The sequence below is a fragment of the Muntiacus reevesi genome, chromosome 1 (genome assembly GCF_963930625.1).
Source record: "Muntiacus reevesi chromosome 1, mMunRee1.1, whole genome shotgun sequence".
NCBI classification, from domain to species: Eukaryota; Metazoa; Chordata; class Mammalia; order Artiodactyla; family Cervidae; genus Muntiacus; species Muntiacus reevesi.
Window position 1 is genome coordinate 79,524,117 of NC_089249.1, and position 68,080 is coordinate 79,592,196.

Consider the following 68,080-nt stretch of genomic DNA (forward strand, 5'->3'; position numbering starts at 1 on the left):
AGGACGTGGCTGGTCCAGTTTCAGGCCAGCTTTTTTTTTCTGACTAACCCATCAGTTCCCTAGACTTCATGGTCTTCCTCCCTTTTTCCTTCCGCCCATTTTCCTGTTTCACTATTCTGTGTAAATCACCCCATGGCACTCTCCTGCTTAAACTCAATGACTCCCCATCACCCAAATCATAAAGCCAAAGGTATTTAGCAAGACAATTAGGCTCCAAGCTACTCAATCTGGTCAGTTGTGTCTCCCACCCTAATATGAAGGACTGCTGAATGCTTTCCCCAGCATACATCTGAGACCTCTGTACCTTTTTGTAATGTTCTCTCCTTCAAATATTCTTCCCCCTTCTCTGTAAAACCTTCCCTTGACTTTAATGATCCATCATCAATCTCTTCTCTGTACTCCCAATGCCTGACAAATGATGTGTTTGTAAGTCCTTGGCAGATGGTGGATGAATGAGTAAAAGGCTGACCCAGGAGCCAGACTGACTATCACACTCCACTCCACCTAGGCACTCAAGACTGAGTTTGGCAGAAGTGGGACCAAGTCTCAAGATTTGGAACTGCAGAGAGCAACAGGTGGGACTGCAGGGCCCATGACTGGTGGGGAAGTTCTTTTGCTCACACAGGAAATTCTTTCAAGGGGTAAGAGAAAAAAGGGGGTGGTGGTGGCCAGAGGGATACAGAGGAAGAGAGGGAAGGGGGCTGAAGATCCAGTGGTCGCCTCACTGCCCAGCTTCACTGGGACCCACAAAGCAGCCCCTCACCCCCAGGATGCCTCAGTGCCTTTCACCCCTTTTCTTACAGAAGACCTCAGTGGCTCACAGAGGACGGTACCCAAGATACACACTTAAAAACATCCTGAAGAACACATACCTGTTCGTCATCTTCTGCTAAGTTCAAAGTATTTGGGAAGGACAGTGGTGAGGGATCTCAGAGATTGGGTCATACCAAACTGTATGGCTGAAGAGGGTAAAGGAACCCACTCACCCTGCAGCTCCCTCCCTTTCTCCCAAACATGTCCAGGAAGTCCTGAATGTGAAGATCTCAAGGGGTAGCCTGCCCACTGCCAATCAGTACCTCTGCAACAAAACAGTCTTGGGGGAGTCAGAGTTCTAAGGAGCTATCTTTAAGATTAGCCTTGCCCACACAAACATATCTTTTTTACTCTTTCCAATTTAAGGTTTTTAACAGGTGTCTAGGCTAAATATCTTTAGTCCCACGTTCCATTTAGTTGTAACACAGGAACTTCAAAACTGGGTCAGGTTGGTTATGTCAACATGACTCTCTCCCAACCCCATGATGTCTTTTCAAACTCTCCCTTTCTACCACTAGACTACTTGCTTCCCCACCTAGAGGTTAAATAGGCAAGGTCATATAGAAAGGATTCAAATTCAGGACTTCCCAAACAAAATTTCCTTCCCAGTCTGCAACGACACACCACCTCCCCAACAGTTCAGGATACTAAGTAGCTCAGAGGTAACTGGCTTGGTTGGAGGTGGTTAGGTAATCTTTTCCCTTAAACAGCACTGGGGAAAAGGGAAACCAGTTCTGGAGTACCAGATATTGCCTTTTGAGACTTTAATGACTTTGAGCTTTCTATGCACCAAACGAGTTAGTACTTTACTTCATATGGTTAATCTTGCCTTGGGGATTATTCAAAAGAGGAGAAACTGTTCACTTTCTGCCCCAAACTCACACCCTCCCCACCCTGAGTTTTAGTACAACTATGAAACTCACAACTCTACAGGGGTATATTGAAATATTGTTATAGTGGCCATAGCATTTCAAAGAGCCCAACAAATAAAGAGAAAGTCCTGGCTGGATTTGAGAGAACAATTTCTTGTTATGATGAACCAGAAACAAAAGATTCTACTGAAACTGAAGAGCTGACAGACTATGGTTGAACTTAAACCTTCATGGGGAGTAAGAAGAGGGTCAACAAAGTCAACGAATGGAGAAGCCCAAGATTGGTCTGGGGTAAACAAAAGGATAACAGCACTTTAGCAAGGTTATCCTCTGACCTCTTCCACCAGGTATCGGTCATCAATTTTCAGCCCTTTCCCTTCTGAGGCATCTGCCAAACCAAAAGGCTTTCTCCTCTTTTGTAGGATGTTAAGACAACCCAAAAACATCCCTTAGAGCAGGATGCAAAACCAAGAGGAAAAGTTTATAAATCTCATTCCAGGGTAGAAAGTGCACATATCCAACTCAGCACGATGGTTATGTGGTACAAATGTACACGGTAATAACTTTAATTAAATCAGAACTGCTAGCACGTGTAACGTGTTAAGTGGCCCTGTAGCTATGTCAGTGTTCCCAATTTACTAAAACATCAATGTGGCAGAATGCATTTATGAGCTCCAGATTTTCCGAACATTTTAAAGAGGCTATTAAAAATGACGTAAAACAGAATTCTACCTCAGAAACTTAGACATTAAGGTGAACACTCGTGGGCTTTCTGGGACTTTTTCATGGGGCACCAAAATGAGCAGAGGAAATGTTGACACTGTCAAAGCATAGAACAGATGAGTGGAGGCAGATGGGGGAAGAAGGTGTACTAGCCACAAGGTCAACACATTCATGTTCAAAGAAAAGTCTGGGTGAAGGAAACCCCTCCCCACCAAATAACAAAACAAAACCCCACTCAGAGGGGAAAAAAAGGGTTTCATACAACATAGTATCAAAAAGTAAAAGGAACACACTAAACGCACAAACTTGTGGCAGGTCAGTCCACAGCCTATTATGATAGGTCCTTTCAGTATCCATCAGCTTTCTTCTCATCTGTTATCTTAAGGTTATTTACAGATGTGTGACTTGAACAAAAGTCTTACAAGGAGGGTGGGCAGGCTTCAATCATTGGTTTCTGGATCTGTCTGAGCCATGTAAGCATCCAACTCAGCATCCAGGTGTCCTTTTGTTTTCGACATGTACGCATCCAACTGGTTGTCCAGCTGCTCCTTGGTCAGTACCGGGCGAGCAAGGGCACCTCTCCCTCGTCCACGGCCTCGGCCTCTGCCGCCAAAGCCCCCTCTTCCCCGACCTATCATACCCCGACCTGGCCCAAAGGAAAAAGAAGAAAACAGTTACAAGTATGTTTAATGGGTACTATGGTAAATGCCCCTCAGAACAGCGGGGCCTAGCTGAGAAAGGCTGAAGGGCAGGGCAAAGAGGAGAAATCTGGAAAAACAGGAAACACAGTGGGGAGAAAGCAACACATGGAAAGCACACATAATGAATCCCTTCTTACATGCTCATTTCTAAATGCTAATTTTTTTTTTTAATTTCTATCAAATTTTTTTAAATTCTATCAAAGGGAAAATAACTGATAATTAAAAATTTTTTAATCTCTCTCAATATGGAGAAACTAAAAAATTTGAGACTCACTATAAGTTATAATTAAAATGCAAATAATTATAGATAACTCCATTTAGTAAGATAGGGAGGAAGTAAAAAGGGCACAGAGAAACAGGGATGTGAAGCTAGACAGTTTTAAAATTAAATTTTATTGGCGATCCTTCAGAAAAATTAGCTCATCTCTCCTCAAATTTATCAAACCTAAGGAGCTGGCTGATCCTATGTCAGGAGACTGAGGAGTTATTCTGACATAGGAACAATTAAGGGAGTTGGGAAAAAACACTTGGAATAGTTCCAGCCATTTCTGTCTCCTGATTCTATTCACATTGTAACAATTATGGTTATCTGAGAGGTGGTTTCAATTCACTTAACAAAACATGCCCAGCTTTCTGAAAAGCTACTTTAGACTCCTCCCCACAAAATCCTTGTGATGTCTCTCTCAGAAACCAAGTCAAGATAATTTGAACATGCTATTTCATCCTGAAACCCAAACTAGCTTGCACTTCACTCAATAAGCCAAGCAACATATAATGCGAGAGAAGAAAACAAGCCATCAAGTTATCAAATGTCCTTTCTCAACAGTTATTATCCCCTGGCTACTTCAAGGTCATAAATTATGGAAGACCCACCACACACTTTAAAAGGACCAAAGCAAATATACACAGGGGCTACAAGAATGTATGTATTTTTTCCTGGACAGGTGTTGTTGGGAGTTTTCCACTAAGCTCTAAGCCAGAAAACTCCCATGAGATTTGGTATTAACAGCAGCAACACCATTAAAAATTCTTTTCCAATCTGGGCCATGAGGTCACAAGACAAGTATCACTAAGTCTCGAGATAAGATTATCAACAAGTCAGTTAATTAACTGACACAATAACGTCTTGCTTTTTCTACTTTGATGGAAGAATCTCTGGTTTTGCATAGACACAAACTGAGTCAATACCTAGCTTCAAGTCTACCACCTTCTTTAACTCTGCTTTACTTTTGTTCATCCCTCTCTTCTCAATTATTAGACTCAAAGTGGGGTTTTGAGCTATGAGGTGGGCTGTGTGGTGGTGGGATAGGGACAGAAAAAAGATAAACCCTTAACTGACCATCTTGTCATTTTAATAATACAATTTAAATTTGCAAAAGCCTGAAAGAAGACTGCATATAATCTGGTTCTGTAACACATACCTGACTATTCTTGGAAAACCCATGACAGACTTTCACACTACCAGCATGTGTATTTAGAAAATAAGCCAGTTTCATAAAACAAACAAGACAAACAAATAAGCCTGCCTATGACTTGAAGCTGTGCAGAAAGGTGGCTCTGAGTTTTGAAGGGAGAGAAATAAGGGGAAGCTAGTCTCTGAAGTTGGTAGCTGACTAACCTCTACCACCGATTCCGCCACGACCCATAGCTCCACGCCCTAGGCCCCCTCTCCCAGGACCTCCACGACCTCGAACACCACCTCTTCTTAAGCCCATTCGGGGAGCTACGGCTCGTCCACCTCGGAGCAGGTTTTGACCTTGGAGAGGAGGCATACAATGTATATGCAGGTAAATCCAAGAGAGACAAAGTAGATTCTAACCAAAGGAAGGCGGTGAGGGTTAAATGAGAGTTAATTCAGTTAATTTTTAGGTTGGGTGGGGCAAGCTGCACACTGAGTATGAACAGGTTAAGCTGCTCTTTATTCAATCAATGCAACAAGTCTGACCACAAATCCATATTTGGAAGAAGTTGGCAGTTAAGTCAATTAGTAAGTATACACATTAATAAGTATCTACTGAATAATCACAGAGAGGTGCCTAGCATTATGATAAGATTTAAAAATAAAAGATATGGTTCCTGCTCTCAGTACATTTTTGCAGGGGACAAGAACTATACAGGGAACAGTGTAACAGTGCCCAAAATGTAACATATAATTAAGACCTATGGGTCAACTTGCCCTCTTTTTTTTTTCCCCAGGTTTAACAGTGTTTCACTAGAATAGAACCAGGAACAAATGATTAGTTAAGATATAGGCCAAAAGACCCATAGATTTCTTAGTTTGACTTATTTCTAGAACTTGAATGTGCTCTGATTCAAGCAGCAGCAGGGTGTTTTAAGATGGAATGGAGATGACATGAATTACCTGTTGTTACGCAGGTCATAGCCTCTCACCATTGCACATTATCAGAAAAGGAATGGTATCGATAAAAGACATGCAGCACTATTAAAAATACGTGATTTCAAAAGTTATTAATTATATTAATACAAATTCAGGCTTAAAGATGTAAACAAATGTGTCCATAGCAGCCCAAGAGAAAAGGGAAGGGGGTGGGTCCCGAACAATTGTCAGGTACACAGCACTGACCTCGGAGCGACATCCCGCCCCTAAGCAGGGTTCTTGTGGCACGTCCCCCACGAAGTCCTCCTCTGGGCAAGCCTCTCTGGATAATGGGCAGGCCTCTTCCTCCGATTGCTCCCCTGGCCAAGGCCCCTATGGGTCGGCCTAACCGTGCCTGGATGTTACTCTTACCCAGGCGCTGCTTTAAGCTCTTCTGGAAGAAAAGGTGTTAGGGAATTGAGATCAAAAAAGCAATCCAATGGGATCTAGCAACTAAAAGTGCAGAGAAAAAGAAGCGAGATGTCTGTGTGGTGGGAAATAAACCTGCACTTGCTGTCAAGGATCCCAAACCAGAAGCAAGCCTTTGCCTCAGAACACAGTGTAAGAAAAGCAGAATTTTGATCCAGAGCTTCTAAGAAGCTTGAGTATGGTTCCATGAAATTGGCATCACCACAAATTATCTCACTAGTTTGACTATAGAAGTCATATACCACTACTTGGAATGTAAATTTTAATAAGAACACTACATTTCAGATCGTGGATTCTGCGGATTTTGAACCACCAGTTGACAATGATATGACTTGATTCATACCTGCCCAAGGACTACCACTCTCTTCAAAGGCTTACTCAAACACCAAAGGAAGTTCATCACACTCTGGGCAAAATTTAAATTATAAGTTCATTTGAATTCTTGTGACATAAGAACAAGTTTGATTTCTCAGTCAAAGAGGCCAGTGTGTCCATTTTTCCTCTGAGTATCTATCTCCAGACGGTCCACTTTTTACCTTAAGATGTAAATAAACACAAAAAAGTCAAATCTCCTTTCCTTACATATCTTAAATAGTGATAATTCCTTTGCAAACAGCTCCATGAAGTCAGTATAATGACCTTTAATTTACAATAAACATTTAACTCAAATATATCTCCATAGAAATCCAGCCAAACCTGCATTAGAATTGAGTTGAGCTATAATCATAAAACTCAGGGTCACATGTGAGAACAAGGATAGACCATAGAGATTTTTCAATAATCTGTCCCTCAAAGAGAAACCATGAAAACGAGATCTCAGACAATTAAATTCCTTCAAAGGAACGGGTGACTGTGTAGCCGTAAAGCCCTAGCAAACCTGCTCTCCTAAAAAGCCATAAGTCAATATGAATGAAAATAAATTATGTATTCTCAGGCTTCACACACAAGTTACTACAAATGATTTTCACTGCAACCATGTGCTGTGAATTATTATTATTAGCATGAGATTATAAACTGCTTATCAGAGGGATAGGCTCTGAATGACACAAGGTCAAAGACTTCATTCTACATGTCTGTTGTGTTTGTTCATTCCAAGTACATCCTCTCAAGATCTGTGCTTTAAGGGGAGACTATACAGTACTTAGAAGTTCTTCTCCCTTCCCAGTCCTGACTTGCCACCAACCCTATTCTCTAACTTAACAAGAGGCTCAAGTATGTCAGCTGTACCATCCAGTTTCCACTCTAGAGCTGTGCTTGCTATAGGCTAAGGTATCCACTAGCCACATGTGGCTATTAAATTACAAGTAAAAAAAACTTAATGAATAAATAAAAAATTTAAGCCCCTCAATCACACTAGTCATATTTTGAGGGCTCAACAGTCATGTGTCTACTGTACTGGAGAGCACAGATACAGATAGAGCATTTCCATCATTGCAGAAAGTTCTACGGGACACCACTGCTCTAGAGGCTACTTTTTGCACGGACTGTATTTAAAGCTTGTTAAAATGTCCTTTGGAATATGTCAGACTTGTCTTTAGCAATTTTTAATATTTACTCTTAGAGAACAGTGGTGCCTTGTACTGCTTTCCTGAGTCAGGGATGAATGCAGCCACTCCAAGGCTTAAGGTAGCTGAAGCAGAAGGCCTTGTTTATTTTTGGTCAATGAGCCCAATGGTTCAGGGTGGGGGTGGAAGGGTGTTATATTTAACTGCTGATTTTATGCACAGCCATGCAGTGCTTCCAGTTAAAGTCCTTACAGTTGCATGGCACCGCCCTCCAGACGCCCAGCCACAGCTTGGACATATCCTTCCACAGCCACTGTCCGGACTTGCATATAAAGTCTATGAATAATAAAGAGCAGGTTTTATTTCAGATCTGAATAGGATTATTTCTTAATGGAAATTTGAAAGAGAACCCACTAACTCTTAAATTACTCAGTGCTGTTCTATTTTACTGACAAGACTTTAGGTGCTGTGGAGATGAGGGTCACCCTACTCTTTCCACTGTTTAGCACTGAAAACCTTTGACTAAGAGGACTTTCAGATTCCCTGTACTAGGGAAGAAATATAGTCATTTTCCTAAATTGTAAATAATTTAATGGGGACTATGGGACTTTTGAAGATCATCTAACACAGAAACTAAAATTCTCTGTGGAAAAGTCAGTGAATCTATTCTTAAGGGCAAAGGATCAGAAAACAAGAGATTAATACTCATTGATAACATAGAAACAGGCCACATTGATGGCAAACTCCCTAAAAGAGAAAGACAACAAAAAGTTACTTATTGGTACCTGCCCAAATGGGAATCCTCTGAGCTTCTCTCTCCTCCAGAGAAGTTCAGCTTTTGCCCTGAGCCACCTCGTAATTATCCATCATGTCCTGACAGCCTCAGTGGACTGCCTGACAGAGATCAGCTGCTTCTGGAGCATTAAGACCCATTCTCTCACCTGCTTAAGTTTTAATGCTGCCTGGACAGAGGGTCTATTCTCCATCTGCTGGGCCAGTCTTCTGTTTCTGGCACTGGCTAGCTGCTGCTGTTGCTGCATCGAAGCCCGAATATTCACTGGCATCGGCTGTTTGTTCTTCAGCATATTAGTAAAGCTTCAAGGTCGAACAAAATGGATGTTTAAATAAAAGCTTTATTACAAAACATTTATTGGCATTTTCATGGCTTGCTAGACCAGGAGCTCCAGATCCCACGAACTTAAAGTGGTACACTTAGATCAATGCTGATGTGGGTTCAAGACTCCTCTGCTTCCACAAACTTGCAAGAATCAGAAACTCAGAAATGCAGCTAAGTGTAGCACATTCAATCAAAAGTGATAACAAGGGCTCAGGTAACTGCTTTTAGAGGTGGAAAGCATGAGAAACACGCAATAAGCAGATATGATGACAAGAGACAGAAGATGTAGTTTCAAAGACGGACAAAGCAAGCCAAAACCTCAGGAGACTGGAGGGTGCTATTTTACGGGCAAATACACGGAAGGACAAGAGCACCTTCAAAGCCCATGGAAATGATATATCCACATAAATTGTAAAAGCATATCACATTTTCTCATGTATTTGGTCACTTAGTAATATGCAAATATGGAGAATCAGAGGAACACACCCTAAGAGATAAAGAGAAGTACATATGCTTCAGAAAAGACAAACAAACATAAGTAAATCATTTAGTGGTCTAATACCAACTTAATAAAGTCACTAGTCAAAGGCACTCAATGAAAAAAAAAAAAAAAAAAAGGCACTCAATGAACAAAGCTCTCAGACAAAAAGTGCCTTTTTAAATACTGTAACTTTTTTTTAGTATCAAATGATTTTTTTCTGACTCCAAGTGATAACTTATGAAAAGGTTAGTTCAATCATCTAAGAGCTTGTGAAGACACTCTTCTATTACTCCTGTCAAGTTAAGTTTAATGGGATGAAAAAGAACACTCAACTGTAAAAGAACTGAAAACAAAAACAAACTAAAAGCAGAATGGAAAGAAAGTGAAATGGAGCAAAGCAAGTGCCTCTTACAAGGCCCAAGAATGACATTCAAGGGCCTTTGGACATATTCTTAGCTTGCTACCTGCCTCTTACAGGCCAGACACAACACTGCTGGCCTTGGACTGGGCAGCAAGCCTACTGCAGCCAGGGTCATGCTACCGAGCTGCACCATCCCTGTATCAACGTAAAAATATGTGAAGAAAAGGGAGGGTGTGAGGAGTCTTTTTAAAATACATCCCACCAGACAAATATTTCAGATAGCATAATATAAAAATCTACTGATAAGGGGTTTTGAAACAACCGCCCAATTTGTTTTGTGTACCACATACGATGCACCTAAGAACAGAGGTCTGTAGCCTTCTGTTGGTATTTAGTTTAAAACAGACTTTTGTGCATTGGACCCCAGCGCCAATTTAAGTAATGTTTTCTTATGAACGAGCTGAAGTTGCTGTTGGCTGCCTCACCGCTCATTTAGAGACATCTTGGTGGTGCTTTTTAGCACAACTTTCGGCGCAGATTGTGCAGCCATCTTCAAATCCCGAGAATCTACAAAGGACAATGGGCAGAATGAGCAAACCAGAATGACAACTATCTCTTTTCAACAAAACCCAAAGACCCAAAAATGAATGAAGAGGCTTGTATCAATGATTCTCAACCATCACACCAAAACTCATTTCAGGTACTTAAACAGAAGGTAGTTACTTCAGACTAATAAACTCTTGGGTCTTCCCAAATGGCGCAGTAGTAGAGAATTCTCCTGCCAATGCAGGAGACACGGGTTCTATCCCAGGGTCAGGAGAATCTACTAAAGTAGGAAAATGGCAACCCTCTCCAGCATTCTTGCCTGAAAAATTCCATGGACAGAGGAGCCTGGCCGGCTACAGTCTATGGGGTCGCCAAGAGTAGGACACGACTGAGCACATACACGGTTAAGTTTCAAGGCCGCAGGACAGAAAATACCTGCCCAAGCCTCCAAAATGGCAGACCCAAAGCAAGTGTTGTTAAGAGTCTGGTTTTTCATCTACAGCCGTCCTTCTCAACCTTGGCGGCAAGGAGCTTTAAAAAACAACAAAAAGCACTCAGAAGCCTGGGCCCACCCCATTTCAAGCACAATCTCTGATGGTGAGGTCTGGGGATGAGCCATTTTATAGCAGGGGAAAATAAGTCTGCCTCGCTGCTTCTCACGTGCAGCTAAAACTGAGAACTACTGATCTAAAGAGATGACACAGGTATACCAATTTCGCAATCAAGTAGGGGCATTAGCAAGGGCCTGGCGACCTGGGGGAAGAAGGGAATAGGAAAGATTTCCTACACCGGCATTCCCTAGGGAGTGCGCTCTCAGAGAGCGCGCCACAAAATTTAACCCTAAAATCGCCATTACTTTCCAACGTTCCTTGAAGTCGTGTAATCCTCCTTTCATCTCAAACTTCTTGTCAGGACCGCCAACGTAGCTCAACTCGCCAACGTTCCTTTTTCATCTCTATCAAATTCCAACCTTTTCCATCCATCCCACGAGTTTTCCAGTTCGGGGTCTCCCCCGCCTCCCTCTCATGGGCTCCGCCCCCTTCGGGGCCTCCGGCTCCCTATTTGCTTCCACATCCCACCAGCTCCTGTTCCGCGTCCGCCGGGCCCCTCGGTTCCCCCAAACTCTTGCCCTCCTCACCACAGACACGTACCGAAGGAAACGGACGCCAGTGCTCCTCCCGGGGCTGCCACCACGGCTGCGGCAGGCGGGCCGGGGGCCGGCCGAACCTGAGTTGACGGTGGAGGGGCTCGGGTTAACTTGGTGGGCGGTTGGTTAGATGTGTTAAACGGTAGATTGCTAAGTTGGTTCGTGGTTCTTGGCTGGTCGTCCTGTCGGCCGGTCCGCCTGCTCACCCGGCCTGCCCTTTCCTTCCTTTCACCACGGCCGCTGCCGTCAACTCCCGCTCCGTGTGGAAAACAAAATGGCCGACACGCCCAGGGCGGAATGGGACCGGCTAAAATGGCGTCGACGCAGTTACGTCAGACGTCAGATCCGCCGCATCCCTAGAGGGGCGGGAAAATTTGTGCCACGCCCGTGCGGTGATTAGGGCGGAGCCCCAGGGAGAAGGCGGGACTTTAGCAAAGGCCTCGTCTGTATTACGCGCAGCGCCCCGCCCGGGGAAGGGCGTGGCCAAATGGTTTTGCTCTTTGGTTTTAAGGGGACTGCGGATGATTAAATGATTTGCGTCTCTGGGGCTGATTTGGTCTCCGTGAAGGAGTTGTCCGTATTTCTTCGCGCGTTCCTCTACCCCTGAAACTAAGACAGACCAACTAAAATTCTTTATGCGGATGTGCCTCGGTCTCTTGCGGACCACCGGGCTCGGGTAGTTGCACTCCCCTTATTTACACCCCGGGCCCCTGTCAGAGAATTGTGGATTATAGCAAAAGCCCCAACGGAGGCCAGAGGGCCAGTGCTCAGGCTGGGTTCTGCGCCAATCACCACCGTCCGTCCATATTTTCCTTTTCACTTCTCTCCCCAGCTTGGCCTGAATATTGTTAGATCCGTATTTTGTGGGGCGTTTGCGTCTCCCCTCCCGTTTTCGTGTCCGCTCTCGCCATTTTCCATTCATGTGGATTTTGATGCAGATCTATACGAGATTTTTATTATGCCTTGCCACACAATAAAGGGCTCAAATGTTTGAAGAATGAGTGAATGAACACATCTTCACCCCTGCCCCCAATATAGGCGCATCAGATCCTTTCGTTTTCCTTCCTAGCATGTATCTGTGAGTTTAATGTTTTGGTATCCTTGCTGGGCTTTACCTATGTGACGTTGAGGGTTGTGTGTTGTTAGGCTCACTGCTCTGTCCCCAGCTCCCATACGATGTCTAGTACATGGTAGGTCTTCAGTAAATATTCTTTGAAGGTTGAAGGGAAATTCTTCTGCCTTTATAGCTGAGATGCTGGTACACGTATCAGCTTCATACATCCTCCACTTCTAGCTGGAATCTTGAATCCCAGCCTTCCTGGGCCTTCAGCATTCCTTAAATAGGAAGATGCAACCGTCCCTTGACCTATCTCCAAAAACATCTCTCCTCAAATAAGGCAAGTTGTGAGTGAGCAGCCTTCATTTGCCCACCTACTCTATACCATTACCAAAGGAGACAGACAGCAACAGGGGCTGGTGAGACAGAAGCCTTTAATGAAAGAGGAGTTGCAGGCCTGGCCCACTAATCTTGCGCCCTTGCTGGTGGGGAGGGAAAATTAAAGTGAGGGGGAAGCAGGATGAAGGAGCAGGTATGGCAGGGTAGAGGGGAAGGGCGCTGTCCACTGGGGCGTCTCCTCAACTGTTCTCCCAGAAGAAGTTGTTGCATGCCACTGTGAGGGCAGCCACCAGTACCACATACTCCTGGAAGTCCACCTCTCCATCTCCATTCTCATCTAGCTCCTTCATCACCTTGTCCACAGCATCTGCATCCTTCTGGGCCTGTGGAGGGAGGAGATGGAGAGATAGGTATATAGGGAGATGAATAGCACTGGATCAGGGTCATGGAGGGGAGGGGTGATTGGGGAGAAAAAGGCAGAGATGAGCAAGAGGAAAACTACTTATAATTATGGGACCCTTGTTTCCCTCCTTAAAACTAACAAAACATTTGTGGCTTCCGTTTGCCTACAGAATTAGCTCCCTAACAAGGCAGAATAATAAAAACAATTACCATATGTTGAGTGCCTATAATGTGACAAGCTCTACACTAGGAGCTTTACAAGCATTCTCATTTAATTCTAGCACAATTAGTATGAAGTGGGTTTCATTATTCCCATTCTAGAGAAAAAACGAATTAACAGTGGTTAAAGAACATGCCCAAAGTCACACAGCTAGAAAGTAGTAGCATCAGAATTCGACCCCAGGTCTCATAAAATCTAAAAGCTGGTACACTTTCTACTGACTTATTTTCTGCATCCGTCAGTTCAGTCAGAACCGCTGAACATATTCCATCTTCTTTCTCCCGTCTTCTTGTTCAGATACTGTGCGTGTGAGGTTGCTTCAGTCGTGTCCAACTGTTTGTGACCCTGTGGACTGTAGCCTGTCAGGCTGCTCTGTCCATGGGATTCTCCAGGCAAGAATACTAGAGTGGGTTTCCGTGCCCTCCTCCAGGGGATCTTCCTGACCCAGGGATGTCTCCTGCGGCTCCTGTATTGAAGTGGATTCTGAGGCTGAGCCACCTGGGAAAGCTTCAGATACTGTACCTCCTCCTAAAATGTCTTTACTTACTCTAATAATCTTCCAGGGGCTTGAGTGCCACCTCTTTGGAGAGGCTCTCCCGCTTCAGTTAGGTTAATATTTTCCCATAATCCTTTCTGACACCTCTGTTAAGGCCCTGGGTGCTTCCTGGGTTTCAAGGTTTGCTTTCAAGTGTCAGTCTTTTCCTTCTAGACTGTGTGTTTTGTTATTGATGCCCAGCCCTTAACAGGTGATCAGTAAATCAGGGCATTTTGACTTGAACCCAGAGCGGTGGGGGTGGGGGTGGGGGTGGAGGAGACGGAAGGTTGGGCTGAGCTGGGGTGGGGAGCTGGCAGAGAGGTGCCTCCTTTGCCCCCCGTCCCTCCCGCACTCCACCCTGCGCCCCAGCCCACGCTCACGTCCAGGAAGCCGGAGAGCTCCGTCTGCAGCAGCTCCTTCAGCTCCTTCTTGCTCAGCTTGTACTTGTCGCCCTCTTTTCCCGAGTGGGCGTGGAACACATTGATGAGCGTCTCCATCGCCGTCTCCAGCTCAGAGCCCATCGCGCAGCTCACCTACCCACGTCCCGTCATGGAAGTGAGCTTGGGACCATGCTTAGGGTACCTGGGGTTGGGGTAGGGTCCCACAGCTCAAAGAGCCACGAGATCGGCTCCCCACCACAACTCATCCTTCCTGAGATTTTACACAAACAGAACTTCTAGACTCATTGTCTGTGCCCTTCAATCCACACCCTAGCCAGAGGGAGTCAGGGCTTTGGGCATGGAGGTAGAGCTCCTGGAGCTGGGCTGACTCTCGAGGCCTGAAGTGGACTCTGCTTGGCTCCTGGCTGCCTGGACAGACGCTGAGGAGGGTGGGGCAGGCGGGCAGGCGGGGGTGGTCACAGGACCCAGTCTGGCTTCCTCTGACTCTATTTTTACCCTTGGATTGCCTGCCTCGCACAGCCAGGCTCTGCTCTTGGGGATGGTGGGCTGGTCGCCCCTCTATAACCTTGACTCTGCAGCCCACCCGTAAACCAGGAGTCAGCCTGGAGCCCTTGGTCAGCTTGGTGGAGAGGGTGGCGGTCCGAGTGGGTGGTCCAAGACTCATGGGGAGGGAGCCTGAACATGTCACTTGGCTTCCCTCTGTTACCTCTAGTTTGGTTCCTCTTACTTCTCTGCAGAATCATCCCTTCTACTGGGTAGTAGTGGGAAGGGAAAGAGGGATGTCTGAGTCTTTTCCCTGGAGCCAGAGCTCCCCAGGAAGGGGAGAAGATACCTGTGGGATCTTGTCTCTGCTGTTGGCCACTCCTGCCCCCAGGCCAACTTGGGTGATGTTGGGACAGTGGCAGCAGGGAGGATGGGGCTGGTCTGTGTTTGGGGAGATAAAGGCTGAACGCATGAGGTTTTCTGAATCCAAGGGGCTGGGAGAGAGGAGGGGAAAAATGGAGGGGTCTTTTGACAAGAGGGGACTACCAAGCCAGGGGGCCTCTTTCCCTTGGCCTTGGGACAGTTGGCCCCTCCACCGCCTCCGGGGGCAGCTCAGGTATCTCAGATCAGGTATCCCCATCCTTCCCCAGGCCTGAGGGGTCAGACAATGGGCCCTGATCAGGTGACATCCTAGCTCTTCAATGGAGCCCTTGTATGTGTCACCTGAACTCCGGACATGAGAAGCGGTTGTCACAGAGACCTGGGGGAGATGGAACCCAAGCCGGGGCTGATAGAGGGGATAAGGAGGAAGAGGGAGGGGTGCTGGTGGCTCAGTTACCAGCCCCATCCAGGAAGGGCACCTAGAGGTTGCCTGGAGACCTCGAGCAGCCTGGGATTGTGCAGAGGGGCCATTCTGAAAGGACCTTGGCAGGGAGGGGGTAGACAGAAAAACAAAAGGAAAGAATGAGAGGAAAGAGGAGCCGAGCAATGGGACAAGAGGAGGAGGAGAGAGGGAGGTCATATGAAAGGATGGTGGGAGTGGGTATAGCTCCCTAGTGCCCCCTCTTCTTGGTATCACATGGTCCATACTCTGGGAGGGAACCCGGGCAAGGCTGGGTGAGGGGGCAGATAGACCAAGGCTGCCAGTGGGTGGGTGGGCAGAAGGAGCAGTTCCATCTGTTTTCTTATTCTTATGCCACTGGAAGCAAGGCAAGAGCTGGGTCTGCCCCCCAGCACCTGGGAGATGGAGGGGGCTTTGTGGGGGCTCTTGAGGGCTCTGTGGTAGGAGGGCAGGGTCTCCTGGAAGCTCAGTGGCTGGGATTCCCACTGGCTTTCTCGTTCCCCGAGCTCCCAGATTTCTCTCGGACCTTCACTTGCCTCCCCCCCAGCACCTTCCAAACAATGTCTCCCCCAAATCCCAAACTCCTCTCAGACCCCCAGGGCACTGCAGTGCCATCCGCCTCGGTCTCCTGGAGCCCTGCTGAAGTGCCCCCTTCCCCAGGCTGGCCAGGGCAGGGAGCAGGGCAGATGGGGCAGGATACTCACTGTCGGCCTGGGAGCGGGTTCTGGACAGGCAGACGAGGCTGCAAGTGTGGCTCCCGGAGCTGTGCGGGGAGACCTGTCTTCAGTTGTCCTTCCCCCACGACCCCCCCTGCACCGGCTCCACCCCTTCACAGACACCCAGTGGGGCGAGGGGCCAGGAGTGGACAGAGGCGCCCTCTGTCTCCTGGGCTGAAACAGGCTGCCCTGTGTCCTCTTCTCCAGCCTTGGATGCCACCCCCACGCGGGGGCCCCAGAAGGCAGGGCCCGGGAGGAAGGGAGGTGGGAAAGGTCCTGGGAAGAAGGAACACTGAGAGGCCTTCTGGGCTCGTCCTCCCACGCTCCCCCCAGTAATAATGGGTGTGCAGCCGGGCAGAGAGGAGGTGCGTGCACCTGACTGAGGGGGCCCATCTTGGAGGGGACTCCTCAGTGAATAATTTAGTCCTGGGAGTCTCCCTGAGGGGTTTCAGCCTGACAACCCCACTGAGAGATTTCAATCCAGGGTCTCCTCTGTGTGAGGCACTCAGCCTGGGTCCCCCTCTGTTTGTCGGGCCTCAGTCTGGATCCTCTGTGGAGGTCTTGGGCTGCAGGGTCCTTAGTGGGGGTCTCATTTTGAGAGGCCCTCTGGGGTGTTTCTTAGATGGGCCCTTTCAGCGCTGAGCTCCCCCGGTTGGTTTTTTCAATCTGCAGTGCCTTCTCCCAAAGGCAATATGCTGCTGCTGCTGCTGAGTCACTTCAGTCGTTGTCTGACTCTATGCGACCCCATAGACGGCAGCCCACCAGGCTCCCCCGTCCCTGGGATTCTCCAGGCAAGAATACTGGAGTGAGTTGCTGCTTCCTGAACTCCAATGCATGAAAGTGAAAAGTGAAAGTGAAGTCTCCCAGTCTTGTCCGACTCCCAGAGACCCCATGGACTGCAGCCTACCAGGCTCCTCCATGGGATTTTCCAGGCAAGAGAACTGGAGTGGGGTGCCATTGCCTTCTCCCCAGTGGCAGTGTAATACACCTGATTAGAGAAGGGGGTATGGTGGGCCAGCAGGCTCCCTGTATTGGGAGTGATGGGACGTCAGGATGCCTGCAGAGTGGGATCTGGCCAGGCAGCTCCAGGCGAGTCCCCTCCCTCACCAATTGGAGGCAGGTGGGCCGGGTTGTGGGGGCCAGGGTTCCTGGCCAGATTGCTGGAGTGGGGGTGGGATGCAGTAGGCGTGATTGGGCGGGTCTCCTCGCCACAATCTATGACGGAAACTTGACACCTCCAGGCTTGGGAGGGGCTCTCTCCTCCCTCCTGGACATTTATAAACCACAGCCCTGGGGCTCCTGCTTGCTGCACCCCATCTCCTTGCCCCGGTGAGTCTTTACCTTTAACCCTGGAGGGAGCCTGGGGAGCATTTTTTTCCGCCTTGGGCTCCCAAGTCCCTCCCCTGGACCTGGCTTAGACTGGGATTCAGGAAATGGCTTTGGGAAATCCAGCAACAATCCTCGCAGAGGGGAGGGGGTGGGCTGGAAAAGGGAGAATGAGTGGGCATGGCCCCAGCCGTCACCCCCCCTCGCCCCCCCCACCACTGCCTCCGGCTGTGAGTGCCAGTACCAAGCCCAGACTGCCGTTTCTGGGAGACGAGGGCGGGGAGGGCTCTGGGGTCCTGAGCTCCACACTCTGCCCAGCTGCCCCCGAGGGGAGATGCGAGTGGGGCGACAGGGAGGCGGGTTCTGTCCAGACTGAGCCAGCCCTGACCACAGCTGGGCATCTGCCAGACCCCGGCTTCTCTGCTGGGAAGAGTGGCCAGTGTGTGTGTGTGTGTGTGTGGGCGGGTGCAGTGCAGGCGGGTGGAGACCCAGGTCCTTGCACAAACAAGCTTTGGAGACAAACAACCCCATGACCCTTTGAGGCTGGTGAAACTCCAAGAAAGGGTCCTTGGAACTAAACCCCACAGGGGGGCCACACGGGACTGAGAGGAGTCCAAAGAAAGACCCCAGTCCGAACGCCTCCTCCCAGACAGTGGGGTCTCCAGATTGAGGGACCAACAGACAGGGGTCCCTGAGACACGGACACAGCAAAAGGATCCCCAGACTTGTGAGACCTAGAGAGGAAGGGGTTTCTGGAAGTGAACATTCCTGCCTCCTCACACTGAGGTACCGTTGCCTGGTCCCTTGCCCCAAGCTCCATCCCCTCATCCCTGTCCCTTCTCTTCCCTGTGAGGCTTCTTCAGGCAGAGGCTTGAGGTGGCAGCGCCAGGGCAGGGGTCCTCTGGCCTGTCCTGACTCTCCCTTCCTCTCCTTCCCCCTCCTGCAGGCCAGCCCCGTGAGCACATCAGCTCCAGCTGCAGGGTCCTGATGGCAGCCGAGCCACTCACGGAGCTGGAGGCGGCCATTGAGACAGTGGTCACCACCTTCTTCACCTTTGCAGGGCGGGAAGGCCGGAAGGGCAGCCTCAGCGTCAATGAATTTAAGGAACTGGTCACTCAGCAGCTGCCTCACCTGCTCAAGGTAGGTGGGGGGTCTCTGGGCATGCCAGGGACTGTGGGACACTGTGTCTGTGCAGAGATGTTGCTGAGCGTAAGGTGACCACAGGCGTACTGAGAAGGAGGATGTGGCAGCTGCACGTGTAAATGGTTCTGGGTATTCCTGCCTTGTGTGTGTGTGTGTGTGTGTAACTAGGTAATACTATAAGTGCATGTGTGTTGCTGCAAAGGGCTTTGTGCTCCTGTCAGATGATGCTGTTTAGTTCTTGTTGGGTCTCTCTGTGCCTCTCTGGTTTCATTTTCCCAGCACAGGACTGAACCCAGAGCTGGTTTCCAGAAGATTCATAGTCCATCAGAGCTGAAAGGAGATCAAGGGAAAATATGGTCCAAAGTCCTCACTTCACGTGTATAGAAACCGAGGCCCAGCTATGGGAAAGGGTTTGTTAAAAATAAAAACACAGCCAAACTCATAGAGTCGCAGAATCTCAAAGCAGGAGGTTCCTGTAAATGGTTTGTGGTTATTCCCCACACTCTTTGGGACTCCCCTCCGTAATGCAACTGACCGCATCATTCTTTCTGTCTGACTTACAGGATGGGGTAGGGATTTATGTTTCATCTGCACTGGGTTGGCACATCATCCCAGGCTGTTCACAGTTTCATTTACATCCATTCTGAAAATTCACAGGCACACGAAAGTGTGTGAATATGGATTAAAAAAAAAATCCCTACAAACTAGTCTCTGAAATTCATAGTCTATCATTTGCAATATCTCCTACATCCTTAAACTTCTCCCTTCCTCTTCTCACAGGAAACGTCAGGCTCTCCCTGAAAATACAGCATTCCCTGTAGCCCTGTCAGATAATGACTGGTTTTTCTTCCAAATCTAATTCCTTCTGGGCCTGGAGATGCAGGTAGTGACCTCTTTGCTTTTCCTTACAACTTCCAAATGATAGTTTCTTCTCCTTCTCCTCCCCCACTCTCCCTCTCCTGTCCCTGCTCTCCCCATCTCTTCTTCCTCTTTTTGGCTGCACCTGTGCATCTTGTGGGATTTTTTAGTTCCCTGACCAGGGGTCAAACCCAGGCCCTTGGCAGTGAGAGCACAGAGTCCTAACCACTGCACTGCCAGGAAATTCCATCTTCATCATGAGACACTCAGCTCCTTGGAAGCTCATACATATGCCTGCCATTCTTCTAATTGTACACTTTATAGCTCTCCAGCTTCTGGCTTTCTGTTTTTTTCTCATCATTGCCACTGTCAGAATCCACACAGACAACTCATTCAACACCTGTGCCTTTCGATTTCTTGAATTCCTTACTTTCACAGATGCTGCTTCCTGCATCTCAGCGTTCTTGCCTCTCTGCCCCACTGCCCTGTTCAAGATCTTCAGATCTTGTCATTACCAGTGCATCATCTCCACAACCTCAGTCTCAGGCCTCTCTTCATCTACCACCTCCTGTCCTTCCAGTTCTATTCCTCTATCTCATTCCTCCACTCCACCATTCTGACTCCACTGGGACCTTCAGTCTCTTGACCTTAATTAACACTTTTCCATCTTCCATCACCATCCCTCGAGACCTCATTTCCCTTCTTATTCTGCTGGGTTCTAAGCCTCACCACTATAATCACTTGCTCAACTCCCCTTGATTCTCTTTCTTTCTGTCCTAGTTATTTGGTAAAATATCAACCCAGGTTGAAGAAGGCAATGGCAACCCACTCCAGTACTCTCGCCTGGAAAATCCCATGAACAGAGGAGCCTGATAGGCTGCAGTCCATGGGGTTGCTAAGAGTCACTGAGTGACTTCACTTTCACTTTTCCTTTCATGCATCAGAGAAGGAAATGGCACCCCACTCCAATGTTCTTGCCTGGAGAATCCCAGGAATGGGGAAGCCTGGTGGGCTGCTGTCTTTGGGGTCGCAGAGTCAGACACCACTGAAGCAACTTAGCAGCAGCAGCAACCCAGGTTAAATCCAACATTTCAGCTCCATTAGCTTGCTGGTGAAACCCACCATTCTGAGTCCACACAGCTGAATTTGGCTGGAGAAAAACATACTTCCATGTTGACTTGTCTCACTTTAAATCTATGACCGTTGGCAATGCCTTGTCATTCTCCATTTCCCTACTTGATTCATTTACCAGCCCTTTCAGATGATTATTTCACAACTTTTCCTTTCTCGTCAAACTCCAGTACCTCTTCTCATAGTCTCCTTGTCACTGAGAACTTTTCTCACTGAGAAAATAAAAGCCATCAGGAAACTTCTATGTGCTTCCGCCTCCAAATTTACTAACTGATCAGCACATTTCCTGTCTTCCTTCCTGTTACGGGAATGACCCATCTCTGCTGCTAAGGCCAGTCCCTCTGCTGGTGCGCTAAGTCCTATCCCTTCCCACCTTCTGAAAGACGTTACTCTCTCAATTCTTCCTCTCTTCTCTCGCATCATCAAAACTTCCCTCTGTAGGGACTTCCCTGGTGGTCCAGTGGTTAAGACTTTGCCTTTCAATGTAGGGGACACAGGTTCGATCCCTTGTCAGGGAGCAAAGATCCCATATACCCTGTGGCCAAAAAATCAAAACATAAAGCAGAAACAATACTGTAACAAATTTAATAAAGCCTTTTAAAATGGTCCACATAAAAAAAATCTTAAAACTTCCCTCTCTACTAGATTGTTCTAATCAGTTTGTGAACCCACTGTGCTGCCTCCCTTCTTAAAAGAAAACCGCCCTTGACCCTATAATTCCCTCCAGCTATGCCTTTTGCTCCCCTTTGTAGTAAACTTCCTCAAAAACTGCCTTTGACCCTGTAATTCCCTCCAGCTATGCCTTACACCTCTGCTCCCCTTTATAGTAAAACTCCTCAGAAGCAGTGAGTTATTTATACTTACCTTCTCTGCTTTTCCTCTCCTGGTTCAGAATGCTCATCCCCCAGGTATCTGCTAGGCTTATTCCTCGTTTGACTCCATGGCAAATCCTCAGCGTGACCTTCCTTCAGCACTGAGTACAGAGATCACCTCTTGGGCTCTGTTCCTTTGTTGTTGTTGAGTCACTTGCCGTGTTGACTCTTGTGACCTTATGGACTGTGTCCTGCCAGGTTCCTTTGTCCATGGGATTTTCTAGGCAAGAATACTGGAGTGGGTTGCCATTTCCTTCTCCAGGGGAATCTTCCTGACCCAGGGATTGAACTGTCATCTCCGCATCTTCTGCATTGCAGGTGGGTTCTTTACTGCTGAGATACCAGGGAAGCCTAAGACATTAGGAGTGATGTGTGCTTAGTCGCTCAATTTGCAACCCCATGGACTGTAGCCTGCCAGGCTCCTCTGTCCATGGGATTTCCCAGGCAAGAATATTGGAACCGATTGCCATTTCCTGCTCCGGGGGATCTTCCCGACCCAGAGATCCAACCTGTGTCTCTTGCGTCTCCTGCATTGGCAGGCAGATTCTTTAACACTGCGCCCCCGGAATAGCCTTCGGTCCCTTTACCCTAGAGCTGTTTCCTTTCAGGACAGTTTCTTCACAACAGCCTCCATTACATAATTTTATTTTATTTATTTTTAAGATGTTTATTTACTTATTTGACCGCGCCAAGTCTTAGTTGCAGCATGTGGGATCTAGCTCTCTGCCCAGGGATTGAATCCAGGCCTCCTGCATTGCGGGTGTGGAGTCTTAGCCGTTGGACCACCGGGGAAGTTCCTCCATTATATAATTTTATGTTACCAAGAAGTAACATGTAATTTCCTTCCTTTCCATTGTAGGAAACATTCTTATTTTCATAAAGGTAAGGGATCTGCTCACTGTTTTATTTTCAGCACTCACTCTTAGTTGTTGTTTAGTTGCTCAGTCTTGTCTGACTCTTTGTGACTCTATAGACTGCAGCACGCCAGGCTTCCCTGCCCGTCACTGTCTCTTAGAGCTTGCTCAAACTCATGTTCATTGAGTCAATGATGGCATCCAACCATCTCATCCTCTGTGGCCCCCTTCTCCTCCTGCCCTCAATCTTATCCATGTTTTCTTTCATATCCTTCAGTTCAGTTTTCTTCATAAAAGTTTAATATAGTTCTACATTTTTCCTGAGTGCTTTATTTTTTACTATTTTAAGTGGAACCTTTCATATGACATTTCCAAAATGGTATTTGTTTTTGGGTATTAATGTTGTCACCAGATAACTTTATCATTTCTAATAGTTTTTGGGGGGAAAGAAATACAGAATTGTGGCTAAGAGCATAAGCTCTGAGTTAGACAACCTAGGTTCAAATACAGGGTCTAGTTTGTCGTCTGTGGTTAGTACTTTAATCTTTCTGAGCCTTAATTTCTCATCTGTGAACTGGACTCATAGTAATACCGTTCTTGTTGGATTGGTTTTGCATTTATTCAGTCAGTATTTATTGAGTGCCTACTATGTTCTGTTCTGACATTGTCCTAGACTTTGGGTTATAGTGGTGAACAAGCCTCCGCTATGTGCCAAGCACTTTCCCAGGCACTGGTATTATGGTGGACAAGATGGACAAGGTCCCTGTGCTTGTGGAGCCTTTCATTCTAGCAGGTTATGAAGATTAAATGATGTAAAGCATGTAATATGTTCAGCATAGTGCTTGGAACAGTCCGCACTATTAAATGCTTACCCTTGTTGAAATGTTAGCTTTTATTGCTCTTTTGCTTTTTCCTAGGTATACAATTATATAATTGCTAATATAATAAGGGGTGAATTTACATCTTCTTTCTTAACAATTTTACCTTTTATTTCTTTCTCTTGACTCACTGTATGTTTCCCCTTTCCCTCCCAGTGTTACGCTGGACATCTTTGGTTTGCACTGGCAATGCTTATGGTATTTGACAGTTAAGCGTGATTGTGGCCTTTAAAAAAGTCTGTTGAGCTCTTCTATGAATGAGTTTCGTGCCATCTATAGATCTGGAAAGCCTTCTTAGCCTTCATCCAAACGTTGATTCAAATGTTGGGCATGCTCGGTGCCTGAGGCATCCTTGTCTGGTTTGACATGGATCCATTGTTCAACAGTCAACTTTTCTGTTGTGATTATTCATCTGGCAACAGATCCTTTGATCACGGTGGTCCGACTTAGAACATCCTTAGTTTTCACATGTCTGCTGGGAGAGATTTTGCCAAGGACCCCCTAGGAAGCCGATACCATGTGTCCTTGCCATTCCCCTGATCTACCAGGCTAGTGACCCGGCTGGGAGAATGAGAAGGCAAGCAGGTTATGCAAGCAGGCGGCCAAGTGATGTGAACTCTTCCACCTTTCTGTGGAGGAGGAGGGTGGCCTGAGAAGGCTCTGAGGGTGGTCAGAGGGAGTCCATGCCTACAAGGGCTCCCCAAGTGTCCTTGGGCTCATCCCAGGGCTGGTGCCGTGGTGTGCTGAAGCCTACAGGTAGGTGCAGTTGAAGGCCCATTGTGAGCATCTCTTCCCCACTCTGCGTACAGCGACATCACGTTTATGGTTCACAATCCCCCATGGTGGGTGTATTGAGACCACAGCACACCCTGTAACCAGGTTCCCCACTTCCATCCTTTGCTTCCCCCTGGACTTGGGCATCAGGCAGTGCCATGTTGGGGCTGCAGCTTCGTCCGGAAGGTGTTGGGGTAGTCCTAGTGCTCTTTGAGGGAAGGGAATGGTGACTGGCAAGTCTTCCCTGTCTCCCTGTGTCAAAGCAGTCATTTCTAACTCCACTGTTTGCTGTGGTGTCTCCTCAGGATGTGGGCTCCTTAGATGAGAAGATGAAGAGCTTGGATGTGAATCAAGACTCAGAACTCAAGTTCAGCGAGTACTGGCGACTGATTGGGGAGCTGGCAAAGGAGATTAGGAAGGAGAAGGCCCTGGAGGTCCGGAAGAAGTGAAGCCAGCTGGCTGGGTTGGGGGCGGGCATGGCATGGCTGGGCTGAACCCCACTCCCCACAAATAAAGCTTTCTCCTTGAAACACGGTTGTTCCTTATTCACACCCATCCTGATTTCTTCTCTTGAGACCAGTGGATGGGAAAGCTCTGCCCCCACCTGAGGGCAAGTCCAGAAATTGTGAGCACCAACATAATTCGTCTTCAAATATTCTGCACCATCAGGTCTTGAATGGGTAGGTGCTCAGGAATACATGGTTGATGAGTGAATATATGAAAGGTAGAGTGAGATCTCTGGGACATGTGAGGGGACTTATATCCCGCCAGCTGCTCTGGGGCTTGGTCTTGGCTTTCACTTTCTTGTTCCTGGGGTTTGTGTCCTTGGACGGTAATGATAGCAGTGAACATGTGTTGAGGGCTTGGTCTGTGCCAGGAATGGTGCTGAGCATTTTCCTGTATTAGTTAATTCTCACAGGCTGTTGAGGTAAGTACTATTTTTAAGTCCTGTATCAAAGATGAGGAAACAGATTTTGGAGAGGTTAAGTCACAAAGACAAGAATAGGTGAAAGTGGAACTTCCCCGGTCGAGTGGCCAAGACTCCGCGTTTCCAATGTGGAGAAATTGGGTTTCATCTCTGGTCAGGGAATTAGATCCCATGTGCTGTAACTAAAGATCCTGCACAGTGAAGATCGAAGATCCCACGGACCATGACTAAGACCCGGTGCAGCCAAATAAATTAAAAAAAAAAAAAGGAATACATGAAACTGGGTTGAAATTCCAGAGCCTCTGTGATGAACTGGGATCGTCTCTGAAGGGGTGTTGGGAACACTGGACCCTGTTCTGCTTCTTGGCTGGAGAGGCATGCGGTTTACACTATCCGCCACCAGGGGGAGCAGGGGTGGGGCAACTCAGCAGGTGCTGCCTTCCAGGGCCTGGCACTGCTCTGCTGTCAGGAGGTTATCATCTGAGGCCGCTGAGTCCAGAGGAACGTTTAGTTTAAGACCGTCTCCTCATCACACATCATAAAAGGGTCCTAGATTGAGATTTGCCCTGTAAGTACCCCTGGACAGAGACACCTCAGAGGGAACCCCAGGCTGGGACTCTGAGGGTTCATTGGAGACATTCCAGAGTGGCTCCCCCAAGACAGATAGCCTAAGAGGGATGCCCAGACTGAGATATTAGAAACCTCAGGCTGAGGCACTCTTGGAGAAACACTGCAATTGAAATACCCTCAGAGGGGTCCCCAAATTGAGACCCTTTCAGAAGAATTCCCAGAATAAGACAACTTTGGGGACTTCCCTGGTGATCCAGTGGTTAAGACTCCACCTTCCAATGCAGGGGATGTGGGTTCAATCCCTGGTTGGGGAACTAAGGTCCCATATACCTTGGAGTGTGGCCAAAAAAAAGAATAAGACACTCTGGGAAGGGTCCTGTCATTTGACACAGACACCCCTGTGTGCTTAGTCACTCAGTCATGTCCGGCTCTTTGCTATCCCATGGACTGTAGCCCACCAAGACTCCTCTGTCCATGAGATTCTGCGGACAAGAATACTGGAGTGGGTTGCCATGTCTTCCCCCAGGGGATCTTCCCAACCTAGGGATGGAACCCAGGTCTCCTGCATTGCAGTCAGATTCTTTACTGTCTGAGCCACTGGGAAAGCCCGAGGACATTGGAGTGGGTAGCCCATTCCTTCTCTGGGGGATCGTCCTAGCCCAGGAATTGAACCAGGGTCTCCTACGTTGTAGGCAGATTCTTTACCAGCTGAGCTACCAGGGAAGCCCAATTGAGGGCAAAAGTACAGAGGAACCCTGGAAGAAGACCAGGGCAGGACGCTGAGAGGTATGCCTGGATCTCAGAATTTAGGAAAGGAGCCTAGAGACTGGCTCTGAGCTTCGCCTGACCACACTGACTCCCCTGCCTTCTCCCTTCTTCCTCCCCATCAGCTGAGGAGGGGCCCTGGGGTTGGCGTGAGTCCCCCACCTCAGACTACTGTCCAGGCTCCCTGGATGTTGTCGTAGGGGCTGGATTGTGTATTTGGGGGAATGGGGTTGCAATGCAGTCTCTGGTTAGGGAAGATATGGAATTCTGAGGGAGGGAGGAGCAGCTAGCCCAACCAGTTTGGAGAGGTTGTTAGCTGACAGATTCTGTGCAAGCTACTGCTGCAGGGAACTGAAAGGAAGGCCCGACAACACTCAGTCTGCCCCCTCCACCAGGCTGCCCTTCTCGGGCTCCTTTCTCCTGACCCAAGTCTCTTCCCTCAGGACTGGGGAAGGCTGGGTCTGGGACCTCGGCGGGCTGGAGTGTCACTATCTAAATTGGCCTTGAGGGGAAAGGAGTGTGTGTGTGTGACACATTAAAGGACAGAGAGGTCCCTGGGGACATGTTTCAAGCCACGTGTCCTTCATTCCCTCTAGGCCACAAAACCCGGCCTGACCGGCCTCTGCTTCTCCTTCTTTCCTGGTGGTTGACACAGAGCCTCTCAGAGCCCCTCTGCTTCTCTGTCTTACTTTTCCTCCAGGCCTCTCCTCCCAGGCTTCACATCACTGTGTGTCCAAGTCCTCCCTCTCTCCTTCTGCAGTCTCTCGCCTCCTTTCTTCCCTGGCCTCTGCCTGCTGGTCTGGGGCCAGGGGGATCCCAGACCCAGCTCTCCACGATTCCCTCTTCTTGGCCAGGACGGGGCGGGCTCCCGGAACTGTGGCCAATGGAGGTGGGGCTCTAGGAGGTGGAGCCCCCGCTGCAGGCTCACCGTCCAGGCGGCGGCTAGAGCTGGGTGGCTTTTCGAGGAGGCCCAGCCCCCTGCCTCCCCTCCCTCCCCCCAGGTATAAGAGCTGAGCTCAGGTGTGCTGGCTCCTCCAGTCCTGTCTCAGCGGCTGCCAGCGGGTAAGGAGACCCAGGGCTTTTCACCCAAATGGACTGAACCAGGTTCAGAGGGCATGCTTAGCCTATCCTAGCTTAGGCTGGCAGGGGAAGGTCTGGGGGCCCAGGCTCTGGAGGCTGGGGTGTGTGTGTGTGTGTGTGTGTGTGTGTGTGTGTGTGTACAGAACAGGGATGGGGGGGCTAAGGAGAGGCCTCTAGATAGAGGCCTAGGGGCTGTGACCTTAGCTCCTGGAGCCTGGGCAGGGAAGGGCAGGAAGGGTGTTGGCTCTGACCCCCTGGGTGAGGCACAGAATATCTGGGGTGTAGTCAAAGGGGATAGCCGAGCAAGAAATGCTGAGTTCTCCCCTTAGCTCAGTCGCCCCTCCCCTCTGAGCAGATCATGAGCGATCAGCTCCTCTGGGGCCGGCTGTAGGACGACAAAACCCTCACCACAGGACCAAGCGTGTCGAGCACCATGGGACAGTGTCGGTCAGCCAACGCTGAGGTGGGCCCATTCATTCCTGACCTTTCTGTTCCCGCTCCTCTCCTTCACCCTGAGGGTCTGTGTCCCCCCATTGACTTCTGTCCCCTCACCTTGGCCTTGCTCTGCACTCCAGACCCTGCCTGTGAGGTCTGGAGCTCCTCTCTGGTGCCCACACAGGGTGATGAAGATGGGCCCCCCTGAAGAGGATGCTTGGGCCTCATGCTGGGACCTGCCCTGCCTGGAGGCTGGGGGGAGGCGGGGAGGAAGCCTTGCCCAACCCGTGGCTCAGGGCAGAGGACAGTGGGGGCAAAGGGTGCTGGATGCTGGGTTTTGGGGTGGGCAAGGGCCCATGGGCCCGTCAGCTGTCTTATACTGTGTGGGTCTGTCGGGCTCCTGGGGAAGCAGGCTGTCATAGGGTGGATGAGGCCTCCCTAACATGGGCGATGTCCCTTGTCCTCAGGATGCCCAGGAATTCAGTGATGTGGAAAAGGCCATTGAGACCCTGATCAAGAATTTCCACCAGTATTCGGTGGAGGGTGGGAAGGAGACGCTGACTCCCTCCGAGCTCCGGGACCTGGTCACCCAGCAGCTGCCGCACCTCATGCCGGTACTGAGAGAGTGAACCCCACCCTGGGCAGTACCCTGACTTCCCAAGCAAGTGCTCTAAGACCCCACCCACGCTGCCACGGCCCCTGGCACTGGCAACCCCTAGCTCTTCCCCTGTCAGTGCCAGGCAGGCTCAGGTCCTGCTTCCTGCCCCTGGGCAGGGTGGGGTGGGAAGGTTGGAAGGTACTGCCTGTCTGAGCTGTGGTGTCTTCCCTCCTTGCAGAGCAACTGTGGGCTGGAAGAGAAAATCGCCAACTTGGGCAACTGTAACGACTCTAAACTGGAGTTCGGGAGCTTCTGGGAGCTGATTGGAGAAGCAGCCAAGAGTGTGAAGATGGAGAATGCTGTCCAGGGGAGCTGAAAACCTTCCCCTGGAATTCTGGATGGGTTGGGTGGGATGCTGGGGAAAGGGGACCTTAAACACCTCTCTCCACCACCCCCACACTATTCCCCAGCCCTTCCTGCCTCACCTCTGCAGGGTTCAGGTTCATAATGGCCCTCTGGGGCCTCTGTGTACTCCGTCCCTGTGGAGCTTATGAATCCAGGGGACCCCACCAAGGGGGAGGCTTGGGGAGCCGCTGGGGCCTGGGACATACATGGAAGGCTGCTGGAGGGTTGAGGATGGTGTAAGGGCCACGTCATTTAGTAGTGGGGAAGGGCAGAGAGGAGCTGAGCTGTGGGAAATGATTTGGAGGGGGTGGCAATAGGGATGGACATTTGGTACTAAGAACGGTCTCTATGAAACTACCCCTCCTAATCTCTTCCCCAACCCAAACTGTCCAGTGCTATCCCTCCCTGTCCCCAGTTCTGCCTCAGCCTCCTCTCAGGACTCTGTCTCCCTGGCTTAGGGCAGGGGAAGACAGAGAGAGAGCAGGGTCAGGGAGAGGCTGAGGAGGTGTGACTTTGGGGAGTGAGAGGACCAGCTAGGTGCTTGGGCATTTACAGGATGATGGTTGTTTTGTATCATTTGATTAATAAAAAAAATGGAAAAAAATGAAAGACGTTGTCTTGATTGGTCTACCTCCCATCCCAAGGGTCCATGGGTAAGAAGGAGTGGGGGTGAATGGCAGAGTCATTGGGTGGCGTGGTACATGTGGAGGTGCAGTGGTCGGCAGCGGAAGTGACTGGGGGGACTCACACTCTCCCGTGGACTTGGGTTGAGGAGGGTACCAGGCCTAAAAGGTGGGAGACCTGGTCCTTTCTGAGGGACAAGCTGTAGTTTGCCAGTGGCCTGGCCCTCTGGCAGGAGAGCGGGGCATGTATGCACACGTGGGGAAAAGGATATGAACCCAGGTGTGCTAGAGCCTGCGTGACTAGCCACAAGGGAACCGTGAGGCTGAGAAACAGGCTGACCGACCTAGGGTTGAATCTCGGCTCTGCCACTTACTATGTTTGGAACTTGGGGGCATCATCTCAGAGTATCAGTTTGCTCATCTGTAAAATGGGATCGGACATGTGATGTAACTACTCAGCAGAGAGGCTGACGCAGAGTGAGGAGAGCCCAGGGAGCTGAAGTCTCTGGAATGGGGGATGGGGCTCTTCTGGAGTCAGCTGTTGCCTCTGGGACATCCATGGCCAGCTTCTTATGGTATTTCAGACAAAGGGATGCAGGGATCGTTTCCAGAAGAATTCTCTGTTGCACATGAGGTCCCAGGGATGCCTGCCCAGAATGGGGAAGACTAAGAGCCACACTCTGGGTCGTTCTGACTGGAGCCGACAGAAATGGGCATTACTCTTGAAATCCCAAACAGTCATAGTTTCTGTGGCCAGCCAGGCTGGCCTGGAATGCTAACTGAACTTGTCTGTTAGGGGCTGCTGAAACTGGGCTCCCAATGACCCCAGGTGAGTAGGGCAGGTGACTGTCCTTCCCTTCCTTTCTCAAAGTTGTAAATTCTGCTCAGAGCCTGTGGGACTAGGAGGGTGGGGTTGGGGGAGCGCCACCTCTACCACTCCCTCCGGGGTGGGGGCGGAAGGGTGTTAAAAAAGGTGTGTATCCCTTTAACAAGGGCCCAACCCCAGGGCCCAGTCGAGAGGGAGCTCAGTCACTACCTCCCCACCGAGCCAGCTCCGCCGGGCAGGGCCGGGAGGGAGTGGGACAGAATCTGGGAGTGCAGCGGGGAGGAGTCCTGGCTGGGCTGAGCGCGGGGAGCTGCTTGGCAGTGCCAGAGTCCAGGCCCCAGAGCCCCGCAGGAGAGGAAGTGGACCGAGAAGGCAGGTGAGCACCCCAGGCCCGTCCTGGGAGGTCTGGGGCTGCCGGAGGGGCCCCCGCAGGCTTGGGAGGCCAGGACAAGGGGCGGTGAAGGGGGCCTGAGGAGGGGGGCCCTGCAGAGACTGAGCAGGAAGGTTTCGTTAATTGTTAACTTTCCCCAAAGGCCAGTTTGGAAATGGAGGTTTCTGGTGGGGTCGGGGGCTGGAGAGGCCTTCAGAAGGAGTGGATGCAGTGGTGAGACCCCCTTCCCCAGCCCAGCAGCTGCCTGGGACCCTCTCCCCCGGTTGGGCCACCGGGCAAAGTGTTGTGAAGCTTTCCTCTGATTTCCCCCCACAGTTCAGGGCAGATGTGTGTTGGTGGGGGCTGGGGAGAAGCCAGACCCTGGACATAGGCCTCTCTGGTCTCTGAGGGCCGTGTCCTGGGACAGGTGATGAGGCCCAGGAGGAGGCAGCAAGGGCCCAGGGGCTCTGAGAGCTGCCCGAGGAGGGGAGGCAGCACCTGGGTGGCTTCTCTGTACCTCTGACTCCGGCAGGTCCCAGGCCCTGGCCGCACGTGCTCTGGGAGCTGTTCCTTGGGAGGGGCCGTGAGACCAGGAGAAACCTGGGTGAGGCCCCCTGCAGCCCTAGTTCTAGGAGAGGGGCTGGGAAACTGGGCAGCTTCTCCTCTACCTCAGGACCCAGGCAGGTTCTGGCTTGACTCGCTTTGCTCGGTGGAGCCACCTGCCCTACAGAGCATTCCCCTCCCTGCCCTGTCCAGGAGGGTGGGGGTGAGGGCAGGGATGCTGGGAGATGGAGCCCTGGAGTGCTGGGGAGCGGGGCTCACACTTTCCCCATGTCGACTAGAGAGGCGCCATCTGGGTGTTGGTGAGGCCAAGTGCAGTAGGGTGTGTGTGTGTCCACACCAAACTCCTCCAGCGTTACTTGTCTGGAAAAAAAAATTCAGATGAACAGGTTTCTTCCTCCAGCTACACACTCTGAAAGCAGAAGCGTTCGGAAGGTAGATGGGTCACCCAAGCAGAGAGGATCAGAAATGGCAGAATTCCTTGCTTATTATGATTGTGTATATTTGTGTATCAGATGGTTGTCAGTTCTGTGAGGGTGAGGAGGGGTGAGGCAGGGACACTTGTTTGAGATATTAGCTTCTGGGCCTGGGGAAAGAGCTAGAGGAGGGGGAACAGAGAGTGGAGTTGTAGAGGCTGGAGAAGTAGTTTGGAACAGCCTTTCATATAGAATAAAGCATTACCAGCCTGGTGTTAGATTGCACCTTCCTGTGCTTTGCAGAGAGCTGGGGCAAATGAGTGAATTAAGAAAGAAATGAATGAGTGAATGAATGAATGAGTAAGCAAATGAATGGTGGATACAGGAGTGAGGTCAATGGAAGGGATGCAGAGAATGCCAAATTTAGGCTTGAGGGTGGGCCAGGCTCTAGAAGGGAGATGACTAGGAGCGATAGGAGTCTAGGGACATATCCCAATACTTGGGAACAATTTAAGACTCCAGAGGTATGTGTGGAGTGGGGAAGAAAAGGTGAGTTTTAGAGGGTGTGGGCTCCATGTGGAAGGGGACTGGGGAGTTATGAGATGAGGGGGTGAAGAAGAGGCCCTTGGAGGGGTGGGGCCCAGCGCCTGGGGTGAGAGGGTGGGGCTGAAGTGACTGAGACCCAGGAAGGTGCTGTCAGGACAATTTGAGCTTCTGGAGAAGTCAGCAAGCTGGGCTGAGGTGGGCGGGGTGGGGGTGGGGGCCTCTCGGTTGCTCAATGATGAATCAGCCAAGGTGAAGACAATGAGAATTCTGCCGGCGGGTTGGGGGCCCCAGCTGAGAGGGTCCTTTGGAGGATGAGTCCTTCTATTCCTGCTTTTTTGGAAGGCTGTAGTGTACTGTCCACCTCCTCCATCACTCTCAGGATCTGATTAGAGGAAAGTCAGTGCAGGACTTACCTCCTGCACCTCCTCCCTTCCCCCAGCCCCTCGTCTGGGGACCCTCTGGCCTGGTTGGTGGGAGGACTGGGTAGGCAGGAGGGGCAGGTGACCTTGGCAGGGGTGTAGTGACGGAGCCTGTCTCCTGGCTCCCAGGGGAGGGAGGTGTGATGACACCTGACTATTAGCCTCTGATATCTTTCCTTCAGAAAAACTTCAGAAGAGCATTTTTTAACTCCAGCGTTGTCCAGTTGACTAAAAGGTGGGGTGGGGAATTTTGGGAAGACTGGGATCTGAAGCCCACCTCACTGGGTGACTGTGTGCTTGACAGTAGGTGTTGAGATGTCCCCTGGGAGTTCACCTATATCTTGCCAGGTAGAGGCTGAGACATGGTAAAAAGGAAGGGCAGGCCTGGGCTCCAAGAAGGCAGGTGGTGGGAGGGGAGTGGGTGACCAGTGGGGGGAGGGACACAGGCACATTGCCCCAAACCCATTACTTTCCCTTTGCTCTCCTTTTTAAAAAAATTATTTATTTACTTATGGTTGCACTGGGTCTTTGTCGATGTTCATGGGCTTTCTCTAGTAGGGATGAGTGCAAACTACTTTCTAGTTGTGCTGTTCAGGTTTCCTGTTGTGGGGGCTTCTCTTGTTATGGAGCTCAGGCTCGAGGCACGAGAGCTTCCGAAGTTGCGGCTGTCAGGCTCTAGGGCATGCAGGCTCAGTAGTTGTGCTCCCTGGGCTGAGTTGTTCTGCTACAGGTGGAATCTTCTTGGAAGAGTGATCGAACCCATGTCTCTGCATTGGTGGGCAGATTCTCATCCATCCTACCCCCAGAGGAGTCCCTCCCTTTCCTATTCTTATTTTCCACAGGATTCCTCACTTGGGGAACAAGGTCTGGGATGGGTAAAGCCGGGGGTTCTCTGAACTTTCTCCCCACTCCCAAGGCTAGTTGGAAGTAGTTGATAAAATTCTTGCTGACATGAGTGCAGCTTCGGAAATCCTCAGGAATACTGGTCAGAGGCCTGGGCCATTCCCCATCCAGGGGCAGGAAGGAAGACAGTTCATGGACTGAAACATTTTTGTCTTCATTTGTGAATGTTAGAGCATTTGTATGAAAGTCTTACAAAGGTGTAAACATTGAACCACACAATTACACACAATAAATAAAGAGGACTTCCCTGGTGGCTCAGATAGAAAAGAATCTGCCTGCAGTGTGGGAGACCTGGGTCAGGAAGATCCCCTGGAGAGAGGAATGTCAACCCACTCCAGTATTCTTATTTGGAGAATTTCTTGGACAGAGGAGCCTGGAGGGCTATATATGGTCCAAGGGGGTCGCAAAGAGTTGGATACAACTGAACGACTAACACTTTCACTTTTCACTTTCACTGGAAAAAGAGTATGGTTTCCTACAGTTCTGGTTCCATTTCTCATCCTCTGGCCACAGACCAGATGGTCAGGTAGATGAGGCAGGGGAGAGAAGGGGAGAATTCCTGGTCAGAGTTGCCTCAGTCTGATCCCTCTTGCTCTCAACTCCCCTTCCTTCCTGCATCCTGGCTTTGTCCTTCTGAATCTCACCCTTCCTTTAGAAGCAGTTTCATAGAAGAGACATCTTAGAAGAGTGGTCAGGGACCTTGGATACCTGGTGTCAGGGCTGAAAGAAGGTGGAATATTTATAGAACCTCTACCTTGAGCAAGGCATTGACCAGGTCATGTGGGCGAGGGGAGATGCAGAGATTAAAAGCAGGGTGGTTGTATATCTTGAATTTTAAAAAGTGGTCCCAAAGTCTCCGTGCCCTACTGTTTGGTTCAGGAAACACAACGACTGCATGTAAGAAACACCATCCTGGCTTCAAGGAATGTCTGGTGTCTGAGGAGAGAAGATCCTAGAAGAGATTGCAGCCACACTAGCTTGTGGGTCCAGCCAACATCGGCTGAGAGTCTGTGGGAGTCAGGGGAGGGGAGTACTGAAGGCAAGGTTCAGGGCAACCTTCCCCAGGAGGTGCGGTTTGGGCAGGCTTCAGCTAGGTGGAGAGGGCAGGGTAAAGGGCACAGGAAGAGGGATGAATGGCCAAGAGGGGATGAGAAAGCAGGTGGCAGGGGTAGGAGCTGTGGTGGGGCCTGGGGAAGCAGACCTCCCTTTCAAAGCGAACCATGGGATGCCCCGATAACGGTGTCCACCTTCCAGAGCCCGGACCAATGGGCAAGGCAGCTGCAACTCATCCTTGGGCTTGGGGGTGGGAGGGAAGGCTCATTTGCCAGGGTTCACTTGGGGGGGTTCTGGGCATGGGCGGTGACTCACAGAGTAGATCCGCCTGCTCCCCTCATATCCTGTTATTCTGTTGGCTGTATCCGCCCGGAATGTGAGTGCCTTTTGTCCTGGGGCGAGGGGGTGACGTGTGTAGCCTCTGGCTGGCTGCGGAGGCTCCATCTCCAGCTGTCTCCAGCTGGGGCAGGACCAGGCCTGGCTCCTCCTTAGGTAATGGGGTGAGGGGGGGGGGGCGTCCTTGGATCCTGCTGTATATTTCGAGGTGGGTATGAGGGAGGTTAGGCTAGCTGGAGGTGGCTGGGGGCGTGCACAAAGCCTGACCTGGTGGATCAGGACCTTGCTTAACCAGAGAAGGACAGCCATGGCCTGAGACCCTGAACGTACTGTCCTGGAGCCCGGCTGAAGGGTTAGGGAGATCCTAGGTCCACGCCTCTTGCTTTGTTGCCTGGGGCCAGGTCTCGGGCCACCCGGGGAGTGGCGGACATGGCTCCTGTCCCTCCCTAGCCCCTTTGGCCTATCCTACCAATTTCTAGCTGTACTTGTTCCTGGGGCAGGGACCCTGGGTAGGCCGGGTAAGGATAGGGCAGAGGGATGGGCGCTGGCACTCACTGTCTTCCCACGGATCCTCTCTTCTCTCTGGGGCTCTGACAAGCCCAGTGCCTGGGGCTGGGGAAGGGCCTGGAAAACCTGCTGAGGCGGTTGAGCCGGAGATCACCTGGATGAGAGGAGACACATAGTTCTCATTCCAGGCCCACCTCCACGTCCACCCTGGTTCTTGGGTTCTCCTTACCCTGCCTCCTTCCTCCTCCCGAGGTCTGGGGCCTGGCTGGTCAGCGTGGGGGGCCAGGGGCCCAGGGTGTGGGCCCAGCGGGAGGACAGGGGCTGGGACACCTAGGCAGAGCTGTGGTCTGTGAGGTGTCCTCACTCCCCCTCATCCTGGCGCCCAGGCCCTGTGAGGCGTGAGGCAGTGAGATGGCAGACTCTTACACGGAGCTGGAGAAGGCGGTGGTCGTCCTGGTGGAAAACTTCTACAAATACGTCTCCAAGCACAGCCTGGTCAAGAACAAGATCAGTAAGAGCAGCTTCCGGAAGATGCTTCAGAAAGAGCTCAACCACATGCTGACGGTGAGGTTCCCCCCACCCGGGGCCTGGCCTTCCTCACCCCCACCCCTCCTCAGCCCCCAAAGCCCTGTCCTCTCTGGGTGTCCTTCCCCACTGCTTTCTCAGTCCTTTCAGAGTTACCTCCCACCACAAACCAGGGTCTCAACTCCACCCAGGCCTCTGTCTTCAGCGTGCCCAGGCCTGAGCCAGTGAGGGCTCTGTTCCCATTTTCCAAAGGCCTGGGGTCCTTCCTGGGGCTCCTGTAGAGCTGCCACATCAGCACTGCTGATCCTTGATTCTCCCCCAGGACACGGGTAACCGAAAGGCTGCTGACAAGCTCATCCAGAACCTGGATGCCAACCACGACGGACGCATCAGCTTTGACGAGTACTGGACCTTGATAGGCGGCATCACTAGTCCTATCGCCAACCTTATCCGCCAGCAGGAGCAGCAGAACAGCAGCTAGAAGGCCCATCCCGCCGTCCCTGCCCCCCATGCCCTTCCTACGCTCCCTCCTTAGGCTCCTCTGCCCACCCAGGTCCCCGTCCTCTCTTCTCCCTCTAGACCCTCTTCGGACCTTAGCCGAACAGGGTAAGGGGAAACGTCAGGGCCCCTCTGTGAGTGTCTCAGCCTGGGGGTGCCTCCCTGTGGGTCTCAGTCCCTGGAGCCAGCGGACCCTGGGGCCCCTCTGTGACAATGCTGTATGGGGACCCATGAGTTTCCCTACCTGTTCAGTCCATCTACCCTTCTGACTTCCAATGTTCCTGCCTGATTCCGGGCCTCTCCTGACCTCAGAGGTCAGCTTGCTGCTTCAGGTCTCTGGGTTCCTGGCAGCACCAGCAAGGACTTCTCTCTTGCTCTCCCCTCAGCCCCTTTGCTGGGTAGAGGAGACTTCCAGGGATTGTCCTCCAGCTGCCTCTGCATCTGGGAACAGGGTTGAGCCCCCTCCCTCCTCTTCAGCCACTGAAATGGGAAAAAGGCTGGATCTAGAGTTTTCCTCCCCCTCACCCAGTCCCTTTGTCATGTTTATTAAAGCCTTTCTATTCCTTGGAACCTTCTGTTTTGGTGATCTTTGCCACAGGGCCCTAAGGCGAGGGAGCGGCAAGGGGGAATCTCAGGAGAAACCCCAAGGGCAGAGGAAGAAAGGACTCTGGGACCCTGCAGGTGCTGTCAGCAATAGGTCAGCAACTTCTTCCCTCCTCCAAGAAGGGCCAAGGTCACATGTCATTACCTTTGGGCCCTCACAGCCCGAACTCAACTCACATTCAACTTCTGGGCACACAGTGCATCCCATTTAGTCCTCACTGCAATTCCAGGAGAGAGGGGCCACAACTCTCATGTTGAGTCATGAGTAGGACTGAGATACTGAATTCTCATCAATAGATTATTCTAATACACAGAGAAGTTTATGGGATGAGGAAGTGGGGTGCAAAGAAAGAGGGGTGTGGGAGGCCAGAGTTAGGTCTTAGCCTGATGTGGGGGACAATGACAGCTTCTGTGTTTCTTCCCTGCCATGGGAAGACAGCACATGCCCCCAGGAGAAATAGGGCAGGAGGTCCAGCCTGCAGGGCCTGGATCAGTGGTTTTCAACCCCAGGAAGTGTACCCCAAGGTTTAAGATTTTTTAAAAGATGCACAGTCATAAACAATTTTACAGTTTTATTGGAATCCATTACAGATCCTCAACCTTGTAAAAGTGACCTGCCTCATATGAGCTTGCGGTCAAACTATATGTTTAATATGGTGCCATTTGTCTATTTGTTACTTGGGTTTTTTTTTGCTTTTTGTTACTTTTTTTGGTGTCATCAGTTCAGTTCAATTTAGTCGCTTGGTCGTGTCTAATTCTTTGCGATCCCATGGACTGCAGCACGCCAGACTTCCCTGTCCATCACCAACTCCCTGAGCTTGCTCAAACTCAGGTCCATGGAGTCGGTGATGTCATTCAACCATCTCATCCTCTGTTGTCCCCTTCTCCTCCTGCCTTCAATCTTTCTCAGCATTAGAGTCTTTTTCAACGAGTCAGTTCTTCGCATCAGGTGGCCAAAGTATTTGATGTCAAGGAATATTTGCTTGTTACAATGTCATGAGGATGTCTCCCTAAGTTTTCTTCTATGAGTTTTATAGTTTCAGGTCTATGTTTAGGTTCCCATTTGAGTTAATCTTTGTATATGGTGTAAGGTAAGGGTCCAAATTCATTCCTTTGTATATGAATATTCAGTTTTCCTAATACCATTTGTTGAAGAGACTATCACTTTCCCATTGTGTGGTGTTGATATCCTTATTGAAAATCAATCAATCAGATATGTGAGGGTGTAGTTTTGGGCTCTCCATTCCGCCCCATTGGCCTGTATGTCTGTCTTTTTGCCAGTTCATGCTGTTTGGATTACTGTAGCTTTGTAATGGGTTTTGAAATCAGGATGTGTGAGGCCTCCAGCTTTATTATTCCTTCTCAAGATTGTTTTGACTACTTGGCATTCTTTGAGATTCCATATGAATTTTAGGATAGTTTTTTTCTATTTCTGAAAAAAAATGCCATTGGGATTTTGATAGGGATTTCATTTAATCTCTAGGTCACTTTGGATAGTATGAACATTAAGCTATATTAAGTCTTCCAATCCAAGACTTTGGGATGTCTTTCCCTTTATTGTGACTTCCTTAATTTCTTTCAGCAATCTTTTGTAGTTTTTTATGTACAAGCCTTTTGCCAAGGGCTTGATGTGGTAGTTCCTTAAAGCCTAAGGTGTGAGGATGCCACCATGAAAGATCCCGGAGGCAACTCAGAATAGAGCTCCCTTCACTGCCCCTGGTTTGTGCCTGGGGACGATTACTTTACCCGTCAAGAGTTTAGAACAGCAGGTGGGAAATGAGCAGATGTGTGACCCTAGTTAGTGGCTTATTTCTAGAGGGTTCTAAGTGTAACCCTAGAGGACTGGAGATGATGCTGAGCTTCAGTGGAGGTTAGAGAAACTTACCAGCAGTCACTGCTTGGGCTCCAGGGCCTGGAGCCAAAAAGGCCCCAGAGGAACAAAAGCAGCCACTTCGAGGTCAGGCAGCTCAGCTGGAGGCCTCCCTGGGGAGTGTTGGGTCAGCAAAGGGCCAGACTTTCTCCCTCACCCAGGATTCCAGGGGCCAGATGGCTTGAGCAGGGCCTGAGCAGAGCAGGAGGACGGGGGCCAGAAACAGGTCCCTGTGGGGGTCCCACAGTGGAGCTGAGAAGGGTCCCTCTGTCTGGGGTCTCACACTGGCCTGGCCTAGTGTCTAAACTATTGGGACTAAGGAGGTGGGTACCCAATACATTATGCCCATCAAATCCATCTGACACCAGGTTTGTCATTCTACAGGGTGAGAACCTGGCTTGTCTTGCCACATTAGGGGAAGAACACCAAAATCACCTGGGTCAGCTTTTGTATTTCCTATACATTTTGGTTTTCCTTTCCATTTCTATTCCTAGTAAAGTCCCTTTCAGAAAACAAAACAATCCTTTCTGTAAGTCCAGTGTTAAAAGTTTTAAAAAACTTTTCTCATCCAAGGCTCTTGTGGTCCTCCCGGCAGCCCTATGAGACAGGAATCATAATCCATGTTTTACAGATGAAGATATTGAGGCTCAGGGAAGTGACGTGACTTAGTTAAAGACACACTGCTGATCTGAGCAGCGGACCTGCCGCTCAGGCCCCAGCTATTACTAACTCTGTGTGGACTGCCCAAAGGGCAGAGGCTCTGGTCTATGTCTTGGCACCGTGATTATGAAGCATTTAAGCCCCTTACAGGCCCTAGATGGTGGTCGTGGTTGCTTCTGCTGAGGACACATTCATTTATTTATTCATTCACTCATTCAGAGCATAGTACTTCGGGGTCTTCCCTGGTCCAGCTGTTAAGAATTCGAGCTTCCCACTTCGGCAGCACATATACTAATATTGGAACAATACAGAGAGGATTAGCATGGCCCCTGCACAAGGATGACATGCGAATTCGTGAAGCGTTCCATATTTTTAAGAAAAAAGACAGAAGAAAGAAGAAAGAAAAAAAAAAAGAATTCGAGCTTCCACTGTAAGGAGGGTAAGGAACGTGTGTTCCATCCCGGCAGTGTGGCCAAAAAAATAAATAAAAATTAAAAAAATAATATAGTACTTGTATGTGCCAGGCACAGTAGATAGTGCAGTAAAAAGAGAAGGAAAAATATGTTTCCTGATTTTATGGGACTTTCAGTTTAGAGAAGACAACAAATAACCGTGTAATCACACAAACAAGTGGATGATTACAAACTGAGGTCAACTGCCAAGGGATCATATTTACAGCAAAATTTTTTTTTTCCTACATCAGACCTCTTGTGGGATCTTAGTTCCTCGATCAGGGATCAAACCTGGGTCATGATAGTGAAAGCACTGAGTCCTAAACACTGAACCACTAGGGAATTCCCTGTAGTATTTTTAAACAAAGAAACCTGATTTAGTCTGGAAGTGGGGAGTGTCCTTATGGAAGTGACTCTTGTGATTTAAAAGATGAGCAAAAGTTATCCAGGCAAGGGGAAGATTGTGAGAATAAAGTTGAGGGGAAGAAGTGCTACCCAAATAGAAAGACCATCATATGCAAAGGTTCTGTGGCAGGAAGCTCCTTTTTACTGAGGGGAAGTGAGTGTGGCTGAAGCCCAATAACAAGATGAGGCTGGAGAGTTCCCTCAGGGACATGTTAAGGATTGGCAGCCACTGAATGGTTTTTTTCAGCAATGTGAGCGTGTATGTGTGTGTTTGTGTGCACTTGGGTGTGTGATGTGCTCAGATTTGCATTTTGAAAAAGTTCACATATTTTGGCACATGGAAAAGATTAAGAGGGGGTAAAGTAGGGGCAGGGAGACCAGCGAAGAGATATTTTAACAAATAATAGTTAATTGTTACTGAGTACTTTCTCTATAGGAGGTTTCTCTGGTGGTTGTCTGGTTTTCTCCAGTGAAGGACAAGAAAGCCTGGCATGCTGCAGTTCATGGGGTCACGAAGAGTCAGACACAACTGAAGGACTGAACAACAGCGGGTGACTCAGTGGTTAAGAATTCGTCTGCTAATGTAGCAGATGTGGGTTTGATCCCTGGGTCAGAAAGATCCCTTGGAGAGTGAAATAGCAACTAATTCCCCTGAAATCCCATGGACAGAGGAACCTGGTGGGCTGTAATCCATAGCATCGCAAAGAGTTGGATCAGACATGACTTAGCACCTAAACAAACAAACTTAATCTATAGAGGCACTGTTCTGAGTATTTTGCACATATTAAATCCTTAATCCCCAGAACCCACTGAAGTAAATACTTCTGTTATCCCCACTTTACAGGTGAGGAAACCGAGGCACAGAGAAGTTACATAACTTACCAGAGCTCATACAACTGATAAGTGGTGGGACCCAGGCAGTCTGATTTGGGAGCTGCAGCTCTTAACTGCGATTGTCTCCTGAACTCCGGTAGAGAGAGTTAGAGTGCAGGCTCACTTATCCCAATCAGCATGTGCTTATTTTGTGCTCACTACCTGCCAGGTGGTATTCTATCTCTGCAGAGCTTGGAGTCTAGTCAGGTGGAGATACCTGAGCAGCAAGCGAACAAGGACATCATACGGTGTGTAAAGAAGAATAAAGCAGAGATGAAGAACAGTGAGTTGTGGGGAGAGGGGTGGTGGGGAGATGTGAGAAGCAGATGCTTTTGTGAGAGACTTACGGGGTAAAATCATCAGGTCTTGATGGATTGGACATAATGGACCAGGGAGAGGCAGGTGTCCAGGAGATTGATATTTCTGACTTGTGGAGCCAGATGGGTGGTGGTGCCATTTATTGCCACAGGGAAACCTGGAGGAGGCCTGGATGTGGGGGAGCAGGTGTGTGGATATGGCAACTTTAGTTTTACCTAGTAATGTCAAAGGAGTTGTGGGATATACATATCCAGAGTTCAGAGAGGGCTGGATTGGCAGGTTGGGAAGCAGAAACATACAGACAGAAACCTAAGCATTGGGCATGGATGAGCTTGCCGAGGGATAGAGTGTGAAATGAGAAGAGAAGAGGTTCTGTCTAAAGAGCTTCTGCAATCTGACACCAATTCCAATTTTAGAGTGTGAAGTTATCCCCCCACGTCACCAAGCAGGGATTCCTAAACCCAGCTCAATTCTGACACTTTTATCTATCAGGAGACAGCATCAGACCTACCAGTTAAGGGCTCAGTCCGACAAAACGTCCCCCCAAGCCCTCTCACTTCAGTTACCAATCGAAAGTCTGCCTGTGAAGAGAGGGTTTTACAACCCCTTCTTTCAGTTCAGTTCAGTTCAGTTGCTCAGTCGAGTCCGACTCTTTGTGACCCCACGAACCCCAGCATGCCAGGCCTCCCTGTCCATCACCAACTCCCAGAGTTTACCCAAACCTGTGTCCATTGAGTCGGTGATGCCATCCAGCCATCTCATCCTCTGTCATCCCCCATCTCCTCCTGCCCTCAATCTTTCCCAGCATCAGGTCTTTTCCAATGAGGCAGCTCTTCTCTTCAGGTGGCCATAGTATTGGAGTTTCAGCTTCAACATCAGTCCTTCCAATGAACACCCAGGACTGATCTCCTTTAGGATGAACTGGTTGGATCTCCTTGCAGTCCAAGGGACTCTCAAGAGTCTTCTCCAACACCACAGTTCAAAAGCATCAATTCTTTGGTGCTCAGCTTTCTTTATGGTCCAACTCTCACATCCATACATGACTACTGGAGAAACAATAGCCTTGACTAGATGGACCTTTGTTGACAAAGTAATGTCTCTGCTTTTTAATATGCTGTCTAGGTTGGTCATAACTTTCCTTCCAAGGAACAAGCATCTTTTAATTTCATGGCTGCAATCACCATCCGCAGTGATTTTGGAGCCCAGAAAAATAAAGTCAGCCATTGTTTCCACTGTTCCCCATTTGCCATGAAGTGATGGGACCGGATGCCATGATCTTAGTTTTCTGAATGTTGAATTTTAAGTCAACTTTTTCATTCTCCTCTTTCACTTTCATCAAGAGGCTCTTTAGTTCTTCTTCACTTTCTGCCATAAGGGTGGTGTCATCTGCATGTCTGAGGTTATTGATATTTCTCCTGGCAATCTTGATTCCAGCTTGTGCTTCCTCCAGCCCAGCATTTCCCATGATGTACTCTGCATATAAGTTAAATAAGCAGGGTGACAATATACAGCCTTGATGTACTCCTTTTCCTATTTGGAACCAGTCGGTTGTTCCATGTCCAGTTCTAACTGTTGCTTCCTGGCCTGCATACAGGTTTCTCAAGAGGCAGGTCAGGTGGTCTGGTATTCCCATCTCTTTCAGAATTTTCCACAGTTTATTGTGATCCACACAGTCAAAGGCTTTGGCATAGTCAATAAAGCAGAAGTAGATGTTTTTCTGGAACTCTCTTGCTTTTTCAATGATCCAGCGGATGTTGGCAACTTGATCTCTGGTTCCTCTGCCTTTTCTAAAACCAGCTTGAACATCTGGAAGTTCACGGTTCGCGTATTGCTGAAGCCTGGCTTGGAGAATTTTGAGCATTACTTTACCAGCGAGTGAGATGAGTGCAATTGTGTGGTAGCTCGAGCATTCTTTGGGATTGCTTTTCTTTGGGATTGGAATGAAAACTGACCTTTTCCAGTCCTGTGGCCACTGCTGAGTTTTCCAAATTTGCTGGCATATTGAGTGCAGCACTTCCACAGCATCATCCTTTAGGATTTGAAATAGCTCAACTGGAATTCCATCACCTCCACTAGCTTTGTTTGTAGTGATGCTTCCTAAGGCCCACTTGACTTCACATTCCAGGATGTCTGGCTCTAGGTGAGTGACCACACCATCATGATTACCTGGGTTGTGAAGATCTTTTCAGTGCTAGAGCACCATTCTCTTCCCCAGATAGTCATGTGGCATCTCCCTCATCTACTTAAGGTCTTTGATCAAATGTCACTCTCTCAATAGAACCTTCCTGATCACTTTATTTAAAATTGAACCTTTCCACAGGCTGGTATACCTTATTCCCACTTCCTGCTTTATTTTTCCTCATGGAACTCATGACCCCTAAAATTCCATGTGTTTTCACTTTTTCTTCAGGTGCAAGTCAAATCCAGGAGTCTTCCTGGGTTCTTCCTTATGTCTCACTCCCCACACCTAACTATCAGCAAGTTCTATTGGTTCTACCTCAAAAATAAATCTCAAAATATTCACTTCTTTCTCTCTATAATGCCCTTCCCGTCACCTCATTACTTTTTTAATTAAAAATTAAAAAAAAATTTTCTTTTGGCCATGTGACATGCAGGATCTTTGTTCCTCAACCAGGGATCAAACCTGTGTCCCATGCAATGAAAGCAGAGTCTTAACCATTGAACAACCAGGACCACCCTTCCCATCATTTCAAAGCCATCACTGTCACTGCAAGGGCCAGCTCTCTCTGCTTCCCACAAATCCTGCTTCAACTCATTCTTGAAATAACTGCCAAGGTCATCTTTTGTCCTTCTAAAGGAATGCCCATGACCCATATCCGTCAGTAGCAGCAATAAGAACAATAAATTAAGCAGCAAGGTACAGAGAAGAAAGAAAAAAATTAATCACTATCCCACTGCCTAGAAATAAGCATTAACCATTTCTTGAATACCATTTGGCTCTCTATCAGTACAGACAGCTAGAGAGACAGATAGATAGATTACAGAAGAAAAAGTTATAAAAATGGAACCACAGTACATGTTATATATAATAAAAGAAGCTATTTAAGTTTTGTTTGTAGATAAAAGGGAAAAATAGCAGAGGGAGAATGAACAAATTACTGAATTTCAAGTAATTTATTTTTCATCATGAGAAATTTTAATATGTAAAAGAGTCAGAGATAAAAAAACAACTCCTCATCACCTACCAGAAGGATGAGGAAAACAGTATCTTTATGCTTACTTCCATTTCCCCTCTCCCAATCTACCAATTGCTGAGAGTTATATTAGTTAATTTTAAAATGTTGACATATACAATATTTACATTCTGTTTTGTAACCACAATTTCCAAGGCAAGTTTAGTTTTAGTTCTATGAATTCAGCACTCACAAACAGACCTTTTAGCCTGGCTTCATTTCAGCATCCTTTATGTGAGTAATTATTTGGTTGATTGGATTTCAAAGGGCTCTTGGCTTCTGTATTTCCTGAGATCTTTCAGCTTGAGACTTGCTGCTTGGCAGCGCATAAAATTCTCAGGTCCTACATTCTTTCTCTCTGTACCCTGTAGACATGACTCCTCCATTTGCTGCCAATGTGAATTCCATGGGAAAATCTCAGGCTAAACAACTTTTCCTACCTTGTCTATGGCTTACTTTCCCTTCGTGGATGCTCTCTCCTTTAATATTCTTTTTCTATTTTAATGATGAAATATTTCATGTATATAGAAAAGTACAGAAAATAGCACATCATCCAATCATAATCTTCTCTGAATTTAAACATTAAAAAATATTTGCTTTAGGTCCCTTAAAACAAACAAAATTTACAGATCTAGGTGAAGGCCTCCATGTGCAAACCTTTATTGCCCTGACCTTCTCCACAGAAGAAATTTTCCTCTGCCCTCCTAGGTTCTTCTGGCTGGTCTAAGAATTAAATTGACATGAGACCAATTAACAGGAGAAAATAAAATAAAAGTTTAATAATACGTATATGTGGGAGAGACCCAGGAAAACTGCATATTAGTATCTCACCAGAATGGTCAAAACCCTCACTTTAAGTACCATCTTCAGCTAAAGACAAAAGAGGAATTTGGGGGGCAGTGGTTTGGAACTTCAGAGGGAAGGAAGATAATTCAGTCGGAGATGGAAAAGCAAATATTTGGTAAATAAATGTTTGCTGGGCCATGACGGGACAATGGGACACTAGTGGACTCTGATCTTGCCCTACCACACCTAGCCTAGATTCTTTGCAGGTATATTTGGTGATAGCTTTGTTTTGGCTTTTATCTAAATTCTTTAGGCAGGGCTTCCCTGGTGGTGCACTGGATAAGAATCCACCTGCCAGTGCAGGGGGACATGGATTTGATCCTTGGTTCCAGAAGATTCCACATGCTGTGGAGCAGCTAAGCCCATGTGCCACAACTACTGAGTCTCTGTGCCGAAACTGCTGCAGCCCAGGCACCTAAAGCCTGTTCTCTGCAACAGGAAAAGCCAGGGCACTGCAAGGAGTCACACACCTCCCTCCTTGCTTCCCCACCACTGCTGGCTGCAGCTAGAGAAAACCCACGCAAAGCGACAAATATCCAGCTCAACCAAAATAGAAATATATATATTTTTTGGCAGCTAAGGGGGAGGTAAAGAGATGCAAAGATCTGATTCATTGGAAAAGACCCTGATGCTGGGAAACATTGAAGGTAAAAGGAGAAGGGGGTGGCACAGGATGAGATGGTTAGGTAGTATCACTGACTCAATGGACATGAATTTTTTAAAATTTTTTTAATTTTAAAAAATTTTTTCAATTATTTTTATTAGTTGGGGGCTAATTACTTCGCAACATTGCAGTGGGTTTTGTCATACATTGACATGAATCAGCCATGGAGTTACATGTATTCCCCATCCTGATCCCCCCTCCCACCTCCCCCCCCACCCACACCTGATTCCCCTGGGTCCTCCCAGTGCACCTGGCCTGAGCACCGGTCTCATGCATCCCACCTGGGCCAGTGGTCTGTTTCACCACAGATAATATACATGCTGTTCTCTCGAAACATTCCACCCTCGCCTTCTCCCACAGAGTCCAAAAGTCTGTTCTGTACATCTTTGTCTCTTTTTCTGTTTTGCATATAGGGTTATCATTACCATCTTTCTAAATTCCATATATATGTGTTAGTATGCTGTAATGATCTTTATCTTTCTGGCTTACTTCACTCTGTATAATGGGCTCCAGTTTTGTCCATCTCATTAGAACTGATTCAAATGAATTCTTTTTAACGGCTGAGTAATATTCCATGGTGTATATGTACCACAGTTTCCTTACCCATTCGTCTGCTGATGGGCATCTGGGTTGCTTCCATGTCCTGGCTATTATAAATAGTGCTGCGAGGAACATTGGGGTGCACATGTCTCTTTCAGATCTGGTTTCCTCAGTGTGTATGCCCAAGAGTGGTATTGCTGGGTCATATGGCAGTTCTATTTCCAGTTTTTAAAGAAATCTCCACACTGTTTTCCATAGTGGCTGTACTAGTTTGCATTCCCACCAACAGTGTAAGAGGGTTCCCTTTTCTCCACACCCTCTCCAGCATTTATTGCTTGTAGACTTTTGGATAGCAGCCATCCTGACTGGCGTGTAATGGTACCTCATTGTGGTTTTGATTTGCATTTCTCTGATAATGAGTGATGTTGAGGATCTTTTCATGTGTTTGTTAGCCATCTGTATGTCTTCTTTGGAGAAATGTCTGTTTAGTTCTTTGGCCCATTTTTTAATTGGGTCATTTATTTTTCTGGAATTGAGCTTCAGGAGTTGCTTGTATATTTTTGAGATTAATCCTTTGTCTGTTGCTTCATTTGCTATTATTTTCTCCCAATCTGAGGGCTGTCTTTTCACCTTACTTATAGTTTCCTTTGTTGTGCAAAAGCTTTTAAGTTTCATTAGGTCCCATTTGTTTATTTTTGCTTTTATTTCCAATATTCTGGGAGGTGGGTCATAGAGGATCCTGCTGTGATTTATGTCGGAGAGTGTTTTGCCTATGTTCTCCTCTAGGAGTTTTATAGTTTCTGGTCTTACATTTAGATCTTTAATCCATTTTGAATTTATTTTTGTGTATAGTGTTAGAAAGTATTCTAGTTTCATTCTTTTACAAGTGGTTGACCAGTTTTCCCAGCACCACTTGTTGAAGAGGTTGTCTTTTTTCCATTGTATATCCTTGCCTCCTTTGTCAAAGATAAGGTGTCCATAGGTTCGTGGCTTTATCTCTGGGCTTTCTATTCTGTTCCATTGATCTATATTTCTGTCTTTGTGCCAGTACCACACTGTCTTGACGACTGTGGCTTTGTAATAGAGTCTGAAGTCAGGCAGGTTGATTCCTCCAGTTCCATTCTTCTTTCTCAAGATTACTTTGGCTATTTGAGGTTTTTTGTATTTCCATACAAATTGTGAAATTATTTGTTCTAGTTCTGTGAAGAATACCGTTGCTAGCTTGATAGGGATTGCATTGAATCTATAGATTGCTTTGGGTAGAATAGCCATTTTGACAATATTGATTCTTCCAATCCATGAACACGGTATGTTTCTCCATCTGTTTGTGTCCTCTTTGATTTCTTTCATCAGTGTTTTATAGTTTTCCATGTATAGGTCTTTTGTTTCTTTAGGTAGATGTACTCCTAAGTATTTTATTCTTTTTGTTGCAATGGTGAATGGTATTGTTTCCTTAATTTCTCTTTCTGTTTTTTCATTGTTAGTGTATAGGAATGCAAGGGATTTCTGTGTGTTAATTTTATATCCTGCAACTTTACTATATTCATTGATTAGCTCTAGTAATTTTCTGGTAGAGTCTTTAGGGTTTTCTATGTAGAGGATCATGTCATCTGAAAACAGCGAGAGTTTCACTTCTTCTTTTCCTATCTGGATTCCTTTTACTTCTTTTTCTGCTCTGACTGCTGTGGCCAAAACTTCCAACACTATGTTGAATAGTAGTGGTGAGAGTGGGCACCCTTGTCTTGTTCCTGATTTCAGGGGAAAAGCTTTCAATTTTTCACCATTGAGGGTAATGCTTGCTGTGGGTTTGTCATATATGGCTTTTATTATGTTGAGGTATGTTCCTTCTATTCCTGCTTTCTGGAGAGTTTTAATCATAAATGAGTGTTGAATTTTGTCAAAGGCTTTCTCTGCATCTATTGAGATAATCACATGGTTTTTATCTTCCAATTTGTTAATGTGGTGTATTACGTTGATTGATTTGCGGATATTAAAGAATCCTTGCATTCCTGGGATAAAGCCCACTTGGTCATGGTGTATGATTTTTTTAATATGTTCTTGGATTCTGTTTGCTAGAATTTTGTTAAGGATTTTTGCATCTATGTTCATCAGTGATATTGGCCTGTAGTTTTCTTTTTTTGTGGCATCTTTGTCTGGTTTTGGAATTAGGGTGATGGTGGCCTCATAGAATGAGTTTGGAAGTTTGCCTTCTTCTGCAATTTTCTGGAAGAGTTTGAGTAAGATAGGTGTTAGCTCTTCTCTAAATTTTTGATAGAATTCAGCTGTGAAGCCATCAGGTCCTGGACTTTTGTTTGCTGGCAGATTTCTGATTACGGTTTCGATTTCCTTGCTTGTGACGGTTCTGTTAAGATCTTCTATTTCTTCCTGGTTCAGTTTTGGAAAGTTATACTTTTCTAAGAATTTGTCCATTTCATCCAAGTTGTCCATTTTATTGGCATAGAGCTGCTGGTAGTAGTCTCTTATGATCCTTTGGATTTCAGTGTTGTCTGTTGTGATCTCTCCAATTTCATTTCTATTTTGTTAATTTGGTTCTTCTCTCTTTGTTTCTTAATGAGTCTTGCTAATGGTTTGTCAATTTTGTTTATTTTTTCAAAAAACCAGCTTTTAGCTTTGTTGATTTTTGCTATGGTCTCTTTAGTTTCTTTTGCATTTATTTCTGCCCTAATTTTTAAGATTTCTTTCCTTCTACTAACCCTGGGGTTCTTCATTTCTTCCTTCTCTAATTGCTTTAGGTGTAGAGTTAGGTCATTTATTTGGCTTTTTTCTTGTTTCTTGATGTAAGCCTGTAATGCTATGAACCTTCCCCTTAGCACTGTTTTTACAGTGTCCCATAGGTTTTGGGTTGTTGTATTTTCATTTTCATTCATTTCTATGCATATTTTGATTTCTTTTTTGATTTCTTCTATGATTTGTTGGTTATTCAGAAGCGTGTTATTTAGCCTCCATATGTTTGAATTTTTAACAATTTTTTTTTTTCCCTGTATTTGAGATCTAATCTTACTGCACTGTGATCAGAAAAGATGACTGGAATGATTTAAATTTTTTTGAATTTTCCAAGACCAGATTTGTGGCCCAGGATGTGATCTATTCTGGAGAAGGTTGTGTGTGCACTTGAGAAAAAGGTGTAGTTGATTGTTTTGGGGTGAAATGTCCTATAGACATCAATTAGGTCTAGCTGGTCCATTGTGTCCTTTAAGGTTTGTGTTTCCTTGTTAATTTTCTGTTTAGTTGATCTATCCATAGTTGTGAGTGGGGTATTAAAGTCTCCCACTATTATTGTGTTACTATTAATTTCCTCTTTCATACTCGTTAGCATTTGCCGTACATATTGCGGTGCTCCTATGTTGGGTGCATATATATTTATAATTGTTATATCCTCTTCTTGGATTGATCCTTTGATCATTATGTAGTGTCCTTCTTTGTCTCTTTTCACAGCCTTAATTTGAAAGTCTATTTTATCTGATATGAGTATTGCGACTCCTGCTTTCTTTTGTTCTTCTGTTTGCGTGAAATATTTTTTTCCAGCCCTTCACTTTTAGTCTGTATGTGTCTCGTGTTTTGAGGTGGGTCTCTTGTAGACAGCATATATAGGGGTCTTGTTTTTGTATCCATTCAGCCAATCTTTGTCTTTTGGTTGGGGCATTCAACCCATTTACATTTAAGGTAATTATTGATAGGTGTGGTTCACGTTTATACAACCTTTCTGCATTTCCTGTCTAGAGAAGATCCTTTAGCATTTGTTGAAGAACTGGTTTGGTGGTGCTGAATTCTCTCAGCTTTTGCTTGTCTGTAAAGCTTTTGAATTCTCCTTCATATCTGAATGAGATCCTTGCTGCGTACAGTAATCTAGGTTGTAGGTTATTCTCTCTCTTTTTTTTTTTTTTAAATATTTATTCATTTATTTGGCTGCACCAGGTCTTGGTTGCAGCATGTGGGATCTAGTTCCCTGACCAGGGATCGAACCTGGGCCCCCTGCATTGGGAGCTCAGAGTCTTAACCACTGGGCCAGCAGGGAAGTCCCTAGGTTATTCTCTTTCATTACCTTAAGTATGTCCTGCCATTCCCTTCTGGCCTGGAGGGTTTCTATTGATAGATCAGCTGTTATCCTTGTGGGAATCCCTTTGTGTGTTGTTGTTTCTCCCTTGTTGCTTTTAATATTTGTTCTTTGTGTTTGATCTTTGTTAATTTGATTAATATGTGTCTTGGGGTGTTTCGCCTTGGGTTTATCCTGTTTGGGACTCTCTGGCTTTCTTGGACTTGGGTGGCTATTTCCTTCCCCATTTTAGGGAAGTTTTCAACTATTATCTCCTCGAGTATTTTCTCATGGCCTTTCTGTCTTCTTCTTCTGGGACTCCTATGATTCGAATGTTGGGGCATTTCACATTGTCCCGGAGGTCCCTGAGGTTGTCCTCATTTCTTTTGATTCTTTTTTCTTTTTTCCTCTCTGCATCATTTATTTCCACCATTTTATCTTCTACCTCACTTATCCTATCTTCTGTCTCCGTTATTCTACTCTTGGTTCCCTCCAGAGTGTTTTTGATCTCATTTATTGCATTATTCATTTTTAATTGACTCTTTTTTTATTTCTTCTAGGTCTTTATTAAACGTCTCTTGCATCTTTTCAATCTTTGTCTCCAGGCTATTTATCTGTAACTCCATTTTGTTTTCAAGATTTTGGATCATTTTTATTATCATTATTCTAAATTCTTTTCCAGGTAGATTCCCTATCTCTTCTTTTGTTTGACTTGGTGGGTATTTTTCATGTTCCTTTACCTGTAGGGTATTTTTCTGCCTTTTCATCTTGTTTAGATTGCTGTGTCTGGAGTGGGCTTTCTGTATTCTGGAGGTCTGTGATTCCTTTTTATTGTGGAGGTTTTACCCAGTGGGTGGGGTTGGACGTTTGGCTTGTCAAGGTTTCCTGGTTAGGGAGGCTTGCGTCGGTGTTCTGGTGCGTGGAACTTGATTTCTTCTCTCTGGAGTGCAATGGAGTGCCCAGTGATGAGTTTTGAGATGTGTCTATGTGTTAGGTGTGACCTTGGGCAGCCTGTATGTTGGTGTTCAGGGCTATGTTTCTGCATTGCTGGAGAATTTGCGTGGTATGTCTTGCTCTGGAACTTATTGGCTCTTGGGTGGTGGTTGGTTTCAGTGTAGGTATGGAGACTTTTGGATGGTCTCTTATTACTTAAAGTTCCATGTAGTCAGGAGTTTTCTGGTGTTCTCGGGTTTTGGGCTGAAATCTCCTGCCTCTGGGTTTCAGTTTTATTCTTCCAGTAGTCTCAAGACTTCTCCTACTATACAGCACTGCTAATAAAACTTCTAGGTTAATGGTGAAAGATTCTCCCCCGTGAGGGACACCCAGAGAAGTTCACAGAGTTACATGAAGAAGAGGAGAGGGAGGAGGGAGATAGAGATGAGCAGGAGGAGAAAAAGGGGGACTCAAGAGGAGAGAGATCGATCTATGCAGTTGTCTGTTCCCAGAGTGTTCTCTGTAGCCCAGACACCCACAAAGATTCACAGAATTGGATTGGGAAGAGAAGGGGAAAGGAGGAAATAGAGGTGTTCTGAGGTAGAAAAAGGAGAGTCAAGATTGGGAGAGAATAATCAACACACTCCTGAATAAAACTGGGAACTGAACTGGATTCTTAAATGTCCACAATTTATATCATATACTGAAAAACAAAAATTAAAAATCTAGAGTAGAGGTTAGATTCTTAAAAATACTATATTAAAAGCAAAAACCAAAACACACACACACACAAATTTTAGAACTATATATGAAGTTCGGTTTAAAAATAGGGCTTCTTTTTTTTTTTTGGTAAGGTTATAGTGTAATGAAAATGAAAATTAAGGAGTAGTAGAGGAGTAATAGAGGACTTTAAAAGGAAATAAGAGAAAAAGAAAAATAGAAAATAGAAGAGAAAAAGAAAAAAAAAGAAAAAAAACACAAGTAAAAAAATTTTTTTTTTCCCTAATTAAGAAAATCGTAAAAATCTGTGAAAATGAAAGTTAAGGAGTAATGGGGGAGTAATAGGGAATTTTAAAAGAAAATAAAAGAGAAAACATAAAAAAGAAAAAAGAAAACAAAATTTTTTTTCTTTACTCAAAAAAAAAAAAAAAAAAAAGTAAAAATATATCTAGGAATTTCTCTGGAGCTGTTGCGGTAAGTGTGCATTCGGCTCAGTTTCAGATAGCTCCTCGTTCCAGCTTACACTTCTCGATATCTACAGGCCCCTTCCGGTGTAGTCGGTGTTATCTACAGGGATTTTAATCTGCTGCACTGGTCCCTTCTGAAGCGGTTCCCTTTGTTTATTTGGCTTCTGTTTGCCGGTCTCTTCCGTGCCTAATTTCCGCCCTGACACAGGCGGGCGGAGGTGGTCTCTTGTTCAGATTGCTAGTTCCGTCGCGCTGCGGGGAGGGGCTGGCGCTGCTTTCCCCGTCTACGCTGCTCAGGCTCCCGGCTGTTCTATATGGAGCGTGCCCTGCGCTGCGCGCGGTTCCAGCCCTTGGGTGATCCACAAAAGCGCGGAACACAAAGCTGCGCCTGCGTTTTGTCCCTACGCCGCCCGAGCGGCTCAGGCAGCCAGGCGCTTGACGGGCGCTCTCTTCCCGGGTGCGGGGCGTCTTCTGCCCTCTGCGTCCCCAGCCCTAGTCCCCACCCGCGCTGGTCGGGTGACTGCGCCCTGTGTCTCCCCGCGACCCTCCCAGCGGATGTCGTCGACCATCCAGAATCTCAGGAGGTCTTTGATTAGAAGGTGGAGGCCTGTTTGCAGTGTGGTAGGGGATGCGGTCTTTGGGGCCGAGCCTGCCCCCTTCCCTACCCCCTGCCTCTGGCGGGGCTGGGCGGGTCTGCAGCCTGCGAGCTCTTGAACTTGCTCGGTCCCTTTGTTCTGCGAACGGCCGGCCGGCAGTGTGTTCAGGCCGGTTAATTTTCTCTCTCTCTCTCTCTTGCTGTCCCACTGTTTAAGTTGGTAACTCACAAAAGCTCCCTCCAATTGTCCTCAGGGCACTCAGGCCTGGTCCTTACCCTAAGCAATGCAGCCCGCTCCTCCGTTCTGCCCCACTTGCTGGTGGCGGATGCGGGCGTCTGGGGTACTTTTCCGCTGGGAGTTGCTTTTAGGCACGGTAATCTGTGAGTTTTATTTATTGTTCCCCTCTCAGTCAGGTTGCCCTCCGAGGTTCAAAGACTTCCCCCAGACCTGCCAGTGTGAGGGTTTTCCGGTGCTTGAAAACTTCCTCTATTAAGAGTCCCTTCCCAGGACGGATCTCCGTCCTTAGCTCCCCTGTCTCCCCTTTTATCTTTTATATTTTGTCCTACCTCCTTTCGAAGACAATGGGTTGCTTTTCTGGGCGCCTGATGACCTCAGCCAGCGATCAGAAGTTGTTTTGTGAAGATTGCTCTGCGTTCAGTTATTCTTTTGATGAATTTGTAGGAGGGAAAGTGGTCTCCCCGTCCTATTCCTCCGCCATCTTGAGAGTGAGCTCCTGGACATGAATTTTGAACAAAATAAAGGAGCTAGTGGAGGAGAGAGGAGCCTGGCGTGCTGCAGATCATGGGATCTCAAGGAGTTGAACAGGACCTAATGACTGAAGAACAACAACAACAAAAAGAAAGACTTACTGAATCTTATGTTTCTTAAAGTTAAATTAATCTTCAAGCCAAAGGGACACATTTTGGGGTGGCAAAGTTTGCTCTCATACATCACCACCCACAATTATGTGTTTATGATTCTCTTGGCTAAAAAAGATAATTTTGATCACACATGTACATATTCCTAAGCAGTATGTTATTTAGTATTGCATGTTCTTGCACTTTAAATAAATAGTACCATAATGCAGAGATTCTTTTGTGACTTCCTCTCTTCTTTTATCCATATTGATGGAGTTGATTTATTTTCATTACTGTATCATATTTCATTGTTTAAATATGCTCTAATTTATTTATCTATACTGTTAATGAACACTAGGGCCCTTTTCATTTTTTTTTTCTATTTTAAAACTTTTTATTATGTATTAATTAAAATTTTTGTTGTATTGTAATAAGGAAACATAATTATAACCTGTGTAATAATGATTCTTTGGAACTTATTGAGACTTCTTTTGCATCCTAGAGTTTATTCAATATTACATGATCCACATGAGCTAGAAAAAAAATGTTTATTTTCTTTTTGTTGAGTGTAGAATTTATATATATATATATATAGACTAATAGTATGAATTTACCAATAACATCATTCAGCTATTTTATATTTCTGTTTTTTGTCTCCTTAATCAGTTTCTGAGAAGAGTGTATTACAATTTCTAACCATAATTTGTTTATTTATTTCTTCTAGAAGTTTTGTTAGCTGTTGCTTTATATAGTCTGAAGCTATATTACTGGTATATTACTGTTCATGATGTTTGTATTTTCTTGTATTATGTTCCTCTTGTTTCTTATATTTTTTTCAACTTGAATTCTCTTTTATCAAACATCAAAATTACTTCCCTGATATTTCTTAAAAAAAACCCAGCAACCATTTATTTATTTATTTGGCTGCAGTCAGTCTTAGTTGCAGCATGTTGGACCTAGTTCCCTGACTGGGGATGGAACCTGGGCTCCCTGCATTGGAAGCACAGAGTCCTAGCCATTGGACCACCAGAGAAGTCCCCCTGATATTTCTTATGCTTTATATTTACCTGGTATATTTTCACCTGTTCTTTTAAATTTTATTTTGTTGTTGTTGTTCAGTCACTAAGTCGTGTCTGACTCTGCAACCCCATGAACTGCAGCATGGCAGTCTTCCCTGTCCTTTACTATCTCCTGGAGTTTGCTCGAACTCATGTCCATTGAGTTGGCAATGCCATCAAACCATCTCATCCTCTGTCCTTCCCTTCTCCTTCTGCCCTCAATCTATCCCAGCAACAAGGTCTTTTCCAATGAGTCAGCTCTTTGCATCAGGTGACCAAAGTATTGGAGCTTCAGCTTTAGTGTCAGTCCTTCCAATGAATATTTGGGGTTGATTTCCTTTAAGATTGACTGGTTTTATTTCCTTGCTGTCCAAGGGACTCTGAAGCATCTTCCCCAGCACCACATTCTGTTTTTTTTTTTTTAATTTAAAATATTTTAAATTTAAAGTTTTTCTTTTAACACAAAAACATTTTGTATTGGGGTATAGCTGATGAACAGTGTTGTGGTAGTTTCAAGTGAACAGCAAAGGGACTCAGCTATATATATATACATGTAAATATTTAAAACATTTCTTTTAAATGTTTCTCTTGTATGCAACATATTGCTGAAAATAATTTTAAACCCAATCTGAGAATCTTTTAAGAAGTATGTTTCTTTTGTTCATCTTTATTACAGACACTGGAACTTCCCTGATGGCTCAGATGGTAAAGAATCTGCCTGCAATGCAGGAGACTCAGGTTCGATCTCTGGGTCGGGGAGATTCCCTGGAGAAGGGCATGGCAATCCACTCCAGTATCCTTGCCTGGAGAATTCCATGGACAGGGGAGCCTGGCAGGCTACAGTCCATGGGGTCTCAAAGAGTCATACAGGATTGAGCTGATAACACACATTACAGATATCTATATAGTTTTAAGACTTATTCTGCCATTTTATTTTGATTTTTCATATAGTGTGCTTTTTTTGATCATTTCCACCCCCCCTTCCTTTTTTCTTTCTTGCTTTCCAATGGATAAAGCCAACTTTCTTATTATATTTCAGAAGTTATACCTTCTCTATTGAAAAAATGTTGTGATTGCTTTAACTTGACCCCGTGTTCCTCCTTGGAATAATTTCTAAGTGTATCATTCATTTTATATTTCCCTTAACAGGAAAAGTACTTTTTCACACCCTCATATTCTTTTAGTCTTGTCCTTTCCTCTCTCTCATATCCCATCATCTTGACAGTCCCTAAAATTCAGGTTGATTCTTCTTTTGCTTAAGTCCCCAACCAAATGCTAGCTGTCTTGTCCTTCAAGTGCTTTCCCTCAGGCTAATAATAAAATTCTGTGCCAAATCCCTTGTCTTTTTCTTTTTGCAAATATAACCTGCAGCAACTGGAGATTCTGCTCTCCAACTAACCATTTCATTCTCTCTCTCCCCATTGCCCTTTGGCCGTTTAAGTAATCAGATTTTATTTTATTTTTTTTGCCATACTACACAGCTTGTGGGATCTTAGTTCTCTGGAGTTGTCCCTTTCCGCCCCCCCTCCCCAAGTGGAATCACAGAGTTCTAACCACTGGACAGCCTTAAGGATATTTTTTAATACCCTCACATTTGAATGACTATTTGGCTCTTTGCAAGATTTCTTTGAATATTTTAAAACTTTTGTGGGAACCTGCTATAAAGCACAGGAAGCTCAGCTGGCACTCTGTGATGACCTAGATGGGTGGGAAGGAGGTTCAAGAGGGAGGGGATATATGTATACATATGGCTGATTCACTTCATTGTATAGGAGAAGCTAACACAACATTGTAAAGCAATTATATTCCAGTAAAAAAAGAAAACTAGGGAAAAAATTGCTATTTTATCTTCTTGCATTTAGTGTTTCTGTTGAGGAGTCTGATGTCACTTTGATTTTTATTCCTTTTTATTTCTTTTGAAGATATTTAGAATTTTATCTGATTTGATGTTCTTAAATTTCGATATGAGTTTGAATGTGTTTTCCCCCTCCCCCCCTTAGTTACCCCAATTACCACTTAGCAAATGCGTTCAACCTGAGACCCTTCACCTTTCTCTAATTCTCAGAAATCTATTACCATGTTTCTTCAGCTATATCTGCCCCCTTTTTCTCTTGCACTCTTTGGGGAATCCTATTATCCTGATCTCACACTTTTTATGTCGTTTAGCATCTTTTGAAATATTCTGTCTCTTTAATCTTTTCTTCTGCCCTCTGGGAGACTTTATTTTCTTGGGTTCCAAAATCACTGCAGATGGTGACTACAGGCATAAATTTAAAAGATACTTGCTCCTTGGAAGAAAAGCTATGACAAACCTAAATACCATATTAAAAAGCAGAGACATTACTTTCCTGACAAAGGTCCGTATAGTCAAAGCTATGGTTTTTCCAATAGTCATGGATGGATGTGAGTTGGATCATAAACAAGGCTGGGCTCCAAAGAACTGATGGTTTTGAACTGTGGTGTTGGAGCAGACTCCTGAGAGTCCCTTGGACTGCAAGGCGAACAAGTCAATCCTAAAGGAAATCAGTCCTGAATATCCATTTGAAGGACTGATGCTGAAGTCAAAACTCCAATATTTTGGCCTCCTGATGCGAAGAACTGACTCATTGGAAAAGACCCTGATGCTGGGAAAGATTGAAGGCGGGACAAGTGGACAACAGAAGATGAGATGGTTGGATGACATCACCAACTCAATGAACATGAGTTTGAGCAAGCTCTGGGAGTTGGTGATGGACAGGGAGGCCTGGCGTGCTACAGTTCATGGGATCACTAAGAGTTGGACATGACTGAGCAACTGAACTGAACTGAACTGGGAGATTTCCTCAGCCTGATCTCCCAGTTCACTCATTTGTTCTCCAGCTGTGTCTATCCTTTATTTTTTTCCCAATTGTTGTGCTTTTAATGTCAATGAATATGTCTTTTATATTCGATAAGTCTACTCAGTTCTTTTTTTAAGGCTTCTTGTTTTTTATTTCTATCATTTGTTCTTTTTATTTTGAGGATATTTATTATCTTATTTTAACTTCTTGGTTCATCAAGTTCAACATTTCTGCTTCAAACAGTTTAGGTTGCTCTTTTATCTATGTCATCATAATAGTTAATCACTTCAGGTTCTGATTATTTTGGCTTGCAAGTTTCCTGGGCTGGGGTGGGATTTGTTCTCAGTTGGTTCAGAGGGTAAAGTGTCTGCCTGCAATGCGGGAGACCTGGGTTTGATCCCTGGGTCGGGAAGATCCCCCCTGGAGAAGGAAATGACAACCCACTCCAGTATTCTTGCCTGGAGAATCCCAGGGAAAAGGAGCCTGGTAGGCTACAGTCCACGGGGTCAGTGACTTCACTTCACTGTGTCTGGTGATGGTGTTGGGCCCCTCAGCCAAAGATACCAGAGAACTAGGGTCACTATTCTCTTTGCTGCCACTCTACTAGGCAGCATTGTGGGGAGGGATATACCTTCAAACTTTAATTTAAAACTCTGGGAAGAGGCAGTCTCTTTAATCCTTCAGCTCTGGGGATTTACAGAAGGAGGAGGCTTGGTTGCCTTAGGTCAGTCCACACCTATTTTCATCAGCTTCTTATCTTGACAAGGCTTTTATGTTGTCCTGTTTGTAGTCAGCTGTCAAGAGTTCTTATCTTTCCATGGAGGCAATCATCTTGTTATTCTTTTTCTAATCCTTAGACCTTAAAAAAAATGGTCATAATCTTCAATTTAATGTTGAGTAAGGTGGTAATAGTGGGAATCCTTTCCTTGTTCTTGACTTTTATAATAATTTAAAGCATTCATTTACTATTGAGAATGAAATTCCAGTAGGTTTTTGGTAGATACTCATTGTTAGTTAAGATATTTCTTTCCATTCCTAGATCACTAAGAGTTTTTATTATGAATGGGTATTGAATTTATTCTGGCATCTGTTGAAATAATCATATAATTTTAATTTTTAACCTGTTAATGAGGTGACTTACATTAATACAGTTAAAACCATCTCTGCATTCATGGCATTGACCCAATTTAATCATGATGCATTTTTCCTAACTGTAATGCTGGATTCCATTTGCTAATAGCTTATTTGGGCTTCTGCATCTGTAAACATAATTGAGATGGATTTCTAATTTTCCTGTCTCATATGGTACATTTCTGGTGCTAGCATCTAGGGTGAGCTACTTAGTCCACAGATTTGGCTGTGAGTAACGAATACCAAAAATAGCAGAGGCCAGGAGGAGGCAGAAATTGATTTCTTTATTTTGTACTATCTGGAGGTTTGTGGTGTAGGGCTGGTTTGGTGGTTCTGCTTAGCTGTCTCTGGTTTGTATGGTTCAAATGGCTCATCTTTATTTTAAGCAGCAGTGAAGGAACGATGGCATGTTCTCTGCCATTCAGGGCATGAATCAGAACTTGCATGTATCAAACAAACCAACAAAAGTTGCGTATATCACTGCTACTGGCTGGAGTTGGTACCAAATCCAGGTTCAGCTCAGAAGTCAATGTTTGAGAGACAAGGGTTATGGGAAAAGACAGATGCTTTATTCAGGAAGTCGGCAACCTAGGAAGATGGATCAGTGTTACCCAAACCATCTCTCAGCTGCCAGTTAGATGGAAAAGGATTTAATAGGGAAAAACTGGGAAATTTCAGGGTGTGCAGGCAGGGGCTACATGCAGAACAGCACAGTCAGCCCTGACAAGCATCTCAAAACCGGCCATGCAGTGACCTGGTCAGTATCAGCGTGTTTTACATGTAATCTACAGCTCCAGGGTTGATTTGTTCACATTTCCTTGAGGCCCATTTCTGATGTTAGGCAAGCTGTAGATATCAGTACTGCTCAAGATGGAGCAGCTTATATCAAGGCTACAGTTTGGTCATCATGCAGCTAGCCTTTTCCCTCTGGTGATGGTTTTAGTATCCACAAAACAACTCAGGAATTTGTGTTGGACACTGGTTTCCGTGTCCTTCCGGAGAAGCTAAGATTTCTGGGACTGCCAGATGGCTGACCTGTTGTTTAAATTGTTACTCATTCTCCTGGCCCAGCTTCTTCTACCTTTTGTTATTATATATTCACATTCTTTCAATCCTTGACTCTTGAGCTGGCTTTTTGTGACTCATGGAATGCCTTGGAGACCAAAGGTTTTCTATGCATTAGCAGCAAGTGGAGGGCATGGATGGTGGGGTGGGGTTTGCCCCGGGAAGGCCCCATAGTTTCCTGCTCTGTTCCATCACTTTTATCTACTTCTCTTGGCCAGAGCTTAGTCATGTGGCAAGGAAGACTGGGGACTGTGGCCTTTACTTGAACTTAAAAGTAACCATTCTTTTGCTACAAGAGATAAGAGGAGAATAGGTAATGGGACAACCAGCAGTCTTTACCTCAAAGATTATTTCATATCTGCCTCATAAAGTAAGCTATGCACTATTTTCTCTCTTTCTGTTTTCTGGAAATATAAGTTTTGTATAAGATTTTTTTTTCTTGGCTATTTGGTAAACGTTGGCAAAAATCATCAGGATCTGTTTTATTTTTAATTTTTATCTTTGTTGTGTGGATTTATACTACTAATCAATTTCTTTAATAGTTACAGGGCTTCAGTCTTCTTAGTCCATGTTGATGAGTTTTACATATAGATATATATTTCTCCCCTGCAAAACTGCCTATTTTATGTAATTTTTCAAATGTCACTCTCAGTTTTATCTGGGGAAATCCTGGTTAATCTGTTTTAAGAGTTTGGGCCTTCAAAATCATTTTGCTTTTATTGAGAACCCCAGGCCATTACCAGTTTAGCACCACTTTTTATGCTAACTTTTTATCTCCAGATTTTCTGAACCATGCCAGCCCCATAAACTAAAACCCCAAGTCTACACAAAGGCAGACCCAAGGTTAAAATTTCTCTAGGAAAACTATTTTCCCCATCCAGAGTCCAGATCAAGCTATAGGAGCTTCCTTGTAATCTCATTTTGCTGGTGGGAGATTTTCCTTTCAGGCCATTCTTTCACTATGGAAGCAGTCCTTTGAGGGTCTTTGCTTCGTGTAAAGGGCTTTCCAATTCCCAGCTACTTGCAGATAAAAGACTCATTTCTTCTCAACTGATCCCTAAAAACTGAAGCCCTTTGTTTCTGAGACTAGAAACCACCCCTTCCCAAGGACAGCTGTAGCATTAACTCATGCTCACTCCTTAGTTTTTAGCTTCTCCTTTGCTCTGGGCCTCTGAAAATTTCCTTTCTTGTCAGCTTAGCTATGAATTAGAAAAAGTATGAAAGTTACATCTCAATCAGAGGGAAATAGAAGTCTAATTCTTTTTTATTTCTTCCTTTTTTAAATTGAAGTATAGTTAATGTACAATGTTATGTTAGTTTCAAGTGTCAGCAGTGATTCAGTTACACATACACATTCCACATACTCTTTTTCAGATTCTTTACCATCAATATAGACATTACAAGACATTGAGTATAGTTCTTTGTGCCATACAGTAGGTCCTTGCTGTTTACTTCTTTTGTGTACAGTAGTGTGTATATGCTAATTTGAGATTTTTCTTGTTTCTTGAGGTAAGATTATATTGCTATAAACTTCTCTCTCAGAACTGCTTTTGTTGTGCCCATGGGTTTTGGACTGCTGTGCTTTCATTGTCATTTGCCTCTATTTACTTTTTGATTGCCTCTCTGATTTCTTCAGAGGTCCATTGGTTATTTGGTAACATACTGTTTAGCCTCTACATATTTGTGTTTTTACCAGTTTTTTTTTTTTTTCCCTGTAATTGATTTCTAAGCTCATAGCCTTGTGCTTGGAAAAGATGCTTGATATCATTTCAATTTTCTTGAATTTACTGAGGCTTGATTTATGGCCCAATATGCGATCTATCCCGGAGAATATTCCTTATGCACCGAGAAAAAAGTGTATTCTGCTGCTTTTGGATGCAATGTCCTGTAAGTAGTGAGTATATATTAATCCCAACCTCTTAATTTATCATCCCCCATCCCGTTTGGTAACCATAAGTTTGTTTCCTATGCCTGAATCTATTTCTGTTTTGTAAATAAGTTCACTTATATCATTTTTTAATTTTATTAAACACTTTTGATTAATTAGTTAATGTTTTGGCCTCACTGTGCGGCATGTGGGATCTCAGTTCCCAGATGAGGGATTGAAACCATTGGCCCTGCGTTGGAAGCTCAGAGTCTTAACTACTGGACTGCCAAGGAAGTCCCCGTATCATTTTTTGAGATTCCACGTATTAAGTGATATCATATGATATTTGTTTTAACCTGACTTACTTCACTTAGTTTAATAATCTCTGGTGCTTCCATATTGCTGTATACTCTGCCATTTTTCATGGAGAGTGCCCCAGAGTCATGTTTAAAAATGAAATTAAATTTTGCCATCCTATCACTTAAAATCCTTCCCCGGTTTCCTATTGTGCTTAGAATAAAATCCATAACACCGGCCTACGAGGCTCTGTATGACTCAACCCCCTTCTGACTTCTGCAGCTCTATCTTACGCTATTCTCTCTGTCGCCATCCACGCCCCATCCACACTGGTCTTCATTTGCTTCTTTCACACCCCAAATTCCCTCCCATCTCTGGGTCAATGCCTGGAATGCTCATCCTCCACTCCCTTTGGGGGAACTCCTCACCCCTCAGGAGGTCTTTCCTGACCAGCCTGCCCAGGTGATGATTCTCTCTCATTGCACCCACTGGTTTTCATGCATAGCTCTTACTACAACTTGTAATTTACATTTACTTGCTGTCATCCTCACTTGGTTACATGCCCCACCAGTGTAAGGAATGTGTCTGGTTTTTTTTCACCAGTGTATCCCCAGGGCCTGCTGCAATGTTACTACCTAATTAACATTTGTTGAGTGTATGAATCAGGAATGAAATGGAGAGCTGTACCCTTGAGAGCCACACTGAGGAGTTTATTTATATATTAAAAAAACCTTTTTATTTTATATTGGAGTGTAGCAAATTCACAATGTTTTGACAGGTTCAGGTGCATAGCAAAGCAATTCAGCCACACATATACTTGTATCCATTCTCCCCCAAACTCCCCTCCTGTTGAGGCTGCCACATAACATTGAACAGAGTTTCCTATGCTACACAGTGGGTCTTTGTTGATTATCCATTTTCAATACAGCAGTGTGTGCATGTAGGTCCCAAACTCCCTAACTATCCCTTCCCCCATCCTTCTTCCCTGTTAACTGTGGGATTGTTCTCTAAGTCTGTGAGTCTGTTTCTGTTTTGTAAATAAGTTCATTTATATAATTTCTTTTTAGATTCTCCATACACACTGAAGAGTTTAAATGATGTGATGGTCAGTGAAGAGCTCCAGAAGTTTCTTGAGTAAGTGAGGGATAGAATGGATAGCTATGATCAGAATGAATGAAGGGAGGGACTGTGGTCCAGGAGGAGACTGGTGAGGAGGTTGCTCTCCCAGGGCAGCTGGGGTGAGGCTGTAGCTACAGGCACAGAGAGGAAGAGCTGGCCAGGTGAGGTTCCCAGGAAAACCCGGCAGCACTTGGTCTCTGCTCAGTGAGGATCTGGGCTGGTGAGGCTGCCTGGCTGGGCCTGGGGTTTCTACAGAAGAAGGCAGGATGATGCCCATTGGATGACCAGGGGAGCAGTGAGAACCTGAGACTCTCAGGGGAGGGTGGGGCAGCCTGAATGCAGATTCACACTCTTTAAAGTTGGTAAAGAATCTGCCTGCAGTGCAGGAGACCTGGGTTTGATTCCTGGGTCGGGAAGATCCCCTGGAGAAGGAAATGGCAACCCAATCCAATATTCCTGCCTGGAGAATCCCATGGACAGAGGAGCCTGGCAGGCTACAGTCCATGGGGTCACAAGAATCGGATACGACTTAGTGACTAAACCACCGTCAAAGTGAAAGGATGCTGATGCTGTGAGAAAGAGGGGGAGAAAGAAAGGAGATGGAGGGAAGCGAGCAAGAGAGAAAAGGATAGAACACTAATGTCAGCCACCAGCAGAGATAGGGAGACGAGCAACCAGGGAAGTGGCTAGAGAAGAAACTAGGGTGGAGGAGAGGCAGGCAGTGGGGGTGATTGAGGAGTGGTGCTCTGCAGCCAGGCCAACCTGCGTTTCAGTCCTGGCTCTACGCTTAATCCCCTGAGCTTCTGTTTCCTGATCTATTAATCACAGACATTCCCCACATTACAGGGTGGTTGGGAGGATTAAATTAGATAATGTAGGTACAGTACTTGAAACAATGTTTACACAGAGTAAACACTCAGTACATTTGAGTTTCTCCCCTCCTAATTGACTGCTGCCCTCTTTCTGTTTTAGAAGCAGATGTTTATCAAGTCAGAAGCTGGGCAGGTTTAAAATGTCTTTACTACTTAACTCAAGGATGAGCTTGTTCTGAGAGACTAATTCTTGTGAATTCTTATGACTTTGTGATAAACACAAACATTCCAGAAGCCAGCTCGATTTCTTACCAGAAGGAAAGTTTCTGTGAGAATCCAAATAAAGACCAGAGGTTAGTTGCTAAATAAACAGCCAGGAGAACTAGAGGTGGATGATCTTAACATCCTGAGTAACCTGGGATGATGACGTGTGTTTCCCCTCTTGTAGGGAATCAGTTTCCTTATCCATGACATGGGGCTCAGGGAGGCATTGGACCAGATCAGCCTCGGTTGTCACCAAACTGCTATACGTGAAGCTGATCCTAGATGTTTTACCAATTATTTGGAGAAAATATGTTCATTTCCAAGCTAGGAGAATGAATGAGGGAAACAAGCAGATTTTCCTCAATTTTAAGATTTTCTTTATTATTTTTATATTAAAAACTGTTAACACCTGATACTGTGGGTGTATGCTCAGTCATGTCTGACTCTTGCTGCCAGGCTTCTCTGTCCATGGGGATTCTCCAGGCAAGAATACTGGAGTGGGTTGCCATTTACTCCTCCAGGGGACTTTTCTGACCCAGGGATCAAACCCGCGTCTTCTGTGTCTCCTGCATTGACAGGCGGATTCTTTACCGTTGAGCCACTTGGGAAATCCCTGAGATTAGCAGAAGGCAAGATAAGAGCTCAAAAAAATGTATAAATGTTGACAGGGAAACTAGAAATAGACTACGGCCCTTGAATTTCAGTGGATGTGTGGGGCTTGATCCTGGTTTCATGTTGCTGACATGTCAGACGACCCCGGGCAGTGACATTGTTTCTGCGTGCATATTCTGGCTTCTTCTTTTACTGGTGTATCTAATAACATTCACCGAGGGCTCACTGGGGCTCTACATGGGTTATCTCATTTGATCTGTGTGGTAGATGGTGGTGTGCTCATGTTACAGGAGTGATAGGAACCTCCTGATTCTCAGCGGGGGTGAAATCATGTTTGTAAGGTCACAGGTGAGCGTCGTGACTGTGGTAACTTGCTTCCTCCATTTGGAAAGAGATCCGTGATGGTAGGCTGGGTACCTTACCCACGCTGGCCATTGATAACACCCTGCATCCCTGGAAAGAGGGATTGGTCAACAGTTGAGTACGTCAACCATATGGGACCAATCAAGGCTCTTCCTGGGATATGTGAACCCTGGGTTTATGAAGCTGGAACAGTCTGCGGCTACATTACTTGATATACAGAGAGACCTTGGTACATTAAGAGTGAAGCCAGCGCGCAGAGAGACAGTGATGAGAGAAGGATGGACAGATAGATGGATGGTCTTAAGACCCCTGTTCTGGGCCCCAGGGCTGTGGTTCATTGACCTGTGAATTATCACAGTGACCTTACCAGTTATGTAGCACAGTATATCCCCCTTTTTCTTCAGTGAGTTTGCCTTGAACTGCCATCTCTTATGGCTGAAAGATCTTGATCAATGGAGCTAGAATACAGTGGAGTTAAGATTCAATCTCAGACTCCGACGTCTTAACTTCTTTGCTACAACCATTTCCTAGTATTATACATTGATCTCTTAGAACATCTCTCTTTAAACCACTTCCTCATGAGCAATACCCTATGCTTTTAAAAATCACTGCTCACCTTCCTGAGTCACCTTTCTTTTTCTGAAACTGCCTTTAGCTCCTTTCTGAGATTTGGGAAGTTCCTAGATGTATCAGAACACATCAGAATGCACCTCTCAAGCTGAGTGTTTCTGGGAAGAATGTTAATCACTCCCCTTTGTGTTGATTCCGGTTGGCACTAGTTTCACCAAATGATATTCTCCATCTGTGGCCCCATCTTCTGGCAAATGGCAGAACCCCACTTCAGACCTAGGTCTGTCTGACACCCAGGCCTGAGTGCTTGTCAGCAGGACAGTCAGAATCTAGATCCCTGAGTCAGGCATCAGACCGCAGCAACTCACAGGCCCCTGTACTCTGACCTTGTAAGGAGCTGCGGGCCGGAGAGGCAGGTCCCCAAACGCGAAGTCCAGCAGTGTGGGGGAATGGCCCAGAAGGCACCTGTGCCCCTGGGAGCCCACTCTCATGAGGACACAAATGAGGGTGAGGGCGGCTGGAGGTGGGCAGGTGCAAAGAGTGGTTTGTTCCTGGCCAGACCTCTGAGGAATGACCCTGGTTAAAAGGTATAGATAGCAGTAGAAGGGCCAAGAAGGAGGAGACCTAAGTACTGGGGTTGCTGAGGGTACTCATTGTTCACACCCCACCTCCTGTTTGAGTTTGGAGAAAATGGACCAGAGAATATAATTTAGAACTGGAGGCCAAAGCCCTTTAAGTTCCTCTCCTGCTGCTTCTTGAGTTGACCGTCCCCATCTCATCACAGAGGGCAGCTGCCCTCCTGCCCCTGCCCCTGGGGGCAATATGGTCACCAGAGAGGTGAGGACAGGATAGGGCTGGCTGGTGGAAAAAGAGAGCAGCAGGCTAGGAGTGCGGACTCTTCTATCAGAGCCGGGAGGGAGTGCTGGGGGGAGGCGTGGACCGACCCCTTCCTCTGAAGAGCCCTTCTGAGGAGTGGGCTGTTAAGTTGCCCCCTCCTCCAAACTGGTGTTGGTAAGAAGGCTGCTTCTGGTGACACAGGAGACAGCTGGATTTGTAGGACTGTAGAAAGTCAGCTTTTATTTGTTTATTTGCCTGCGCCTTGCAGCTTGTAGTATCTTAGTTCCTTGACCAGGGATCAAACCCAGGCCCCTGACAGTAAGAGTGCTGAATCCTAAACAGTGGACCACCAGGGGACCTGCAAGTCAGCTTTTAGAAGGTTCAGGGATGGGGGTAGAAGATTTAGAGTCTTGGAAATGTGGGGTCAAAGGGAGGAGAAAGGGTGGTGGCAATGAGGGACTGTGCTTGTGCCTCCTCTGGCCATTCACGGGACACTTGCTCCGTGTCAAACACCAGGGATCCTAGGAGTTGACCATACTCAGCATCCATGTCTCAGCAGCCTGAGCTAGTTGGGGAAGACATATAAATAAATGACCATAACTACACGTAAAATGTGCTCTTACAGGGAGATTGGCAAAGGGCTGCAGAAGTACATAGGAGGGACACCTAACTTAGCCCAACACCCCACTGTGTGTGTGTGCACATGAACACATATGTACACCCACGTGCTCTAGTATGTGAGGAGGCTGGGGAGTAGATCCGGGGATGCTGCACAGAGGAGTTGACCTTTGAGCTAAATTTAAAGGGTGAGTAGGAAGAACTATACATAAAAGATCTGCATGACCCAGATAACCATGATGGTGTGATCACTTGCCCACAGCCAGACATCCTGGAGCGTGAAGTCAAGTGGGCCTTAGGAAGCATCACTACAAACAAAGCTAGTGGAGG

The 68,080-nt window shown here is 46.4% G+C and overlaps 5 protein-coding genes, 1 long non-coding RNA gene and 1 other non-coding gene across 13 annotated transcripts; 5 read left to right on the forward strand and 2 right to left on the reverse strand.

Annotated features, from left to right (window-relative positions):
* Positions 1 to 2,219: 2,219 nt before the first annotated feature.
* CHTOP (chromatin target of PRMT1) lies at positions 2,220 to 11,365 on the reverse strand. 3 transcript variants are annotated; one of them, XM_065903873.1, is made up of 6 exons: positions 11,077 to 11,363; positions 9,865 to 9,946; positions 8,362 to 8,515; positions 5,694 to 5,877; positions 4,728 to 4,865; positions 2,220 to 3,054 (listed from the first exon to the last, which is right to left on the reverse strand). In XM_065903873.1, exons 2-6 carry the CDS (start codon positions 9,927 to 9,929, stop codon positions 2,849 to 2,851), a joined length of 747 nt encoding a protein of 248 aa, XP_065759945.1. In that variant the 5' UTR covers positions 9,930 to 9,946; positions 11,077 to 11,363; the 3' UTR covers positions 2,220 to 2,848. The 3 variants fall into 3 exon arrangements, with proteins under 3 accessions (XP_065759945.1, XP_065759937.1, XP_065759954.1); XM_065903865.1 differs by having other exon boundaries at positions 5,694 to 5,880; positions 11,077 to 11,362; XM_065903882.1 differs by lacking the exons at positions 2,220 to 3,054; positions 4,728 to 4,865; positions 5,694 to 5,877 and adding an exon at positions 5,887 to 7,756 and having other exon boundaries at positions 11,077 to 11,365.
* A 1,181-nt stretch (positions 11,366 to 12,546) lies between these two features.
* Positions 12,547 to 16,126, reverse strand: S100A1 (S100 calcium binding protein A1). 2 transcript variants are annotated; one of them, XM_065903903.1, is made up of 3 exons: positions 16,055 to 16,126; positions 14,006 to 14,207; positions 12,547 to 12,851 (listed from the first exon to the last, which is right to left on the reverse strand). In XM_065903903.1, the coding sequence occupies exons 2-3, from the start codon at positions 14,144 to 14,146 to the stop codon at positions 12,708 to 12,710; spliced, it is 285 nt and encodes a 94-aa protein (XP_065759975.1). In that variant the 5' UTR covers positions 14,147 to 14,207; positions 16,055 to 16,126; the 3' UTR covers positions 12,547 to 12,707. The 2 variants fall into 2 exon arrangements, with proteins under 2 accessions (XP_065759975.1, XP_065759965.1); XM_065903893.1 differs by having other exon boundaries at positions 14,006 to 14,158; positions 16,055 to 16,113.
* A 1,148-nt stretch (positions 16,127 to 17,274) lies between these two features.
* On the forward strand, positions 17,275 to 24,432 carry S100A13 (S100 calcium binding protein A13). Of its 2 annotated transcripts, none has more exons than XM_065903927.1 (3): positions 17,275 to 17,395; positions 18,339 to 18,532; positions 24,208 to 24,432. In XM_065903927.1, exons 2-3 carry the CDS (start codon positions 18,380 to 18,382, stop codon positions 24,349 to 24,351), a joined length of 297 nt encoding a protein of 98 aa, XP_065759999.1. In that variant the 5' UTR covers positions 17,275 to 17,395; positions 18,339 to 18,379; the 3' UTR covers positions 24,352 to 24,432. The 2 variants fall into 2 exon arrangements, with proteins under 2 accessions (XP_065759999.1, XP_065759989.1); XM_065903917.1 differs by lacking the exon at positions 17,275 to 17,395 and adding an exon at positions 17,877 to 18,178.
* On the forward strand, positions 18,544 to 24,173 carry LOC136145553 (uncharacterized). Its single transcript, XR_010658807.1, has 3 exons — positions 18,544 to 19,418; positions 21,595 to 21,714; positions 22,256 to 24,173. It is a non-coding gene; the product is annotated as an uncharacterized lncRNA (long non-coding RNA).
* A 2,645-nt stretch (positions 24,433 to 27,077) lies between the features above and the next one.
* S100A14 (S100 calcium binding protein A14) lies at positions 27,078 to 29,292 on the forward strand. The gene is made up of 4 exons (XM_065926399.1): positions 27,078 to 27,227; positions 27,601 to 27,708; positions 28,148 to 28,294; positions 28,517 to 29,292. The coding sequence occupies exons 2-4, from the start codon at positions 27,679 to 27,681 to the stop codon at positions 28,652 to 28,654; spliced, it is 315 nt and encodes a 104-aa protein (XP_065782471.1). The 5' UTR covers positions 27,078 to 27,227; positions 27,601 to 27,678; the 3' UTR covers positions 28,655 to 29,292.
* Positions 29,293 to 30,332: 1,040 nt separating this feature from the next.
* Positions 30,333 to 36,836, forward strand: S100A16 (S100 calcium binding protein A16). Of its 3 annotated transcripts, none has more exons than XM_065926410.1 (3): positions 30,333 to 30,508; positions 35,630 to 35,807; positions 36,091 to 36,836. In XM_065926410.1, the coding sequence occupies exons 2-3, from the start codon at positions 35,655 to 35,657 to the stop codon at positions 36,247 to 36,249; spliced, it is 312 nt and encodes a 103-aa protein (XP_065782482.1). In that variant the 5' UTR covers positions 30,333 to 30,508; positions 35,630 to 35,654; the 3' UTR covers positions 36,250 to 36,836. The 3 variants fall into 3 exon arrangements, with proteins under 3 accessions (XP_065782482.1, XP_065782502.1, XP_065782492.1); XM_065926430.1 differs by lacking the exon at positions 30,333 to 30,508 and adding an exon at positions 34,758 to 34,892; XM_065926420.1 differs by lacking the exon at positions 30,333 to 30,508 and adding an exon at positions 34,788 to 34,944.
* Positions 36,837 to 39,663: 2,827 nt separating this feature from the next.
* Positions 39,664 to 39,773, forward strand: LOC136156694 (U6 spliceosomal RNA). Its single transcript, XR_010661182.1, has one exon. It is a non-coding gene; the product is annotated as a U6 spliceosomal RNA (small nuclear RNA).
* The last annotated feature ends 28,307 nt before the right edge of the window (positions 39,774 to 68,080 follow it).

Coding starts and splice junctions, on each gene's coding strand:
- CHTOP (XM_065903865.1), bottom strand. CDS start 9,929: ATGGCTGCACAATCTGCGCCGAAAGTTGTGCTAAAAAGCACCACCAAG. Junction 8,516..9,864: donor AAGATGTCTCTAAATGAGCG/GTGAGGCAGCCA, acceptor TCGACCTTGAAG/CTTTACTAATATGCTGAAGA. Junction 5,881..8,361: donor CAGCATTAAAACTTAAGCAG/GTGAGAGAATGG, acceptor CTTTTCTTCCAG/AAGAGCTTAAAGCAGCGCCT.
- S100A1 (XM_065903903.1), bottom strand. CDS start 14,146: ATGGGCTCTGAGCTGGAGACGGCGATGGAGACGCTCATCAATGTGTTC. Junction 12,852..14,005: donor AGCTCTCCGGCTTCCTGGAC/GTGAGCGTGGGC, acceptor CTCCCTCCACAG/GCCCAGAAGGATGCAGATGC.
- S100A13 (XM_065903927.1), top strand. CDS start 18,380: ATGGCAGCCGAGCCACTCACGGAGCTGGAGGCGGCCATTGAGACAGTG. Junction 18,533..24,207: donor AGCTGCCTCACCTGCTCAAG/GTAGGTGGGGGG, acceptor GTGTCTCCTCAG/GATGTGGGCTCCTTAGATGA.
- S100A14 (XM_065926399.1), top strand. CDS start 27,679: ATGGGACAGTGTCGGTCAGCCAACGCTGAG. Junction 27,709..28,147: donor GTCGGTCAGCCAACGCTGAG/GTGGGCCCATTC, acceptor CCTTGTCCTCAG/GATGCCCAGGAATTCAGTGA. Junction 28,295..28,516: donor AGCTGCCGCACCTCATGCCG/GTACTGAGAGAG, acceptor CCCTCCTTGCAG/AGCAACTGTGGGCTGGAAGA.
- S100A16 (XM_065926410.1), top strand. CDS start 35,655: ATGGCAGACTCTTACACGGAGCTGGAGAAGGCGGTGGTCGTCCTGGTG. Junction 35,808..36,090: donor AGCTCAACCACATGCTGACG/GTGAGGTTCCCC, acceptor ATTCTCCCCCAG/GACACGGGTAACCGAAAGGC.